General features: G+C 41.2%; 2 protein-coding genes across 3 annotated transcripts; both read left to right on the forward strand.

Annotated features, from left to right (window-relative positions):
* The first annotated feature begins 2879 nt into the window (after positions 1-2879).
* Positions 2880-12056, forward strand: kank1b (KN motif and ankyrin repeat domains 1b). The gene is made up of 11 exons (XM_052099431.1): positions 2880-2916; positions 3653-6169; positions 6298-6390; positions 6971-7064; positions 7527-7649; positions 7857-7944; positions 9481-9700; positions 10736-10878; positions 11027-11227; positions 11696-11794; positions 11921-12056. The coding sequence occupies exons 1-11, from the start codon at positions 2880-2882 to the stop codon at positions 11975-11977; spliced, it is 3672 nt and encodes a 1223-aa protein (XP_051955391.1). The 3' UTR covers positions 11978-12056.
* A 574-nt stretch (positions 12057-12630) lies between these two features.
* On the forward strand, positions 12631-32377 carry LOC127633538 (probable global transcription activator SNF2L2). Of its 2 annotated transcripts, none has more exons than XM_052112722.1 (6): positions 12631-12769; positions 28076-28305; positions 29120-29225; positions 29630-29731; positions 30131-30263; positions 30672-32377. In XM_052112722.1, the coding sequence occupies exons 1-6, from the start codon at positions 12716-12718 to the stop codon at positions 30791-30793; spliced, it is 747 nt and encodes a 248-aa protein (XP_051968682.1). In that variant the 5' UTR covers positions 12631-12715; the 3' UTR covers positions 30794-32377. The 2 variants fall into 2 exon arrangements, with proteins under 2 accessions (XP_051968682.1, XP_051968673.1); XM_052112713.1 differs by lacking the exon at positions 12631-12769 and adding an exon at positions 16519-16838.
* The last annotated feature ends 39712 nt before the right edge of the window (positions 32378-72089 follow it).

Below are 72089 nucleotides of genomic sequence, written 5' to 3' on the forward strand. Positions count from 1 at the left end.
ATAACACACATATTTAACTATTCAAAATGTGTATTGGTCAATCTCAGACAACTTTAGGTTTCTAAGCGGAAGATAGTTGCATTTTTCTCAGTACTGTTAACAAAACATAAGTGTCATTTATAAATCCATATATGGGATATAAAGTCACACAAATAAACAACAACAACAAAAGTAGATTCCTGAAGGATTTTAATAATTATTATTCATGGTAACGTGTAGTGTTAGAGAGCGGGGACAGGTAACAAATGCTATTTTTTCAGTGTTCTAGGTAGTTTTTATGTTTTAAATTGTATATCTTAAATTTGCACTTAGATCAATGTGCAGGACACTTTACTTAATAATAAAATGTATTTTACAGTATGCATATTTATACATATAATGTCCTGGGGACGGAAATGGCACCCATTCACTGGAATGGCTCATTTGTTCTCTTAATCATTTAATTCTTTGACTTCGTATATATTTTACTTTCAGCAACATTTATGACCATATAACATATACATGCATGCTCATTTATTAGCGCGTGTCAGTTAATGCATGTTGTGTTAATGTGTCCATGTCCTCTATCTGCCAAGCAATTTAGCTGACACAATGCAGGTCTCGAGTTTCAGATATCTGTCAGCAGTAACTGTGCAAGGTTCTCCTTGTTTACAGACTTTCTCTGCCTCTTCGTCTCTATAATAATCAGAAGGGATTCAAAGTAAGCGATGGACATGTATAGTTATCCTTGCTGTTACTGTCACTGAGCTATAACTCCTGTTTGCAGCTATGGCAATATAAAGATAGTTCACCCAAAAAATCAAAAACTAAAATCCGATATCATTTACTAACCCTCGTTTTGCTCCAAACCCATATGACTTACCTTCTTCCATGGAATGGAAAGTCACCATTGACTTTCATTGCATCTATTTCTGTACATAATGAAAGTTAATACCCTTCTTTTGAATTTCACTGAAATAAGTCATATGGTTTTGGAAAAACATGAGTGTGAGTAAGAAAAAGGTGTTGTTTACCGTATGTATATTTGTTCTGTATGCATTAAACACATGAAGCAATAAATCAAATTGCAGATCTACATGAGCCTTACCTTTCATGTGTCCAGTAGGGGGCAATGTATGAAATGTCCTGAGGGACAAGGATCTCAGGGACAATTTTCTTTTAGGGCATCAGTGGTCCAATAATCTAGTTGAGATCCACACAAAATTCATTTTCATTTATTTAATTCCTTTTAAATACCCATTCTGTTATTTAAAATCAGATTTGTTCAAACACACAGCACAAATGTGGTAAAGAAACCACTCAACCGAAATGTTCGCTTAACTCTTCTTAAAGAGACAGTACCATTTTAACATTTGTTAATCATAATGCAAACTCAATGTAAATACTTGTAAATACTACAAACTAAGCATAAAAAAACAAGACTGACAAAATGTGTATTAAATGTGTAAATGTGCATATATTCAAAAGAGCAATAATACATTATCAAATATTTTAACATCATCAAACACTTTAAATATTGAAGAATTTAACAAATAGGCACTTACAGCATCTATGCATGGGCTTTGTGAAACTTGGCAAAGCGTTTAGGCAGTTCTGGCTCACGCTGCCATATCTTTTCGAACTCATCTGAATTATGGTGTTTTCCATGTTCAAAAGTGATCATTCCTAAACCATATTTCCTTCAAATTCCCTGAAAGTTGTGGACTCAAAAATAGTGGTCATTTTGTTGCAAATTCCTTTTGGCTACCATTATTATTTTCCTATCAAAAAAGCCTTGTGAAGTCACCATTTAAGCAAAAATCCCCTAGACTACATTACATTGACAAAATGTTAAAATAAGCTAAAAGTCTGTTTTTAAATGTTCGTGATTTCAAACATCAGCTGTCAAAAAAAAAAAAAAAAAAACTTTAATCTGCTGTAAAATGCTTTCTTTCTTTCTTACTTTCTTTCTTTCTTTCTTTCTCTTACTGTAACAGCTATAACATGTCTGGCTTGAAGCATTTAAAACTATTTAAATCTTTCAGACAAAGTTTTGTCAAACCAACATTATAGTCTGTATCAGCAAACTTTACGTATCTAGTTTAATGAGACTTTTGTACCACACAAAATAAAAAAAATCCATGTCTACTTTTTCCCTACCTCCTAATCCCAGTAATTTTTTTGTAATAAATGTTTTTGTTTGACAGCACTTTTCAAACAAAGCATAAAGCTCAACCCTATAAAGCCTAACAAATCAAATAATAGTCAACATATTTTTTTAAACCCAATTTAAAATAAATTTTCTATAAAATAATGAAACTGTAAGAAAGCACATGTTGCTTTAATTCAATAAATACTGGTTTTTAAAATATCAGTAACAATATAAACGTTATTGTTCATTTTACTTTATCAAAATCAGCAAAGATTTCACATATCGCGTCACAATATGAAGGTAGATATTTGACATTTTGGAAATAATATTATAAGGTCTTCTACTTCCAGAAGAGCATGGAAACTTTCACCAGGTGGCAGCAGACATCTTGTGCATTGCGTACAACTGGGTTTTCAGCAAAGTTTTGTTGATGTTGATGATGTAGAGGTTTTAGAATGTCAAATATCAAATATGATATGCACGGCATTATAGGGTTAGAGAGTGGCACTAACCACTAAAATGTAATTAAAAACCCTCATAGTCACATGTCCTTGACACAACCCTAACTTTACCGATTTCCTATGGAACAATTTATTATTAGTAGAAAACAGCCACTTGGCTTAAGCTCAACAGCACTTCATGAGTATTCTGTTATTATTTTGTTGTCTGGTCTTGTTTCCACAGTTTTTCACCTACTGAAATAGAGCAATTTTAAATGTATAGGTGATATCATCAATTAACAGCTGCGATGACTCAAGAAACACACTTCTACATCAATCAACAAGGTCAGAATCAGTAGCCCTGCATCTTGAGTTTCCCTAAATTATTACTTTTTGTGGATATACTCTGTTTTTGAATAATACAAGGGGATAGAATACAGTGTAAAGATATGGTCGGTTTGGAATTGGATTATTTTTCCAAGGAGAAAGTTTAGAATGCTTGGATGGGTGAAAAAGGAAGGGAGTAGAAAAGAAGGGGGAGGAGAGAAACACAGAATAAGAGTTTGAAGGCCTCCTGGAGGAGGAGAGCAGAAGGAGTGAGACTAGGACAGAGAGGAGAAAGTGAGGAAATGTTATCAGAACCTTAAACACTTTTTTTCTTCTATGAAAATGCTAATCTGCAGGTAAGAAAATGAACATATATATATCCTCTTTAGATGTATTTGGTTGTGCAAGACATAGTTGCATACTTTGCATGCATTATTTACAAGGAAATCTAATACATTTTGAACGAAAGATGAGGATGTCACCACATTAAGTGCCTGAAATATGTTTCTAATTGTGAATACGACGTATGTGTTCTTCATATTTGTTCTGCAAGTCTCATTCTGTGATGTCCAAAAAATGTATTTCAGGGATGTCAGTTAAAGTCCATCTCATAGTTTTTTATATGTTTGATATATTTTTTATAATATAATGAATGTTATCTCATTAATATAAACTAAATAAATACCTTCCTTAAAAAAAATAACCCATTCTGCCAGTTTCTCTGTCAAAGTAATTTTGTCCTTCTCTTTTAAAGACTGGAGTGAGATAACTGCTGACACTTACCAGAGTAGCTCGTTCAGCATTGATGCACCATATGGGTACCAGCTTGACTTAGGTTTTGTAAAGTACGTGGATGACATTGAGCGTAGTGACACCATTCGCCGACAGGATTTTAACAAGAGGTCCAGGGTGGCCAACCCTGCCTCTGAGCCACAAAGCATTGTAAGCCACACAAGAAACTGGACATCCTCTGAGTCTTTGTCCTCTCTAAGCAGTGATGAGGCCAAGAAAACCTCTCAGTCCTCATCATCATCCTCTTCCTCTGTCAACAGAAGAAGACCCCCGCTTCCTCATTCCCATTCCAAACCTAATTTCACAAGTCAAGCACCAGAAGTCTCTCAAGGTCTTTCCATCTCTCAGAGGAATTCGGATGTGACACCTCTCCCAGCCACACAACATCCTACCGCAACCAAATCAAATCCTCTCGTTGAAAAAACCTTGATGGAAACATGCAAGCGTTTGGAACAAGAGAAAGGATCATCCCAGACAGGACCTTTAGAACCACACCCACGATGTCGGCTGGCCAGTTTTGGTGGTCTTGGCTCTTGTGGTACCCTATCTCCTTACACTAGCTGCAGCGCCCTAAATCAAGGCATTTATAAAGGTGCCAAGATGACGGTCCCAGACCCACCCAGCCCAGGTACCTTGTTAGTGAGGAGCTGCCTTAAAATCAGCCCCTCAAGCTCTGGCCGGGCATCTCCAGTAAGCAGTGTCAGCCCACTCCATCTACAGCTGATCAGGGATCAGATGGCAGCTGCTTTACAGAGGCTAAAAGAACTGGAGGAGCAGGTAAAGATTATACCTGTTTTACAGGTGAAGATTTCTGTTTTGCAGGAAGAAAAGAGACAACTGACTGCCTTGGTCAAGGGCCAACATGAACAAAAAACAGGCTCCAGCGATGACATAGATTTACAAGGATTGAACAAGAAGCAAGCACACATCAAAAGTTGTCCACCAGAATTACAACAGAAATCTGGGACTGATGAAGAGATTGAGGGCAATAAGAGGTCCTCTGGAGAGATGGAGGGTTGGGAGCACAGGAGCCTCTCTGGTCTTTTAGAGTTCAAACAGCTTAGTGTAGAAATGCAACTGCTTGAAAGGAAGATCCAAGATGCACGTCTTGAGACTCAACAATCCTTCAGGACAAGGGCTTGGAAATCTGTTGCCGTGGGAGATGACAAGAGCATTGATGAAGCTGAGACACGATCAGTGGGTGTCGAAGTCACAGAGACTATGCTCGGCATGGTAGTAGACAAGGACGAAGAAACTGAGTTGCAGCAGCAAACCATTCAACTTTTGAGTGACAGGATACAAACACTGCAGGCAGAGCTTAAAGATGCAATGCTTACAACAGAAATGGGCAGGCTGAGGAGTGAACTACGGGAAGCAGAATCTAGAAACCGTGCTGACAAGAGTTCTACTGCACACCCACAGGTGGACTGCACAGCTACACAGACTGGGTCACAAAGTCACACTCTTGAAGTTGGAAACAAAACCCATCTCGTAAATTCTGCAGTTGGGGGAGGGATAGAACGTATTTCAATTGCTGTTGGAGTGTCCTGCAAACCTGAAATGAGGGCTGTTTCCTCTGGCCCAGATGTATCTATGGAAGAGTGGGAAGTGCGGAAAAAAGTAGAGAGAAAAGACCAGTGTGTTGGAAGCAAGTGTGTGCCAATGTGCAATCAAGGTGCTGCAACGACAGTGCATATGTGTGATGCTGGCACGATTACCTTGGAGACAATGGAGACCCTGAACAAGAGGGAAACTTCGCACAGAACAGTGGGCTGTGGTGACTGCATGGTAGATGGGAATGTCAGTGTGGTCAAATCACTAATTTCCCAGGGTACTGTCACTGACCCTGTGCGAAGCTTTGACTTTGCTGTAATGGCAATCCCGCAGACGATGTCACAGCGTACCAGTACAGATGTCAGTACTGTTTCCCGCAGCACCAGCACTTTGCATGCCTGTATCTCTGAAGCCTGCACCAACACAAAACTCACACTCACCAGGGAAAGACACACCAACACAGCACATACACTCACCCGATCTCTGGCAGTTGGAGATGGGAAAGTTTGCGACTGGGTGTCTGCTGTTCAAAAGCGCTCTGTTTCTGTGGGAACCAATTCATGTGTAGAAAGAGGCACAATCACAACTGCTTTCCCTAAAGTGATGATGCGTGACACTGGTGTTGGATTAGCAAATATCAACGAGAACTTCCTGATTGGACTCCGCACACGGAACATAGCATGTGGTCCATCCCGTTTACCTGATCCAGTCAAGACGCGTAGCATTGGTGTGGAGGTAGGTGACGGGAGGATACGCGACATGGAGGGGCAGATGTTTGTGCAGGATGAGCCAGGACTTGATCATTACATAGGTCGCATGCAAAGATTGCTTAAAGAACAGCAGGACCTGTTGACCGACACCCACCCTGGCTCAAAAGATGAGACCACCCTCCAATCCTATGGTCACTTAGATACACAAGTTGGAGGTAATACTGTGCCTATATGTGTGTGTCTTTCTTTAAAATAATTTACTTGCAATTTCAGATGGTGTATGTAGAAATAAAACGTAGTTTCACCTAATGGCTTACTTCCATTTTCTCTCTATAATTCCCAGTCACTAGACAAAGCCAGAAATCAAATGCGGATGAGAGTTCAAGGATTAAACAGAGGAATCAAATGGAGCTGCAGATGTCCGCTGCTCTTCATGGTATGCTTCTCTATGTTTTAGAGGCAACTCCAGTCAGTTAGTGAGCAAATGTATAGAAGCCTGGTCAAAATGACTCCACACAACAGATAACTGCAAACGGTAGCAGGGAAGAGGAGAGTTCAATAAAGAGAATCTATTCCAGACCTCCTCTATGCCGTGGAATTTGAACAAGAGGTGAAAATAGCTCTCTCTGGTTTGTCTTTTGGCTGCATGAGCCCTACACTTTTGGCTTTTGGAATGCTCTCATGTCCTCTGGTCTGTGGCAGATACAGGCATGCATACCATCCACACTGAAAAGCCTGATCTGTGCAAGGTTATTGAATGACAGGAATGCCTCTGATTTAGGAATTTTTCAACCTGCATAAAGAGCCTTTAGCAGGTGTTTGAGCTGTAAGAAAAAAACAATGTGCACCTGGTTAAAATGACAAATGGCTTTTTTTTTGTTTTTTTTTGTGTTTTTTAGGCAAATTTAAGATGCAAAGCCCTAAGCATAAACAAAGCTAGCATTTCAAGTATGTCTTATATTGTGTCACATCTTCTCAATTAAATTAGAAATATTTTCTTTTGTCATTTCCTTCAGGCCCACCTAGTGATGAGCACTGTCTCAGGTCCATAATGAAAAGGAAAAGCATCAATCAGAAGTCCACAGATAACCCTAAGCCTGAAGCTCATGGGTAAATAATGGTTTCATTATTTAATCATAGCTTATACATTCAGCTCAGCTACAGTACAACCACATAATTTTCTTATTGCTGAACTGAAGCTCTTTTACCAGGTCAAATATGCAGTGTTTTTGATGTTTAAATAAATTGGAAGCTATGCATTCCCTACAACCTTTTCATCTACAACAATACATTTAAAGGGATAGTTCACCTAAAAAAGACATTCTAGTCACCATTTACTGTGGAACTCATGAGGAAAATGTTTTAAGAATGTTAAAATGCTACAATTGACCTTACAGTGAACGTGTATGGGGACAGAGGTTAAAAGTCCCTAATATTATGCCTTACATCTCCTTTTGTGTTTAACGGAAGAATGTCAAATGGTTTTGGAATAATTTGGGGTTGAGTAAATTAGCTTGTTGGGTGAACTATCCTTTTAATTCTACATTTCTCTCTTCATGCATGTATATCTAGAGGTATTGGGAACCCCTTGTCTGAGGTTGATGATTCTGAGGGTGAAGAGAAGAAAAAAGTTGAAAAGAAGGAGACAGAAGGGAGTGCCAAAGATAATGTGAAGATTACCAAGAGGAAAGAAAGGTTTGTGTCTAGAACATGTTTTGTATATCAGGGGTTTCACTGCTAAAGAACCCAGTAGACTTTTAAATATGTAGTACAATACTACATATACAAAATAAGGTGTACAGTTTATATTATATAATTATCTAAAATAATTGGGCAATATTTTGTATAAGTTTCAATTTAATTCAGTCAGAATTATCATGGTACATTGTTTGTACTGTGCAGGAATAAATTTAGTGAGAAGATTCTTTCTGCCTGTCGAACTCTGGAGGTGCACCTCAAAGGCAGCAAGGTCATATCGAACAGAGAACTGGTGAGCTACAGAACAATAATGATCTTTTTTTGAGTGTGTGTTTTTTTTACTCTGTCAATAACATTTTTACTTAGTTTATTTTTATACCGTACTGCAGTTAGGACTGAGGTAGATGCTTTGTGAGGAATCTCAGTTTGTAAAATGTACAGCTCACTGTATGAATGAAATGCATTTTTGCATCTTTTATTATCAGAGATGAATTGCAAGAATTGAGATATAATTTAATCTGTTTGATGCTATAAAACGGATAGATCCATCTCTAAATTCTGAGCAGCATTCAAATCCATTGTTGAATTATCTTTAAACGCACTCTTGTGACCGCATGTTCTATATTAATCTAAGTTGCTACAGTGCTTGGCAATCGTAAATAGCCTGCAGGTAAGCCGAGCAATGATATAACTTTGCTAAAGAATTATTTATTTCCATTTTAATATTAATATATTTAATTGTATTGTGTATTTTAACATATTGCTGTTACCAGTGTTTTATAAAAGCCAGCTCCGTTTCACATCATTTACATGTGGTAAAATGACTGTAAGACACAGCCTTGCTTTGCTTATTGCTTTATTTTCTGCTGTCTGACTTCTTCATTTCACCCACATCGTAAATGGCTCCAGATTATTTCTGGTTTTTGTCAACAATAAGAAAGCAAAGATTAAAGCAAAAGGCAGGCAAACCTAATGTATTCGTGATGTATTGTGGAACAGTATTTCACAGTCTGAAAAGCTCAGTTGTTGACGTGTTCTATGTTTACTCGCTCTAAGCCTCATCCCATAATTACCCAGTGGCATTTGTAGATCAGATTTTTGGTACACTGTGGAATTATGGGAAGTTAAAAATTATAGTGCTGCTGCATTTAGTCTCTGTGTAAGAGTAATTTAGGTCTGCTGATGATGCCTGCATTAATTTACTTGGTGTTACTCTGTGCTTTGGGGGAACTTAATGAAAGGAATTGCAATAAGTTTATTGATTCCTGTTCTGATTCCAATTTTGCTTAAGGATTGTAGTTACATAACAGCTTTGTTAGCAATTTTTTAAAGCAATTTTGAGAGAATTGTTTTCCAAATATCCATTCTTTCATTAATTTCCCTCAGAGGCCTGTTGTCAAATTATGAGAGAATTTCAGAACAGTAATAACAAATCGTAAATTGTGTAGCCTACAATTCTAGAAATAAAAATTCTGTACTGTATAAACAACGAAAAGGTTCCTTACACAGATTTTTTCATCGTAATAAACAATTAATCAAGCATTCAGAAATTTACGTTCAGTGCACAGCGTTCTGATCATCAAGACAGCGATTCTAAAGCTTATATTGCATATTTAATTGTGGTCTTCTTCGTCTTAAATGTGAAAGAACCCTGAGCCGTTAACAGAACCGAACATCATAAAAATCTTGTAGAATTTTGTTTTAAATGATTTGTTCTATATTCCCTAGTGAACTGAGAAGCTAAAAAGTATCTGCATGGTTGGACTTTGTATAAATGTATCATAAATGCCTCTGAATCTGCTTGTCTTCTTTTTTTTTTTTTTTAAAGCAATCCTGCCTAAACACAGTACAGCAAGAGTGGTTCTGTGTGTCCAGTCAGAAGAGGGCATGCCCACAAACTGTAGAGGACTTCCTCTGTGCTTGTTGCCATGTCTCACCTGACGTGCTGTACTATGTGGCCAATATGGCTGACCAAAATGGCAACACAGCCCTCCACTACAGTGTGTCTCACTCCAATTTCAGTGTAGTAAAGATTCTACTAGATGCAGGTACTCTAAAACCTATTATAAATAGTATTCATGTCGAGCCATTGTTTGATCCATCATGAACAAGCACACCAGATGAATACATTCTGTGACTGATGATCAATTGACATTATATGTTTAAATAAAAATGTGAGGGTGTTTAAAGACTGTTTGATTGCTATTTCTTTTCTATCACTTTTCTATTATTAGCTATATTCCTATTATGCTTCTTTGATCAGAATTGCATAATTCATAACCAAATAAAGCCTTATAGGTTGCCTAATAAACACATTCATACAGATTATTAAAGCGATAGTTCACTCATAAATTAGAATTCTCTTCACATTTACTCACCCTCATCCCATCCCAGATGTGTATGATTTTCTTTCTTCAAAGATTTTTAAAAGAATGTCTCTGCTCTGTTGGTCCTTTCAATGCAAGTGAATGGTGGCCAGACCTTTTGAAGCTTCAAAAACCAAATAAAGTATAAAAGTAATCCATACGACTCCAGTGGTTGAATCTGTCTCTGAAGCGATACAATCGCTTTGGGTGAGAAACAGATAAATATTAAAAAACTTTTTTACTATAGGCTAAATCTCCACTTTCAGAATGTGAAAGTGAAAGTGGAAATTTATGGTAAAATAAGGTCTTAAATTTTGACCTATTTCTCACCCACACCTATTATATCGCTTCTAAAGGCATATTTATCAGTGATTTAATCACTGGTGTCATATAAATTATTTAATGCTGCCTTAATGTGATTTTTGGAGCTTGAAAATACACTTGCATTCTATGGACCTACAGAGCTGAAATATTCTTCTAAAAATCTTTGTTTGTGTTCAGCAGAAGTAAGAAACTCATACACATCTGGGATGGCATAATGAGTAAATGATGAGAGAATTTGCATTTTTGGGTGAACTATCCCTTTAAGTAATTATATTTCTAGAGAACAGTTAACGCTGAGAGACACAAAGTTGTTTGAAAAGGGGTTCAAATTGTGGCTCCTTTTTATGTTATCTAGATGGAAAATTTATTTGGTCTTGATTCCTTTTCCTGCAGGGGTGTGTAATATAGATCATCAGAATAAAGCTGGCTACACCCCTATAATGCTTGCCTCTCTGGCTGCTGTGGAAACTAAAGAAGCCATGATGGTGGTACGAGAACTATTCAGCAGGGGAGATGTTAATGCTAAGGCCAGCCAGGTGTGTGTATGTATTTGTATTTTGAACCCAATATTGAACTGTTTATACAGTATGAGTGCTTTCCATCTGCCAAATTTTATTAGGCTAAAATTTGTCAAAGTGTTTCTACCTGAGTGTACCTATGAATTCTTATTTGTTTTCTCCACAGGCTGGTCAGACAGCTCTCATGTTAGCAGTCAGTCACGGGCGTATAGATATGGTCAGGGCTCTGCTATCTGCTGGTGCAGAGGTCAACGTCCAGGATGATGAGGGGTCAAGCGCTCTCATGTGTGCTGGTGAACACGGCAATGCCGACATTGTCAAACTCTTACTGGCCCAGCCAGGCTGTGATGCCACACTGACTGACAATGTGAGTTACCGACCTACCAACTATCACAAAGATATATTGATCTTTTTTATTGATCTTTCTTAAATTTGCCGGTGATATTTGTATTGGTGCCTTTTGTATAAGCTTTTTTTTGTGTTGGTCCCTGCTAAATTTTTTTTTACCAAAAATCTCCAAGGATAGTAAAACTTAAAAATCACCTGCATTGTGGGGACCAGCCACCATTCCCCATGAGCAAAACAGCTTACTAAACTTACTAAATGTATAAAAAAATGAAGTAATTTTTGTCAAGATTAGGTTTAAATGTAGGCTTTAGGGGATACAAAATATCAATAGCTTAATTTAAAAACAACAGAACTCAATGGTGTGTGTGTGTGTGTGTGTGTGTGTGTGTGTGTGTGTGTGTGTGTGTGTGTGTGTGTGTGTGTGTGTGTGTGTGTGTGTGTGTGTGTGTGTGTGTGTGTGTGTGTGTGTGTGTGTGTTGGGGTGTAGGATGAGAGCACTGCTCTGTCTATAGCTCTGGAGGCCGGACACAAAGACATCGCTATGCTCCTCTATGCCCATGTCAACTACTCAAAGGGCCAAACTAGGGTATGACTATTCCTAATTATTATTTTATCACAGTATATTATATTACCTGCATGGGGACAATTTTACCTCTTGCTAAAATTGGCAATACTACTGTTTCTGTATATATATGTGTGTGTGTATCCTCAGGGATCCCCTCGAAGCAAGACTCCATCCGCTTCATCATGCATAAGCTCTTCTGATTGATAGGACATTTTTCCATGCTCGCTTCCTCCATTCAGACATCTCATAATGACTCATTCAATCAAATGCTTTTATTTCACAGCCATATGACTAAGATGAGTATGATTGGTTATGTTTTCAGGGCAGTGGTTCAAGTGCAGTGCACTCACTGTTGGTAATAAGCTTATGCGTCTTCTCTTTTACTGAAATGTATCAATATCTTTCTCAAATAAAAACATTACTGTTAAGCAGTTATTTGATCATAATATAGATCTATAATACATTTTAGTTTAGATAATGTTACATTATATTAGGAAGGTGCATGTCAAAACCGTTTTATTGCTTATAATATATATTCTTTTAAATTAAATGAATTTTAGGATATTATATAATATTTGTGTTTTTATTTTAATTTCTTGTATTATTTAAAGTATAACACGGCACCCATAATATAGTATTTAACTTGGTGTTTTAGTGAATGAAATGTTCAAATGACTGTCATGTTCAAATAAATTTATGTAACATATATATCACATCAAATAAAATTGTGCTCCCATCACCACCTTGTGTTTACTTTGTATTTCATTACTTAGCCTGTAATGTTCAGTAGTTCCATGGAACTCATTTAGCTTTGCTGCCATCTGTAGGTGAAACGCTGAAGTGCCGATTATCAGCAGACGGGAGGAGGCTGTGTATGTTCACTGAGACGGAGTACAGACAGACAGCACTACAACTCATGAATCTGTGACTCTTCATTCGCTTATGCAGAGGTTTACTGCAGTTGGACTTGGTATGCATGCTAGTGAAGTGATACAGGTACTGTTGCAAACAATTACATTCAGCTACAAACTTCTTGAAAGGTGCTCTCAGTAATTTTTGTCTTTGTGTCATCTTGGACTTACACTGACACCTAGCGGCTTGGATGCAGCACACTTTAAAATCAATTGTTTTCAGGCTCTGATGCCATTGTAGAAATGTAGCATTCACAATTAGCCATGATTACTTTAATCAATGAGTGAAAGTGTCAAATAATAGGATGGTTACTGAGATTAAGCGAGCAGTATCTGGCTGGTCCTGTGATTTTAAAATGGCCCACATTTGTGGACCCCTCCATCATGTAGAATAAAACAGCTTTTATAAAGTTACTGATATGACTGGAGTCTTCATTTTAATGTGAGTGCTCATGATTTCCTACATATATTCCAAAATTACAATTCATGTCTTAAGGAGTTAAACTTTTTAATGAGGAAAAAATTACTAAATGCACCTTTAATATTTCATATATCAATATTTAAAGGAATATTCAGAGTTCAATACAACTTAAGCTCCATCGACAGCATCTGTGGCATAATATACTGATTAGCCTACCACAAAAAATAATTTTGACTTGTCCCTCCAATCAAGGTTACAGTGAGGCATTACAGTGGAAGTGAATAGGGCCCATCTTTGGAGGGTTAAAAGGCAGAAATGTGAAGCTTATAATTTTATAAAAGGACTTACATTAAATCTTCTGTTAAAACTCATGTATTACTTGAGCTGTAAAGTTACTGTCGCTTTAGGGTTTGTTGACATTACATCGTCATGGACATCAGTGGATGTACTGTAACTTTTCAAAGAAAATGTTAGTAAGCAATTTTATCACACTAAAATCATGTTAACACGTGTATTGTTTGTCTTGTGGATATACTTTTGAAATAGTGAGGTTTTTTTTATGTTTACGGATTGGCCTCATTCGCTTCCATTGTAGCCTAAATGCCTCACTGGAACCCCGATTTTTGCTTTTTTAAAGAAAAGGAGGGACGAGTCAAAAGTTTTTTTGTGGTAATCAGTATTATGCCACAAATGCTGTCTATTGAGCTTAACTTGTATTGAACCTGGAATATTCAAACATATGGGTTATGAATAGGCTACGTGAGTTTTTTTTTTTTTTGAAAATAGTTGTAGTCAAACCGCAGGGAATATCATATATTCACCACAGAGAACATTAAATGTAACTGAATATGTAAAGGACGGTATATGACATTCAGCACTTGCTATCTAATAGCATCAGTTCAGTCGTATTGAAAGGGAAAATAAATGATAATATGAAAGACAGCACGAAATATGCAACATGTTATTACACAAACAATATCTTGTGGCAAGAAGAAAGTGCATCCATTTCGGTGATAATAGGTTTGTGTAGTGTTGTACATGCTGTCTTTATAGGTTTCGGTCTAAATATAGATATGCATGTAATTACATCTTTAAACTTTTTTGCCTCTGTGCTTATTTTAGTTCAGTGTAGCATGTATTTTGGATTTTAGCTCATATTTATGTAGTTCAATGATTCACTGTGTCTGAGAATGTTCAATGTGTCTTAATGGCAAACTGTGTGGCTGTGTTTTGTGATGGAATGCTATAGCATTACAGCTCAGTGCGGTCTAAAGCCAGTAAAACGTGGTGTTGCCATAGTAACTGCCTGAGATGTTTTACAAAAACGCCCATGTCAACCTGATAGCACAACATGCATATGAAATGTAAAATTACAACATGTAACCCTAGCTCAGCAAACACATACTATAATAATCTGTGTTTCTATGGCCAAACAATATGTGCTACTTTTCAGAACCTTTTCAGAGACAGAAGGTGAATATTTTGATCAATGTAACAAAGGGTTTTTGTAAAGAAGCTGTTGCCATGGCAAATACACATTGAAATGTTGCACCTTAAAACCAGGGACTAAAAACAGATATATATTTTTTTCTCATTTAGGTTTGTTCTGAGCAGAAATTGTCTTTTTTCTTTTCGGTTCCAGCATTCCGATGCCTCGTTCCTAAATGGTAACTGTTTTGAACGAAATTAAAGAAGGGTTAATAACTTTAAAACATGTATTTTTTTTATAAATAACAGTACTCTGTGCTAAGGGTGGGTGAAGTACCAGTAGCAGTGTTACCAGAACTCTCAAGAAAAAAAGGGTCCTGGTCTAAGAAAACATGCTCAAAATAAGAGACTTGCCTCAATCAAAATAAGTGACAATAAGCTATTAAAAAAAAAGAAATCCCCCATCTGGGGGAATTATCAGCATACCATAACAAGCAAAGTATACAGTAGCCTATATAAAATAACTTCCTTTAAACAAATGTATCATTAATATTAAATATATCCCCAAAATAGTTCAAATAATAAAAAATACAATACATCTGGCCATCTAAAAATCATTTAATAACCCAAATCTCTCTCTCCTGCATGCATGTACACACTGCTTGGGCATTTTTGGAATAAACGTCATCTTGTGGGTCAAATAATTTTATTTTAAACATGTAATAATTATTTAATAATTATTACTATAATTGATATTTTTTTTATTGATACAGATTTGTACAATTATTATATACTTGTCTAAAATGTCTTCAGCATGTCACAGAAGGCTACATCCACAATGTGAATTAAGGCAAATAAATATTTGTAGTTTCCTTCAGAATAAATGCACATGCTTCATTTTTTGAAAATAAACCATTGATACTTTGGTATCATGAAAAAAATGATCAGAAAGAAATTAACTGGTTACCAACATTTAAAAATAACATTTTCAGTCCACATTGAAACATTTGAAAGGGACTTTGTTCCCGTTTTCAGTAACATTCTTGCAAATAAAGTTCTATAACTTTATGCGAATAGAGTTCTTTGGAGATTGATCAAAGGGATTACCGATAAGAATTTTGAAAACCTTGTGACATCATATAGAGTGAAGACTTTTACTTACATACCATATCAACAACCTCTTTCTATGTGTTTTTTAAATTTTCTTTATTCACACATTAGTGTTTTTTGTGCTGAAATGTAACTAACAGGAATAGTCGAAACACCTTGTCTTTGCATGTGACCCTGCAACATATTTTTCAGCTTTATCTCAAGATCTATTTTATCTTATTTAATTGTCTACTGCTTATTATTTCTTAGGCTTAGTGATAAATAGACTTAAGCAAATTGGAATCTATCATCATTGATAGGTGTTGTTTGCATAAACATCTCATTGCAGAACATTTTCACACCATTAACGATTTTGCCACAGAATTTCATCAACTGACGGTATTTGACCAAGAATAGTAATTACAATATTAGAACACCTCTGAGCCTGTACAAAACTATGGCAAAGGTCAATTAAGCATATGCCATGTCTGCAGCTACATGTGAAACTGCTTTGTTATTAATCTCATTCTCAATGGAAAGCACAGAGGGCCCATTATATTGTGGTTATTTGGTTATATTTAGAGGCTGTAATGATTTCACTAGCATCTCCGTGCTCTTTCATATTGTAAAAGCTCCCAGACGCAGATCCAAACATGCCATTACCCAATATATGTGTGTGTGTGTGTGTGTGTGTGTGCATTTTGCGATTGTGTGCAACACCATTAACTACCCTGGAATCCTCTCAAGATGTCAGGAAAGCTTGAAAAAACCATCAGTATAGGCACAAAAATGTAGCCCAGTTCTTTAATAGAGGGGCGTTTAAAACGACTGAAGGAGAGCATAAAAGAGAGGGAGAGAGCGGAAAAGGAAAAAAGGAAAAGAAACCACATTGCGACAGTCGATATTAAAACATGCAGTGTGAGAGAGACGGGGGGAGAGAGAGAGAAAAGCGAGCTGCAGGCCTTTCCACGGGGACAATCTAGCAGAAAGCTGTCTCACAGTTATTCCTTTCTCACTCCCTCTCTTTCTCTCGTGCTCTCTCTCTCAACATCCTAACGCCAGTTGATTTGTGTTTGAAAAGCTGGGCGCTATTCGCCCCCCTTTCGGGCTGTGCGTTTTGAGTGATCAGCTGATGAAGAGACTGGCTGCTCGCTGCAATGCTGGTTTGCTAATTCTCTCCCCTCCAGACTGGAGCCAGCCTGGAGACCACAGTCAGGTAAGTCGCCCTCTTCCTCTCTCTCTCTCTCTCTCTCTCTCTCTCTCTCTCTCTCTCTCTCCTCACTTGCTCTCTCTCCTGCGCATAGACCACGCAATTACACCAGGCTTCAGCACACGGTCACACAGACGGAGAGCGAGAGAGAGAAAGAGGGAGTGTTTGTTAAGAGTGTTTGTGTGTGTGCGCGCGCGTGTGCGTAGGTGTGAGTTGTATCTGTTGAGGAGAAACATTGCCCAGACAAATCAGACATGTGGATGCTGGCACCTTTTTTCCTTAAGGTTACAGGAATAGTTCACTGAACACAGACTGTGCAGACTTGTGTATTGTAACCAGGGTCTGTTATGTGACTGTTTTTTGTGTTGGGAGAACTGCACCAACATTAAACATTTCTAAATCCGCTTTTTGCTTTGGGCACAACATACTGTATATTTTTGTCTGCTGCTTTTCTGCTTCAATTGCTCTGTGCATGCAAGTGTATGTATATGTGTTTGTGCATTCCATTATTATGCGGTTGATTATTAGGCCTCCTCCTTTCTACATGGTCCCCTGGGGTACATGTGAATAAATGGTTTCCATGTGTTTCTCTGTGTGCCTGCTCTTTCATATTTCTCTTATGGCCATGTATGTAGGACATGCATTTATATGTGTATTAAGAATGTTCTCTCATGTCAGTAAATTGTGTCTTATTTTGTCTGATTTGTGTCTTAGTCTTTGTGCATATGAGTATGCGAGAGTGTTCTTTCTGTGTGTGTGTTTGATTAAGACATCAATAGCTGGCGCTGCCTGCATAGCAGCATACTCAGAATTCATATTTTCATCTCGCTCTCTCTCTCTCTCTCTCTCTCTCTCTCTCTCTCTCTGCCAGCAGTGGCTGCGGCAAGAATATCCCTGCACTTTAATTGCCTTTGTGTAAAACACAGACTCGGCAGCTGACCCCCCCTCACACACACATACGTACACTTGCTGGCTTTCCTCTGTAAATTCCTCATGTGCTTATTCTCCTGCACACATAATTCATGGAGAGAGACTTGTGTGTGCTGATAAGTGTCGGCGTCATGTGTCATTGTTTTTACTGGGACATGTTCAGTGCATTCTTACGTCACAGTTCTGTTATGTCTGGTGCGCTGGCAGGAGATGGGCATCGCCGTAAATGTCAATCATTTAATTCCCATTGGGAATAAATATCCATGAACCAACATCACTTGCCTCTCTTGCAGCCTTGCATGCATATCGTAAAGTACTGCTTTACACTCCATAAATAATTTTAAGGTTTACACATTTAAATTTTAGAACAAAATTCCATCAAATTCAATTAAGTAATCTTTAACAAAATTACATAAAATTAAATAAAACGCTAAATATTTTAAGCATTCATTTAATTTTGTTCAAAATTACACAATTAAATTGATTGGAATTTTGTTGTGAAATTAAAACGTGTAAATCCTTAAAATAGGTTAAACAAATGTTGTTGTTTTTTTTGTGTTTTGAGTTAAATAAATATTAAATAGATGTAACAGCCGCTCATTGATGATTGAAGGAAGCTTGCCCGGTGTGAACTGTAGCCAAACTAAGACTTTGATTCCTGGTGATGATCTGTGTGAATTTGAAAGTCCAGAGGGTTCATCATGCTTTGTAGTTAAACTCTGACTATCTTTCGATGGTTTTGATTTTATTCTTATTTAAAATACAAAATCATGCATTCTTACGGTGATAAAATAATCTGATTTTGAAACATCCTAAAAAATCCCACAAATTTGCATCATATTCATGTACTCTAGTTCATGAAATCACCTGAATATCTTCAGCTAGTTGGAGAGGATTTTTGTTTTCAATCTATGGTAGGGTGAAGTTTGTTAAAGGCACTTAAGTAGAAAAATTAAGCAAAACTAAGTAACTCAAAACACTTTCATGATGGTAATTAATCATTCCACGTGACTCAGGAACACCATAATCATCAACTAAAAATTTATGTTACCTGGCTCTTTATATATATATGTATATATATATATATATTGTTGTTGTTGCTTTTTAAAATGTTAACATGATAATATCCTCATTTATAATGCCATAAAATATTTTTACCTTAGTCCCAATCCTAATGAAATACTAAAGCAATATCACACAAGCAAGAGTGGTGTCTGTTCAGCTATTAGCACGGCTGTGTTTCCAGGCCGAGTGCTGGAGGTAATCACAGTCGTGCTAATAGATGGACAATACAGCACGATTGTGATGTTATCTGTTAGCAAATGGGCTCACTCACATGTGACATGTTAAGCCAATCGGCTCGCTTGCTGTAAGCTGATTGGTTCTCTGACTTGTTATCGGGTAGCCAATCATCTTGGGTCTCTCTCACTGTGTTTTATTTAAATGGCTCAATTTTGCAGTTAAGCTGGTTTCCCTATCGAGAGGTCTCTCCTATTGCGTAAGTAGCTTACGCTATGGGAAAACTCAGTTTCTCGAGAAATATTGAAGTCTTTATGTAAAACGCATTGCAGCTGCACAGCAGACAGTGATGAGCGAGGCAGCTCGGTCATTGGCTGTGCCCCGGCAACTGCTCGAACCAATGACGGGGCGACTCTGAACGCGGCCTCGCGTTCGCGCGCTCAGAGCCTGCCGAAATTAGCATAGGCAGGCTATATAATGGGCACCCCGTCATGCGAGTTCCTTTAGATTTAATCTCCTTCAGCGAAGACCTTCTCTTCGCTGGATCCTCCGGATTGTTGGAGTCTTTCGCTGCCGTTGACAAGCTTACAGCGGGACTGCTAAGAGGACGCCGGCGCCTTCAGACGCCTTCTGCTACGCCATCCGGCACGCATCGCATATCCTTTACTGCAAGCGCTCGCCCCCGCGACGCTTTTAAAAGTAAAAGAGTAATTTTCCAAGGCGTTGTTTCAAATGCCTTCAGCCTGCGCCTCGTGCAGAGGCCCTCTTCACGACGGAGATCGGCATATCATCTGCACTCGCTGCCTGGGTCTGGACCACGCAGAAGCTGCACTCATTCAGGGCGGATGCCCGAATCGCGACTCCTTGGGCCTCGCCGGATGGCGCTCGCTTTGCTGTTTCACCGCAAACGAGCTGGCTTCCACCGTGCTGCCACCTCCGTTCGAGCTGCGCAAGAAAAGCGCCGCTCACAGAGGCTGCCAGAGCACGCTGACTTCGGTGACGCCACGCCGGCCCAGTCCCGCGTGCATCACTGCTACCAGAAATCTCCCGCCGCCAGTCCATTTCACGAGAGCGGACCTGCACCCCTCCAACAAGGCGGTGGGTCTCGTCTCATTCGGCACATCAGGGGACGACGATGGAAAGGATGACAGCCTCTCTCTTGACGCTGCATCCAACGACTGGCCGGGCTCGTTCGACCCCGCGCCATCGACATCAGCAGACACGAGCGCGGGCACCAGCATGGACTCGGAAATCGTCCGTATCCTGTCAAAATCCGTGGAAGACCTCGGGCTCGACTGGTCTTCCCCGGAAGGACCCGCCCGCAGCCGGCTGGACGAGTGGTTCCTGCAGGGGCGCCGGCAGGCCCCCCGACAGAGACTCTCTCCTTTCTTCCCTGAGGTCCACGACGAGCTCACAAAGTCGTGGAAAGCCCCGCACTCTGCTCGCCTAAAGCCTTCTTTTTCTTCCTTGCTCTCCTCAGTGGATGTCGCGAGAGAAAGAGGCTACGAGGCAACTCCGCCACTCGAGGAGACCGTGGCCAACCATCTATGCCCACCCTCCACCGCTGGATGGAAGGCCAGAGCTTCTCACCCCTCGAAGCCCTGCAGAACCACCTCAGCTCTCACCGGTCGCGCATACGCCGCCGCCGGCCAAGCTGCGTCAGCGCTGCATTCGATGGCGGTCCTACAAGTTTTTCAGGCCAAACTCCTCCGCACCATGGACGAGTCTGGACCTGAACCCGAGGCTTTCAAGGACCTGCGCAGCGCTACGGACGTAGCCCTGCGAGCCACAAAGGCCACCGCCCAATCCATTGGCCGGGCCATGGCTAATTTGACCGTCCTTGAGCGCCATCTGTGGCTAACGCTAACGGAGATGAAGGACGCGGATAAGTACCATTTCTTGATGCGCCTGTCACTCCAAGCGGCCTGTTCGGACCGGCGGTGAGAGAATTCACTGAGCGCTTCACTGAGGCTCGGAAGGATTCGCAAGCTATGCATCACTTCCTGCCCAAGCGCTCCAGCTCGTCTCAGAAACCGCCCCAGCAGCAGCAGCGAGCCAGGGCAGAGCCGCCCGTCTCCCAGCCGAAGAGCAGACCTGAAAAGGACGCTCGACGCCGCTCGCGTTCCGCTGGCCGAAGAAAGCCGCATGAGCAATGAGGTCCTCGGCCCAGAATCACTCTGAACACGGAGCCTCGTAAGTCTTCCTAGCAACAGGAAGAAAAAGAGAGAGTACGTGTCTCACAAAAGCCGGACCGCTCTCTCTCAAACATCTAAAACATTACCCAGTCCCATTACAGGCGGCTGGAAATGTCTATACAGCAGTCAATGGGCCAGTCATAAAACTCGCTCACCTGCAATCAAACGCCGTTTTTACGGCTACACACAGAAATCACGAAAAGAGTCATTTTCTGCCTGTGTCACTAAGGGTTCACGTGTCCACACTAAAGTGCGCATTCCCACATATCAATACTGTCCAAACAGTGCCAAATACCTCCCCAGTTCAGGCTGGATGTCCCAAAAATGTAGATCGTGTGCCTATTGTCATGTATGCACCACTACACACAAGCACTGTTCCCACAGTTATAAACACTTCCCCAGTAAAAACGGGAAATACTGTAAGTGTAGCGCGCGTGCCTGCTGTACTGCACGCATCCCTACACACAGCTACCCATACAGTTTCAAACAGCTCTCTATTTCATGCCGCAAGCATCACAGATGCAATGCGCGAGCAAAGAAACTCCCCGCTAAATGCGGAAAGCTTTATGAATGTGGCGCACGTGCCTATTATGATGTATGCACCCCCACCCCAAAACACTGTTCATACAGTTTCAAACATCTCTCCGACTCATGCTGTGAGCATCTCGGAGATAGCGCACGTGCCTGTACTCTCACACGCACCCCTGCACTCGGCACTCAATACGGCTGCTCAGCGCGCACCTGCGCCTCTGAGAGCCGTAGACTCTGTGTTAGCACAAAGCGATTTGCCGGTGGGGCCCATACGTCACTGCGACATGCCCCCAGCCAGCATTCAGCCCATATCTGTGCGAGCAGAAGCCGCGAAAAAATCCCCGACATGCCGAAATGGGTTTTGAACATAATAAAACACGGATACTCACTTCAGTTTGCTCGCAGACCACCCCACTTTTCAGCGGTGGTCGAGACGAAAGTGAGAAAAGATGTGTCACATGTTCTACGCACCGAGGTGCTCAAACTGATAGAGAAGGGCGCTATAGAAACTGTTCCTCCCTCTTTGAGCGAGGCAGGTTTTTACAGCCGCTATATTCTCGTCCCGAAAAAGGACTGTGGCCTTCGCCCCATCCTGGATCTCAGACATCTGAACAAAGCTTTAATGATTCGCTCGTTCAGATTGTTAACAACCAAACATATCCTCGCGCAAGTTCGCCCCGGGGAATGGTTTCTATCAGTGGATTTGAAAGACGCTTACTTTCACATTCCGATAGCGCCTCATCACAGGCCCTTTCTGAGATTCAGCTCGAGGGACAGTCATACCAGTACACAGTACTACCATTCAGCCTATCATTGGCCCCCCGTACATTCACGAAATGTATGGACGCAGCACTTTCCCCCCTGAGACAGCGGGGAGTGCGAATACTGAATTACCTCGATGATTGGCTAATCATAGCACAATCAGAGGACCAGTTAATGACGCACAGATCTTGGATTATCAGCCATCTAGAATGCCTGGGTCTGAGAATCAATTTTGCAAAGAGCGTGCTATACCCCAGCCAGAATATCTCTTTTCTGGGAATAGTGCTAGACTCAGTGCAGATGACAGCGTGCCTCTCATCAGAGCGCGCGCTCTCTATTCGACGCCTTGCAACATCGTTCAGAACGGGCGAGCACGCCCCCGTCAAGCGATTTCAAAGAATGCTCGGTCTCATGGCCTCGGCATCAGCTGTACTCCAGCTAGGATTGTTGCACATGCGTCCTCTCCAGCGCTGGCTCAAGAGCCATGTCCCCACTCACGCGTGGCGCTCGGGCCACTTTTTGATCAGAGCGAATCACGGCTGTATAAAAGCCCTGACGCCCTGGAAAGCCATCAACTGGTATCAAACCGGCGTGAGTCTGGGTGTGAGTACGCGGAGAAAAATGATCATGACAGATGCCTCCAAAATAGGATGGGGGGCCCTTTACGAGGGCAGGCCTGTCTCCGGGTTTTGGTCAAACCCGGAAAAGCGCCTACACATAAACTGTCTGGAAATGAAAGCGGTCGCCGATCGCCCTCTCAGAGCCCTGCTTCCGTACCTAAAAAACGAACACGTCCTGGTCCGAACGGACAACATGACGGTAGTTTCGTATATAAATCGGCAAGGTGGACTCAGGTCCAGCTCCCTGCACTCTATGGCCAGGGAGCTCATCCTATGGTCACAACACCACCTGCGCTCGCTAAGGGCAGCGCACGTGCCAGGTGTCCTGAACCAAGGAGCGGACATGCTATCCAGAGACAAGGTTCTCCCAGGAGAATGGTCTCTCCACCCTCTGACGGTTCAGTGGTTATGGCAAACCTTTGGCGAGGCAGAGGTCGACCTCTTCGCCTCCAAGGAAAACGCCAGCACTGCCCTCTCTTCTTCTCAAAAGCACGGACGCTCGCCCAAGTTTGGCCGAGCACGCCCTTGTATGCTTTTCCCCGATCGCGATGCTACCTCAGGTCATCAGTCGGATCAGGGAGGTGAAATGTGCAGTGCTCCTGGTAGCCCCACTCTGGAAAAACCAGACGTGGTTTCCAGAACTGATACAGATGATGCAATCTGCCCCATGGCCGATTCCGCTGAGGCAAGACCTCCTCGGACAGGCCAGCGGGATGATTCTTCATCCCCGCCCGATCTGTGGGTCCTCCATGCATGGCCCCTCAACGGGTTCCCGAGAACCTCCCCAGTGGAGTTTTGAGAACCATTACTGAGGCGCGAGCCCTCTACGAGGTGCTTGTATGCCCGAAAGTGGAAAGTGTTCAGTGACTGGTGTGATACCAAGAGTTTGAACCCCAAAGCGTCGCGAGATACCAAGTGTACTCGCCTTTTGCAGGAGCTGCTGGAGGCGGGCCGCACACCCTCCACGCTCAAAGTCTATGTGGCTGCCATAGCGGCGTCACACAATCCTGATAAAGGACATTCATTAGGGAAAAACGATCTGATCGTTTGTTTCCTAAGAGGCTCTAGGAGGATGAACCCTCCTCGCCCACCTTCGGTGCCGATCTGGGACCTGGCCACGGTCCTGGACGCACTCAAGGGTGCCCCGTTCAAACCTCTCCGAACCGTGCACCTTAAGCAGCTCTCCCTCAAAACCGCGCTCTTGCTGGCGCTCGCTTCAGTTAAAAGAGTGGGCGACCTGCACGAGCTGTCATCAAGCTCTGCTTGCCTGGAATTTGGACCTAACGACTGCAGAGTTGTCCTTAGGCCAAAGCATGGGTATATTCCTAAAGTGCTCTCTACACCCTTCAGAACACAGGTGATATCTCTGGCAGCGCTATCGTCCCCAGCAGACGAAGGCGACACAAATTTCTGCCTGGTCAGGGCGCTCAGAGTATATTTGGAACGTTCTGCCCTGTTCAGACAGACGGAACAATTATTCGTATGCTTTGGCGGCCGAACTAAGGGTCTCGCTGTCTCAAAGCAAAGAATATCGCCGCTGGATAGTGGATGCTATAGCGCTGGCTTATGAAGCCAAGGGCCTTCAATGCCCCTTAGGCATCAGCGCTCACTCTACAAGGAGCATGGCCTCCTCGTGGGCATGGTCGAGTGGGATACCCATTGAAGATATTTGTGCGGCGGCAGGCTGGGCCTCACCTTCGACATTTATCAGGTTTTATAACCTACAGGTCCCCTCATTGCATTCCAACATTCTATCAGCCTGACTATAGAATGGAATAGAGTGTGTGTATGCTGGGCATCACCTCCTCCCTTATAAGGTCCGTCTCTGACCGACTTAGAGGATTTATTATGCGTACCAGTACATAAAAAGCTCAGTACATAAGATGTGTGCTTGTGTTTGTACAAAGAGCCCGCCTTGGGCAAGGACGCTCTGTAATATCCCAGTATATAGCTCGCCGTTGGTCGGCTCGGGAATAATCACTTTGCTTTAAAGCTCAGGCACCTGCCTCTGGTTTTATAGAGCGAAGTCAGCACGCACGGCGTTTTACATGGTGTTCCCATAGCGTAAGCTACTTACGCAATAGGAGAGACCTCTCTATAGGGAACGACTCGGTTACTAGCGTAACCTCGGTTCCCTGAGAGGAGGGAACGAGTATTGCGTAAGCTGCCTTGCTTGTGCTTGGTCAGTTCGCTTCAGTCGATTGAACCTAAAGGAACTCGCATGAAGGGGTGCCCATTATATAGCCTGCCTATGCTAATTTCGGCAGACTCTGAGAGCGCAAACGCGAGGCGCGCGCCCATTGGTCGCACGTTCAGAGTCGCCCCGTCATTAGTTCGAGCAGTTGCAGCGGCACAGCCAATGACCGAGCTGCCTCGCTCATCGCTGTCTGCTGTGCAGCTGCAATGCGTTTTACATAAAGACTTCAATATTTCTCGAGAAACAGAGTTTTCCCATAGCGTAAGCTACTTACGCAATACTCGTTCCCTCCTCTCAGGGAACCGAGGTTACGCTAGTAACCGAGTCGTTCTATGCAGCGTGCTGTGAAAGTTTTTTTTTTTTTCTCTGAAAATGCAATTTGCTCAGATGGTTTGCTTGGGGTTCCTTCTATCAGCTTGTACAGTAAGGTCTGCTTTGGCCATGGCACATAGAATCGCATCTTAAAAATGTAAGACTTAGCCACATCGTTATGTTAGGTCATTATATTAAATAAATCCACACATAGCTAGTTTAAGTCAATAGTTTAATAATCTTTGGGTTTTCCTAGCTCAAGTACACATTATGAGTTAGTTCACTAGCATTTAAGCTATTCGGCTGAGCAGGTTGAGGCACACATTGGAAATTATCATTAGCATTACACCATGTAGCTTGTGACCCAGGCACACCTAGCTAGCATACACTCTGTGCACATGGCTCTTCTGAGCAGCAGCAGAACATATGTATTGGTGACAGATCTGCTTATTTTGGGGGGGGGGTGTTGTGTTTTGTGTTTTGCATTTGTGGAGCTTCCCTGCTTTGTTGTGGGATTGTTTATGTCTATTTGTGCAGCAGCATGTCCACATTGTAGCTCAGTAATTGTTTTTTAGCAAGCCTCCATAGTTGTTCTGCAGCAGCAGAAGCATAGCAGATCTAGTCTGCCAAGTCCAATATCCTATCAATATGTCATACCCAAATTCACATGCTAAACCTTTCAGAGAGTTGGCATGATTGAACTCTATTTCTCAGCTAAAGTGTAGTAGTAATCCAAGCGATCATTGAGTGAGTGACATCAAATAAATTTGTGCACTGACTGACCACGACGCACAGTTTGTCAATGTCAGCTCAACTTGCTCATAGCACACAAAAAGACGGTCTTTTGTCACCACCTGCTGCCTCATCTTTTATGTCACAGGAATGAATGAAAATTCACATCTATCTGCTCTTACACATCTGCACTGCTCTTAAACGTTCATTTAGAATGCCACCAACATAAGTGAAGTGATACAAACAGTAAAGCATCTCTGTGCTTATGGTTTGAGCTTCAGTCTGCTATAATGCACTTCACAGAGAACTGACTTATACCAGCTCCAACCGTAAGACATTGGATACTTCACTGTCCACTGCCTGAACCTTAGACTTTGAATGGACTTCAAAGAAATGAACTGCCACAAGCTGCCAGTTGAACTGCAATGCACCTGCCAACTAAAGCCTTCATCGGCCAAATAACAAAGAACAATGCATCTGTGTGCACTTCCGCAGTTAATTCAGGATGGACTTCAAGATTTTAGTCATTAATCTTACAGTTCATACAAAATCTTTTTGTTTAAACATTGGCCCCTAACATTTACTTAGTTTACTCATTTTAAACCATGACTCGTACTACACATAAATAGCTAATATTGGCATTGTATTCATGCTGTTAGCTAGAGGGGAACTGGCCCCCACAGTGAGCCTGGTTTCCCCCAATGTGATTTCTCTCCATTAACCAACATCTTATGGTGTTTTGTGTTTCATTGGGGGTCTAAATACAAGGCACAATTTAAGGCACAATTTACAATCATGTTCTTATCAAACTGAACAATGATGACTCTAAGACATTACAGTTATTACAGCTTCATTTTCTTTTATAGCATAATATTCTGTGAAGCTGCTTTGAAACGATGTGTGTTGTGAAAAGTGCTATAAAAATGACTTGACTATCAGTACACTTGGAACGCCTCTCATCCAATCAGATTCAAGGAATGGAACTAACTGTTGTATAATTAACTATAAGATTTTTCAATGCAGCATTTAAATATGTGCCACTGTGTTGGCAAAACATATTGTTTGTTAGCTGGCTAGTTTATAAAGGGATTACAAAAGAAAGAAATGTTCATAGTAGTACACATCAATTATAATCAAAGAGAATGAACACAATGAGGATAACACTGAAGAAATGTAGCCTTTGTCTTTTTTTAAATGTAGGTACTTGCATAGCGAGAACATGCAACGTTGTGTCCGTATGACATCATGTCTTCAACATATAGACTCATGGTGTCTTGGTGTATCAAAATGCTTTATAAAAAGTATGGGTTACAACAGGATTTCTTGGATAAAAGCTGTTTATTTAGATAAAAAAATGATTTTTTTTTTCAATTTATCAATAAATTCATTATGTATCAGTTAATATCAAGTTATATTGTAATTAAAATGACAGAAACCTACATGATTATTTTTTAATAAAAAAATTTACTTTTAAAATCTAGTGAGTTATATCTCATATCAGTGGTTATAAGGATATATAAGTATTATAAATGTAGTTTTGGTTTATATTGAGCATCCTGGGGGTTGCCTTGTTGAGATTATATGACAAGCCAAATATTATTCATTATTGCTTGTACATTGTGTAATTATACAATGTCCCTTATTGTTCATTAATTTATAAATTGTACATAATTACAGATTATTCAACATATATCATATTCCTCATAAATTATGTCTTCTCTCCAGTCTCAGGCTATCCAAAACGGAGTGTCTGAGGTTATGGAGGAGGAAAGCAACTTGAAGAAAAGAAAAAGCGATCATCAAGGCAACCAGGGCTCAGAAACTGGTCAGGAGGTGGTGGAGAAGGTCAAAAAGCGACGGGGTCGCCCTCCTGCTGAGAAGCTGCCTCCCAACCCTCCCAAGCTCACAAAACAAATGAACACCATCGTAGATATGGTCATCAACTATAAGGACACGTAAGTATTTAAACATATTATACATTTTGTCATTATTTAATCACCCTTAAGTTGTTACAAATATTTTAATTTTTGGATGAACTATTCCTTTAATATTTTGTTGTTGATTGTATAATGTAATAGTGCAACCAACACAGTAGCTGTGTCCCAAATAACACACTATGCATTGTGCACTTGCACTATACACCTATGCACTCAGCCATTTTTCAGTTGAGACGTTTTAAAATGTGTTGCGGCTAGCTTTAGTGCATTATCTAAGCACACAGTCAAACACTTATCTCAAATAATGTACATATTCTCAAAGCGTGTAGTGATGGTAAAATTTCAGTTCACATTTGTTTGGTTCTGTCTTCATAGAAGTTGCCGCATTAACCATTAATTTAATGAAAAATGTAATGTTTTGTCAGCCCTGGATTGCGGTCAGGTAATCCCGCCCCTTTCGCTACGTGGAGCAATCCACGACTGTTGAGTGCATGAATTGAGCAACATTCCACACACTGTATTTTCGATTGAAGTTATACATCATCCGGGTACCCGTTGTACACTTCAGTGTGAACACACTACTCGCAATACAAAATGGCATAGAATAGTGCAGATGTATTCGATTTGGGATGCACCTAGTATGATATACAAAGAACTTTATCAACTTGATGTAGTAAGAAATATGTTTTAAATTCATATTGTTGCCTTCCTTCTGTTCTTTAGGTCAGGTTAATGTATTTGTACTTCACTGACTGACTATCTGGTTACCAGCAATGTTACACAGAACAAAGAGTAACACACCTTTTTCTTTAAATACATCATTATTCTACAGATTGGGCCGACAGATCAGTAAAGGATTTGTCCAGCTGCCTTCAAGGAAAGAGGTGCCAGAGTACTATGAGCTCATCCGCAAGCCAGTGGACTTCAGGAGGATTAGGGTGAACTTGAACATTTAATGTTCCTATCTCCACCATATCAATACATATTTGATCTGCTATGACGATGTTTATTTGTCTTCTCACAATACTGCCTATTTGTCTTTTACTAAAATGTCAATTTCTTACTCCTTTTAATTACTCGTCTGTCTCTTCACCATATTTATCAGCAACGGAAACAGACACATTTTTCTCTCAGTTTTAATTGTGTGTTTTTGCTGGTTGTGTTTGAGAGTGATGAAGAGAAGGCAGATGTTTTTAAAGATGCTTTCTAAAAAATTTGAATATGCCATTGATTTCTAAATTATTTGCATGGAAATGGCAAATGCAGGAAACAAACTTCTGTTATCGTCATCTGCTCTTTTTCATTAATTGCTTTGAATACAACCTGAGTTTTGTTTATGTAGGAGAGAGTGCGTAATCACAAATACAGGTGCATTGCAGACCTGGAGAAGGATGTCATGCAGATGTGTCACAATGCTCAGACGTTTAATCTGGAAGGGTCTCAGGTGAGCCTCAAAAACATATTTATGGGTTTAAAGTCAACTTTTAAATATGCTTTCTAAATACATTTCAAATTCTTTGTTCAATTTGAAGTGCTTTGCAATACTACTAATACAATTTTCTCATTTGATTAATGATCATTCAGCCTACATTGAAATGATTTCCTTTAGTTTACTCAGATGTTCTACTTTATATCTGACTTCTTTGAATATTTTATTTTTCCTTTAGATTTACAACTTGTCTTGAATATGATTTATCCTCCCGGTACAGGCAAAATGTACTGTATAGCCTGTGCAACACAAGGATTTAATATATATGCAAATAACTAAACAGAATACTGTCTAACAAAAATAATGTCACATTAAAATAATTACTTTTGAAATTCAGTCTCTTCTGTGTCTTAGATCTTTGAGGACTCCATTGTGTTGAAGTCTGTTTTTGAGAGTGCAAAACAGCGGATAGTTGAACTCCGCGAGGAAGACAATGATGCTGTTGGAAGCAGTGAGGCAGATGGTGGCGATCATTTACATCTAGAGTGTGAGTCATCGTATATGCTGATAAAGATTCTTGTCCTTTTTCAATAATTTCAATTAAATTTCAATAATTCTTCAAAAATAGATCAAGACTTGTTATAGTAATTTTTAGAACCATGTAGTCAAACCAGTCTCAACCAATCAAATAATCTGAAATTAACCTATCAATTTAAGGCAGTGGTTCCCAAGCCTGTTCTTCGAGGCGCCCCAACACTGCACATTTTGTATATCTAATTTTCTGACACCCCCAATTCAGGTCTTGGAGTCTCTACTAATGAGCTAATGAGTTGAATCAGGTGTGTTTGATTAGGGAGATATCCAAAATGTGTAGTGTTGGGGGAAGAAATGGAACAGGGTTGGGAATGACTGATGTAAGGTATAGTGTAATGTAAAATGTTGTTTGTTTTATAAGCTCCTATTTCAGAGACAACCAATCCCAAGCTAAGTGGACAAAATGAGAGAAGTCCTAGTGATTCTGGTCCAAAGGAGGAGTTTACAAACAGTGATGAAGACAAAGAATGGCAAAGAATGTGAGAACACAAGAGGACTATTGAATTAGACAACCAAACGAGCCTCATATTTTGAACATTGTATGCCATTATAAGAAAATCGTGTGGCCATTTTGCTCAAGGATTCAGAAAAGGACCCCCCCCCATTAATTGGTATAACTTTATAAAACATTTGTATTCTAATAATAACATTGTTACTACAGTGCTTCTGAAATTAGCATTGTTTTCATGTATTTATAAAATGTAAATAAGTCCATATAATACAGAAACCTGAAATATATTGGTAACATGATCAAAATAAGCACGGTCTATAAGTTCAGACTGCCTGAAAAGTAAATTTAGGTGGGAAAATGCTGATATGAAAAATTATGATGTTGTATGATCATTTAAAAAAAGATGCATTCAGCCTTTTAACATTGGATACGATGTGCTAAATTTGCAAGATCTCGGTTTCAGAGAGTTTTTTTTTATCAGTGGTTTATGTGACTGAGTACTTTATCACCTCAACTTTGTATGTTTCCATTTCCTTCATGAACTGTCAACATCTTTAAAATAGCTATGATTTTGTATTTAAAGCTCCTTATCATTCTTTAGTCATCACAAAATATTAACTGTATTTGCACAGAGGAGATTGGAGCATGATGGCATGATGTCGTCAAGTTTGTGTTAAGTTTAAGATGGATGGAAAAGGGGATTTGTGAACAGATTCTGAAAGTTTATATGATGTGAAAGGGCAATAGGGGTTGATTCATCATCTTAAAATGTTATCCATAATCTCTTCAGGGTTTAACATGGATCAATATCCTTGAAAAATATTAATATTTAGAAACCAATTAGGATATTTGGCTGCCTGTGTAGATCTGACACAAATACCCATAATATCTTCTCAAATAAATGCAAATGGGTTTATAAGCTGTGTGAACTTTTTTTGTTTAAGCAATGCAATGCGGCAAAAAGTAAGTAATACCTTCCTTTTAGTAATCATGGCTAGTATACAACATCAAAGCTGCAATAAGGTGTTAAAATGGTGAAGATACTGTTGCTGAGGAGGTGGCTTGTTTCCATCTGGAGGCCCCTGGCAACCCCTGACCAGTTGCACTCCAGCAACAAAAACTTTTCTGTCATATTTAAGTGTACTTGCCTTTATATGGCCCGTGTATTTACAAAAGTTTACCCCCCGTAGGCTTTACCACTCCGCAGACCTGTTTCTAAAGCTTCCACTTCAAACACTCCCCCTTCACACTCTTCATTTTTCCTGCCCTCGTTACTCTCTTATAAAACAAAAGAAAAGTCCAAAAATAAATGGTCCCAATCGACTGTTAATTGCATTTATGGTGAGAAATAAGGTATAAACTTTAAAGGTGCACTCAGTAACGTCACTTTGTGTCATTTTGGTCTTACACTGACTAGCGGTTTGAATGCAACATCATTTAAAATCAGTAGTTTTGTTTCAGATGCCATTGTAGAAATTAAGTAGTCACAGTCAGCCATGATTGCTTTAATCAGTGAGTGAAAGTGTCAAATAACAGGATGGATACTGAGATTAAGAGAGTAGTATTCGGCGGGTTATGTGATTCTAACATGCGGACCCTCTCCATGTACTGTAGAATAAAACAGCTTTTATAAGGTTATTGATATGACTAGACTCTTCATTTTAATGTGAGTGCTCATGATTTCATACATATATTGCAAAATTACATTTAATGTGTTTAGGAGTTAAACTTTTTAAAGAGGAAAAACAATTGAGTACACCTTTAATCTGAGTATATAATCTCGGAAATTACTGCCCAATTGAACTGAATTTTTTTTTTTTGGGAACAAAAATTGAAGTGGCAAGATGCAATGCCATCTACTGAGTATATAAATATTGTGTATGGCTGCAGGTAAATGATTCTTTCTCTTCAGGTACGGAGAGTTGGGTGGTCTGATTCAGTTGGTCCTTTTAAATAATGAAGTCAGTTTTAGATTGGGAGATGGTACTCACCTTTTTGTGCTCCTTTTGTATTCTCCTCCACTGGTAGTTAATGCAGTTCAAGTGACTTCTGTGCCTGTGTGTTAACTGTTGCCAAGAGTGAAGCTGACACCACCACAGAGAATATTTTAAGTATAGACCAGTACAGATATTGGTTACTTATACAGGACCACTCTTTGTTTCATCTGTGGTTTTCAGTGAAATTCTAGAGAGAGTGTACAGTTAATGATAATGCTTAAAGTCCTCAAATGGGAACACCATGCATGATGGGTAAGACTAAGAAAATCATCAAAAAAGAAGAATGTGCTGCGAACAAGAATACAATTATTAAAAGACATTGCTGGTTGCAGAGAGCGTGGGATCAGAAGAATATAATGCAAAAATTATGAAGAATTACCTATTAAAAAAAGTTTTTCGAGTTAATGTGTTTAAGCATATTTATTTTGCTCTGTTAAAAATCAATTATTAAAAAATATTTATTTTACAATAATCACACACAATTGCTGGCAATTGAGGCAACAAAATTGGTGATAGAGCAAAATTGTGATCTCAACAATTTTCTAGTTCCTGTTTCTAACCAAACCTGCATACCTTGAGTTATTAGCTCAGATTCTTACATCTTAGTCTGATGTAACCCTAGAAACTACTTATTAACCTGCAGGTACTGTGCTGTAATTACTTCTATCTTAAGAGAAAAAAAAAATGCAATATTGTAATTGGCAGGCTGTGAGTGTTAATATACACTGATCAGCCACAACATTAAAACCACTGATCGGTGAAGTGAATAACATTGATTATATCATTACAATGACACAGGTGTCCTGTCAAGAGGTGGAATATATTAGGCAGCAAGTGAACAGTCAGTTCTTGAATTTCATGTGTTGGAAGCAGGAAAAATAGGCAAGCGTAAGGATCTGAGCGACATTGACAAGGGCCAAATTGTGATGGCTAGATGATTGGGTCAGAGCATCCCCAAAACGGCAGGTCCAAGGCACCTACCAAAAGTGGTCCAAGGAAGGACAACTGGTGAACCAACAACAGGGTCATAGGTGCCTAAGGCTCATTGATGCACATGGGGAGCGAAGGCTAGCCTCTCTGGTCCGATCCCATAGAAGAGCTACTGTTGTACAAATTGCTGAAAATCGTAATGCTGGCCATGATGGAAAGGTGTCAGAACACACAGTGCATCACAGCTGACTGCTGATGGGGCTGTGTAGCTGCAGAGTGCCCATGCTGACCCCTGTCCAATGCCAAAAGCGCCTACAATGGGCCCTTGAGTGTCAGAACTGGACCATGGAGCAATGGAAGAAGGTGGCCTGGTCTTACGAATCATGTTTTCTTTTAGATCATTTGGAGGGCCGGGTGAGTGTGCGTCATTTACCTGGAGAAGAGATGGCAGCAGTGTCACTATGGGAAGAAGGCAGGCCAGCAGAGACAGTGTGATGGGTCCTGGCATTCATGTGGATATTACTTTGACATGTACCAACTACCTAAATATTATTGCAGATCATGTACACCCCTTCATGGCAACGTATTCCCTGATGGCAGTGTCCTCTTTCAGCAGGATAATGCACCCTGGCACACTGCAAAAATTGTTCAGGAATGGTTTAAGGAACATGAGAAAGTGTTCAAGGTGTTGACTTGGCCTCCAAATCCCCCAGATCTCAATCCTATTGGGCATCTATGGGTTGTGCTTGACCAACAAGTTCAATCAATGGAGGCCCCACCTCACAATCTACAGGACTTAAAGGATCTGCTGCAAATGTCTTGGTGCAAGATACCACAGGACACCTTCAGAGGTCTTGTGGATGCCTCGACAGGTCAGGGCTGTTTTGGTGGCACGAGGGGGACCTACACGATATTAGGCAGGTAGTTTTAATGTTGTGGCTGATCTGTGTATATCAGTGTTGGGGAAGCTACTTTGAAACTGTAATTTCACAAGCTACTGATAATGTTTAGTAGTTAAGCTACAGTCAAGCTACTCTTTTGAAAAAGTAGTTAGCTACACTACAAGTTACTATCAAAAAGTAGCTAATTAATGAGGCAATTTATTTTTTTTTGTTACTGTCAAACCAATAATATTAATAACAGAATTTACACTAATGTGATTAAAGACATTTAATGAATAGTAACATTAATACAGTTAATAATGGCCATAAAATAAAACCAAAAACCATCAGGCACCATAAAAAAATAAAATAATTTATACTATACTTCACACTTTTCAGTCCTTCCTACAGATACAATTTTTATGACAAACTCTCCTTTGGCTGGCATTTTTTGTTCTTGTTACATAATATTTAGTGTGGATAATATGTGAATAAAGGCTCAGAGCTTGTTTCTCCCCTCACCTGGGTTCATGCATATCACTTTTGATATGCAAGTGGCAGCTTTACAGGACACATACAGAGGTTGCTCTACAAATATTTGTTTGCTTTGTTTAGGTCCAAAAAAAGCGGACTGATGGTCACCCTAGATTTTTGCATAATAATACATGCCATAAATTAATACATGCCATATGGGTGATTCTATAATTTAGGGTTCACTGCATGTCCACTGACGTTAAATATATTTATACAATCAAATTTCTTCAAACAAATTGCATTTTATGTGTAAACTTGCTTAATGAAATAACATCACACAGACAATATGTGCAATATATTCTTCATTTTGCTTAAAATGTGCCATTATGGCCCTAAATGTACTGTTTTGTCCATGTCCAATTTCAATGTGAGAAAGTTGAGGTTCCAAAAACATCCATTAAAATCATTAAAATAAATCAATTATTTTTGCAATCGTTTACAAATGTCTTAATATTAAAGGAAAATAATAGTTTCAAATATAAATTATTTATGTAAATACTTAAAATATATTAATTTATTCGTGTCCACAAAATGTTGGTCAACTATGTTACAAACAAAACCTCCCCTAGCAACTCAAAAATGGTTTGTCCCAAGACCATGTGACCAGCACCATGTGATGTCATTTTCCTCTGTGGAGGCAATTTCAAACACACCATGGTTAGTCTCCTCTCAGTTTTTTCAATATTTGATGTAGAAAAGCATATTGACAATGGCCGTATTATTAACCATCAACTATGTTTTGTACATTGTCATGACTAAAAAGTTTTATTTATTATAATGAAATTTTGTGTTGAATTCTTACATTAACCTGCTCAAAAAAATGCTATGTGGTTAGCTAGGCTAGGTCCACCATTTCTGTTATGGGGAAGAAATATGGAAATTGTCAACTAAGTTACGGTCAACTATCTTTCAACTAAGTTACATCAGTGCTCTATGGCATATCATGATCATTAATTGTTTCTATGTTATTTATATGGACTGAACATGTGTATATATATTATGTATGTAGATATATTATTTTACTTTTAGAAATGATACATTTAAATAGGTCTCTGCAGCTGAGAGACAGCGGAGATACAGGGCTCGCCGTGATGCAGATCCTGAAAGAAGGGCAGTATGTTTGGAGAAGCAGAGAGAGGCATGGCACAGGCTCAGGTCACAAGGAAAGGTTAAGACAGTGGCAGATATGAGTGAGAGAGAGAGAAAAGAAGAAAGAGGGCCTACTGGAAGAAAGCAAAACAGAATAGCAGAGAGAGAAAGAGCAGGCTTGAGAACGTAATTACACCACCGGACAGTCCAGACAACCATCCATTCTCAGGGGGGAAAGTGCTGCGTCCATACATTTCGTGAATGTACGGGGGGCCGATGATAGGCCGAATGGTAGTACTGTGTACTGGTATGACTGTCTCTCGAAAGCGAATCTCAGAAATGGCCTGTGATGAGGCACTATCGGAATGTGAAAGTAAGCGGCTTTCAAATCCACTGATAGAAACCAATCCCCGGGGTGAACTTGCGCGAGGATATGTTTGGTCGTTAACATTCTGAAAGAGCGAATCATTAAAGCTTTGTTCAGATGTCTGAGATCTAGGATGGGGCGGAGGCCACCGTCCTTTTTCGGGACGAAAGTAGCGGCTGTAAAACCCGCCTCAGCTCATAGAGGGAGGAACAGTTTCTATAGCGCCCTTCTCTATCAGTTTGAGCACCTCGGTGCGTAGAACATGTGAAACATCTTTCCTCACTTTCGTCTCGACCACCGCTGAAAAGCGGCTTTGAATTGAAGCGAGTATCCGTGTTTTATTATGTTCAAAACCCATTTCGGCATGTCGGGGATTTTTTCCCAGGCTTTTGCTCGCACAGATATGGGCTGAATGCTGGCTGGGGGCGTGTCGCAGTGACGTATGGGCCCTGCCGGCGAATTGCCTTGATAACTCAGCTAACACTGAGCTTACAGCTCTCAGAGGCGCAGGAGCGCGCTGAGCAGCTTTGTTGAGTGCCGAGTGCAGGGGTGCGTGTGAGATTACAGGCACGCGCGCTATCTCCGTAATGCTCGCAGCATGAGCTGGAGAAATGTTTGAAACTTTATAGATAGTGTTTACGGGTGGGGGTGCATACATTGTAATAGGCACGCGCGCCACTTTCATAAACCTTCCCGCATTTAGCGGGGGGTTTTTGGGCATGCATACAGTGTTTGTGTGTAGGGTGCATGCATGACAGCAGGCACGCGCGCTACCTTTATAGTATTTCCCGCTTTTATTGGGGAAGTGTTTATAACTGTGGGAACAGTGCTTGTGTGTAGTGGTGCATACATGACAATAGGCACACGATCCACATTTATGGGGCATCCAGCTTGAGCTGGGGAAGTATTCGGCACTGTTTGGACAGTATTGATATGTGGGAATGTGCACTTTAGTGTGGACACGTGACCCCTTAGTGACACAGGCAGAAAATGACTCTTTTTGTGATTTCTGTGTGTTGCCGTTAAAACGGTGTTTGATTGCAGGTGAGCGAGTTCTGTGACTGGCCCATTGACTGCTGTACAGACATTTCCAGCCGCCTGTAAGGGGACTGGGTAATGCCTTGCAGGAACCACTCATCCAGCCGGCTGCGGGCGGGTTCTTCCGGAGAAGACCAGTCGAGCCCGAGGTCTTCCACGGCTTTGGACAGGATGCGGACGATCTCTGAGTCCATGCTGGTGCCCGTGCTCGAGTCCGCTAATGTCGACGGCGCGGGGTCGAAGGCCGAGCCCGGCCAGTCGTCGGATGCAGCGTCAATGGAAAGGCTGTCATCCTTTTCACCGTCGTCCCCTGAAGCGCCGAACGAGACGAGACCCACCGCTCCGGAGGGGTGCTGGTCTGCCTGCGTGAATTGAACTGGTGGCAGGGATTCCTCGGGTGGTGGTGAAGCACGCGGGGACTGGCCCAGCGTGACGTCACTGAAGTCCGCGTGCTCTGGCGGCCTCCGTGAGCGACGCTTTTTCTTGCGCGGCTCGAACAGAGGGGATGGCAGCACGGGGGTAGCAGGCTCGTTCGCGTCGAAGGCGGCAAAGCGAGCGCGCAGCTCGGTGAGGCCCAGGGAGTCACATTCGGGGCATCCGCCTCGAGTGAGAGCAGCTTCCCGTCAGGAAGAGGGCCTCTGCACGAGGCGCAGGTCGAAGGCATTTGAAACAACGCCTCGAATTTGCTCTTTTACTAAATGACAAAAAAGCGTCGCAGAGGCGAACACTTGCAAAGTAGCTTAGTAAAAGGATATCAAGGTGATGCGCGCCGGATGGCGTAGCAGAAGGCTTTGAAGGCGGCTGAAGGCGCCGGCGTCCTCGTAGCAGTCCTGCTGTAGGCTTGTCGACGGCGGGCGAAAAGACTCCAATAATCCGGAGGATCCAGCGAAGAGAAGGTCTTTGCTGAAGGAGATTAAATCTAAAGAACTCTCATGACGGGGCGCCTAATATATAGCCTTAGCCACGCCCATCTTGGCGGGCTCTGAGCGCGCGAAGCGCGCTCATTGGTTGTGTGTTCAGAGTCGCCCCATCATTGGTTCGAGCAAGTTGCCGCAGCACAGCCAATGACCGAGCTGCCTCGCTCATTACTGTCTGCTGTGCAGCTGCAATGCGTTTTACATAAAGACTTCAATATTTCTCGAGAAACGGAGTTTTCCCATAGCGTAAGCTACTTACGCAATAGGAGAGACCTCTCGAAAGGGAACTCTTTTCCCAATCATTTTATTTATTTTACATGAAAATAATAGTTAAATGAAAGAAGTAAAAGGAGAAAGAAATTGAGAAATCTAATAGTTCTGCATGATAGTAATTATTATAATAATATATACTGTATATTTATAAATGTTATGATAATTCTAATATTAGTTACTAATATTTTTATTTTAAATACGTAATCCTGTTATATGTGTTTCATTACTCCCCAACCCTGCATAGAACCATGATTGATTGTTTTTAGCACCCAGTTGGAAATGCCCTATACTTGCCATGCGTCCACATAACGGGACAAAGTGCAATTTGGTTTGTTTATTGTATGATATAATGCAGCTTATTCACACATTTTCATGAGGGCCAGCCAGATGTGATGATCCAAAACCACCAGGATGCCCACTGACTTGCCAATGGCCTGTGCAGTGACTTTCATGGCTCACAGCGCTAATCCGTAGCTGTGGGGAGCTATTTGTCTCTGGATCGTAAATTCATCCTGCTCAACCTCGTGTCCTAGCCATGCCTCCTCGTGTGATCCCTTGGGAGTTACAGAAGTGGCGGATGGGAGGGCGCGGGAGGCTGACTCATCCCTCAGAACGAGGGTGATTCGTGAGCGAAGCATCTTGAGACTCATGCCCTCACAGTGATGGCAGACTGTCTCCATGAGAGGCTTAAACACTATAGCCAATTTTAGAATTGCCGTTATTGTAGAAAGGTTTCAACTAGGTTGTTTAGAAGGACACTCCCCATAAGTGTCAGTTTAGTGATGCAATGCCAAGTGAACTGAATCACAAGGGAACTGTATTGATTGAGGTATAACATTGCCTACACACCAGAACATGTATCACGCTTCTTGTGAAGATCAAAAACGTTAAAGTTAAAAACGTTAACGGTTGTATATTTGTTAGGCCATTTTAGTATTATATGTCTAAAATTAGCATATATCAGAGCATATATTGTGGGTGTATATCCTTTTCCAGAGAAAATAGTTACAAAAGTCTTGTCTACGATGTGTGCGTTTATCTTTTTGAGTATGACACTAAACGCTAGAGGGTGCCAACAAACTAATTAAAAAAAATAAAAAAGCCCAACAATAAATTCAGTGTTTTTCAATTTTTCCTGCCAAAGTAATTTTCATAATGTTTGATTGATATTTATCGTCACATATTGACACACAATTCTGAATGAATACAAAGTAATTTTCCTAGCGTTTTCGGAGGAATGGTGTTTAGTCTAGTCTTGCCTATAATAGCACTAAATGTGAGCCATAACAGTAGGCCTACAACCAGAGCTCCACACTGAATAATATAGACAGCAAGTGAAGAGACCATTATAGGCGATACTAGTGAGTACTCACTGACCACCACAACACTAAACAATGGGCTGTTTAATATTTACAATTAATATTTAACTATTTTTTTTTGTGAATTAAGATGTAATTTCATATCAAATGTTACAATAATTTAAATCAACAGCAACAGCAAAACATTGACCAATTACGTGGAATGAGAACCAGAATGAGCATAGATACCCTGTTAAAATAAATTAAAAGTTTGGGGCTGTGGTGGAGCAATATACTGTTTACAACATGTTCTGTGGTGCTCATGCTGGTTATAGAGGTTTGTATCCAGCTGGCAGTTCATTTCCTGTAATTTCCACTTTTCTGTCCAATAAAGATGCAACAGAGAATAAATGAATACAATTATTGAAATTATGGATCAATTGGAGGGCTATGGTCATGTTATAAATCGAAACCCTTAGCAGCAGATTTGTACCAGTATTTAAAAAAAAAACATGAAAAAGAGCACTTAAGTTTACATTACAGAATTGCTTATTAAGTGTTACTATGCCTAAAAATTGCATTATAACACAAACTAGGTGTTAGGAATTTTCAGGATGGGCCCAAAGTATCAAGTCAGGTCTGCAGTCGCTGTCTCGATCCGGATCCTTGTGAGGGGAGAAATGCATGACATAGACACTGAAGTATGCATCAGAGATCATTATATATATATTTGTAAGAACAGGAAAAGCAGTATATTAACTACATTATTCAATGAGATCAATCATCACCTTATTTGGAAAGACATACATAAAGATTCTGCATTAATTATGTTAATGAAACAAAATGCAAGCAGAGGGAGAGAGAGAGGCATCACCATTTATGCCACTTAATGTCTTAATGAGGGAATCCACATATTCTGCAATCACCACCTCAGTGTCACCTGTGGAGATAGAGCCAGTGCAGCCTTTGCCCCATGAGGTCAGGAAAGGCCTAACCATTAGTATTTAAAATTTAGAGAACTGAGGTAGAGTATAGTGAAATTCTGAGCTCAGTCAACACAGCCGGCAATACATCAACCCATGTTCTTCCTGTTTCAGTACAGGCCAGTAATTCAGTAATAAGGTATGTTAAAACGGCAGTTTATATTTGGTTCTTTTGCTAAGAGCTGTGTTACTTTTGAAGCAAACGGTGTGCCATTATCACTTTCAATGACCGACGGGACACTTAACCTCTGTATTATTTCTTTCGCTAAAATTGTAACCACGGTCTTAGCATTTTCCCTCGAATGCGGGAATGCTTCCATCCACTTGGAGAAGCGGTTCACAATGACTAATAATATTTTATTGTTTTGACAGTGTGGCATGTGGGTAAAATCAATTTGCAAATGTTGGAATGGTACTGTAGTTCCAGATGCAGTAATGCGTTGTGTTTTATAGGCTTATGTCTGTTATTATATTCACACGTTAAACATGAATCCAGGATTAAATGTATGCGTTCCATACCCAGTTTATGCAATAAGTTTGATTAATAGAATAGATAAATTTTTCTTTTGACACATGAGAAACACCATGATAATGTCGGCTAGGTACTACTATGGATGCTTTTGGTAAAGTTAGGCGGCCTTGTTTGTCTCGTAACAAATTATTTTGATCTGGTTTTACTTCATTACAGGCCCAGTATTGGATATCAGATTCAGATGAATTAGCCTGCAACAATTTGCTGTCAAAAATCTTTGACTAAATTGGATTGCATCCTCAAAACGGTTTCATCAGCTTGATTTAGATCAGGGCTTACCACAACTTCTTTTGCGGCCCATTTTGCAACCTCATCAGCTAATCTGTTTCCCCTTGCCTCCTCAAACTCTGCTGTCATGTGTCCGCCAAACTTTCATTTTAGCCAGTTTACCAGGCAACTGTGCTGCTCTCGGGAGCTCTGCTACTAGTTTATGATGGGATATCGGTTTGCCCTCAGCTGTCTTAAAATCTCTTCCCACATACGCAAAATCGCGCACCACCTATATGCGTTTTTTGAGTCTGTGTATATATTGATTGATTTGTCTTTGGACAATTGGCATGCTCTAATGCAAACAGTTCAGCTGCTTGTGCGGATTTGTATGGAAGTTAATATGCTTCGATAATACGATTTGGAAGTTCTGTTACCGCATAACCACACTAGTATATAGCATCATTCGGTTTTGAACATGACCCATCTACATACCAGTGATCCTCCTCCTCCAGGGCAGATGATCCAAGCAATTATGTGAGTCATCAGAAAACTGGCCATTGGTTAACAACTTATGCAATGACAAAGTTGGACCATCCACAACGAAGGTTGGTTTAATAGTCAGAATAGCAGTAGACAACAAAATATCCTCATACAGCGACTGATGTTGTGCTGTCATGTGTTTTGTAATAATATTATGCATTATTGCTCCTATCTGATGAGAGGTATGTACAGTCATGGGTGTGAAAGAACAATGCATTCTGTGTCTTGTACCATCAATATCGCAGCATTGGCCTTTGGCTATGTCTTCGACAAGTATTCCACCGGTCTATATGTTCCTGGGGATCTGGGTGAGGATCACTGCTGCTGTGCCTCCAGCCTCATGCATGTACAAATGGAAAGGTTCACCATAGTTTGGGAGACCTAGAGCAGATGGGGAACTTAGACTGTAATGCAAGTGCTTGAAAGCCATGTCCATTTCAGCAGTCCATTTTATGGGCTCTTCGGCCCCTGAGAATGTGGCCTCTCTCAATATCTTGTCGTACAATGAGCAGTTCGGGACCCGGGCTGAACAATAATTAACTAGGCCCAGAAAAATTTGCATTTGGGTCTTTGTTGGCAGATGCTGAAAGGTGGTTATTGTTTTGACTCTATCTGTGAAGAGACAAACTGTTCCTTTCAGCAGCTCATAACCTAGATAGTCAGCTCTCTGTTTCACCCATTGTAGCTTGTCATTTAACACCTTAAAACCAGGATGTCGTATTGCGGCAGACAGGTCTGTGGCGGCAGCTTGGTATCTTTTAAAGTAGCATGCACTACAGCAGAAAACACAGCAGGCGAGTCTCTAAATCCCTTGGGCATTCTTATCCACGTGTATTGTCGGCCTCTGTACGTGAACGCGAACAGGGACTGCGTGACTGGCACACTGTAAAAAGGCAGAACACAGATCAATAACATTAAAATCTGCTGGAACTGAATTAATAGTTGTGTACACATCTGGCACCACAGGAGACAATGCAACAATTCATTAATTTTCCACAAATCTTGTGTTAGTTGCTACGTACCATTAGCCTTTTTGACAGGATTGATAGGTGTATTATATAGTGAATTGGTTGGTTTCAATATACCTTGAGACAGCAACCATTGTATTATTGGACCAATACCTTCTTCCTTTCCTTTTGAGAGTGGGTACTGTTTGCAGTATACTGGTATGTTAGACTGAAGTTTACCCACGTATGGCTTAACGGCAATTAGGCCAGCCTCAGCTTTGTGGGTGGCCCACAATGCTGGGTTGACATAGAGTAGTTCCTGTTTCACATCAGAAGACTTTACAGATGTTGAGCTGAGCACTTCACCACAAATTCCTGTACACACAGACTGAAAATACACTGATGAAAATATCGTCTCCGGCTATGCAGCCCCATACGCAGCAGGGTGTGATGCACTGTGTTGTGACACATTCCTTCCGTAACCATCATTAACATTTTCTGTGACTTGTGCCTCAGTAGACCTTCTGTCGGTTCGGACCAGAAGGGATAGCTTTCGTTGCCTTCGAGCATAATTTGTGGTCTCTCCTCGGAAACAATGTCGGTAGGTATTCAGCACTGCTGAATACCTACCGCTGACTTTAATGTTTTCTTCAGCAGGTCGATTAGGATGCAATTTAAGTTAACAAAGACAACCTCAAAGTCCCAATAACAGTACAATGTTTATGCCCAGGGTAATCTCATTTGTATTTACATTGGTATATAACTTTTACAAATACATTTTTGTACATTGTGTAGACCAAATTTGTTTCACTCTTTTTAATGCGTGTGGGCTGTCACAACTGTTCTGAAACTTCTGATTCTTTGAAACCTAAACATTTGTAAAGTTGTTCAAACGTAAAAGGGTTATGATGGTAAAAGATGAAAATATAAGTTTCAAAAGGTTGGATTCAATTGATATCTTAGCACCAATTTTGTGCATCAGATCACGCCCCAATAAGCAGAATGGAGAGTCAGGTAAAATGACAAAATCATGCATTTTGAACAGTTGGAAAGGCAAGGCAAGGCAAGTTTATTTATATAGCACATCTCATACACAATGGTAATTCAAAGTGCTTTACGTAAAAGTTGGGTTGTCTAGGGAGGTAATGGGCAATTTTGGTGTCTTTTGACATTTCACAGGGACGCTTTTAATTCCCACAGAGTTTATGGTGCGTCCCGTAATCAAGCCTTTGTTACAATGCCCCGCCAGGGAACTTTTAGAAGCGCCAGTGTCTACCAAGGATGTATGTAAGTATGTAAGGTTTACAATCAACATACAGCTCAAGAAAGGTCAAGGTAGAATCATCAAAACGCAAAACAGAAGGTAGAAAATGTAATGTGGGCTCAGTACTCTGTGGGCATCCCTAGCACGGGGTCCACTCTGTTGGGTAAGCAGGTGAAGAGTGCTCTGAGGGTCTATTATGTGGGGCATTTCAGTAATTTTGGTTGTCATTACAATTTCAATATCAATCTTCAAATGAGCCGTCTCAAGGGTGCGGATCTAATCGTGTTTTTCTCTCTGACCATCAGGCCAAATTGCTGATATACGATTCAGTAGTATAACCTTGATTATTATGAAGCATCCATTGTTTTGGTGTTTCCTCTGGTAAAGGATGGCTTATCTCCTGTCCCACAATGTCACCACATTACGAGTATTCAGTTATATAGTGGTTAGTCAAGAGGAATGAAGCAAATTAGTAAAAAAATTTATCTGGACGGAGAACAGGATGGCAGACCAATATTTTTCTGAGAATATAATTTCCTTCCTATTCAATCCGTATAGGGCAATCGTCCACGCTACTGAGGAGGACACACAAGAGAAATTTTACCTTGAGATTGATCTCCTTCCTATTTATCTTTCAAAATAGGGAAACCCAGACTATAGTCATAAACTTCAGATTAAGAATCTCCATCTTATTTGTCTTTCAAAATAAGAAAAACCTGACTATAGTCGTGAATTTGAGATTAAGATTCTCCTTATTTATCTTTCAAAATAAGGCAGTTGTCAACTCTACAAAAGAGTACTCCCACCTAATAGTCATGACTGAGATTAGAATCTCCTTCCTGTTTAGCTTTCAAGATAAGGCAATCGTCTCCGGCTATGCAGCCCCATACGCAGCAGGGTGTGATGCACTGTGTTGTGACACATTCCTTCCGTAACCATCATTAACATTTTCTGTGACTTGTGCCTCAGTAGACCTTCTGTCGGTTCGGACCAGAAGGGATAGCTTTCGTTGCCTTCGAGCATAATTTGTGGTCTCTCCTCGGAACAATGTCGGTAGGTATTCAGCACTGCTGACCAGGAGAGTCCCAAGCCCAGTCATCTGGACATAACAATTTGGTCCTTGTCAAAGTGGCTCAAGTCTTTTCTCCTGCCCATTTCTCCTGCATTCAACGCACTGACCTCGAGAACAGATTGTTCACTTCACCTGTAAATGGGTCATAATGTTTTGGCTCATCAGTAGATATTTACATTTAGCGATGTTTTTATACAAAGTGACTTTGATGTTTTCTTCAGCAGGTCGATTAGGATGCAATTTAAGTTAACAAAGACAACCTCAAAGTCCCAATAACAGTACAATGTTTATGCCCAGGATAATCTCATTTGTATTTATATTGGTATATAACTTTTACAAATACATTTTTGTACATTGTGTAGACCAAATTTGTTTCACTCATTTTAATGCGTGTGGGCTGTCACAACTGTTCTGAAACTTCTGATTCTTTGAAACCTAAACATTTGTAAAGTTGTTCAAACGTAAAAGGGTTATGATGGTAAAAGATGTAAATGCATATATTTTATGATACATGAACCCCCACCCACATTCTCTTGTTCCCTGATAACAATACAATGCTAATTTGTGAAAGTCAAGCTTGACTAAGGCTAATTTTCTCTGTATTTCATCTGGTTGTTTTTTTTTTTTTGTTGAATATGACATTTAAAAATAATAGGACATAATATAAATACACAATTGTTAACTTTTTCTGTATCTGTATTTGAAATTAAACAAAGCAAAGCATATTAATTTGTTGTTGCCAAAAAATTATTTATGATGTAATATATATATAATGTATATATACTGTATACTCTATACAGTTTATGTGTGTGTGTGTGTATATATATATATATATATATATATATATATATATATATATATATATATATATATATATACTGTATGTAATGTATTTAATGTAAAGTGTTTATATATGTAGTTTAGAAAAACAGACTAGCACCATGTCCTTAAATTTAGATTTAGGACTAAACATTGGTGGATTGGTGTCTATGTCAAGTCAAGTCAAGTGGTTTTTATTGTCGTTTCAACCATATACAGTTAGTACAGTACACAGCCAAACGAGACAAGGTTCCTCCAGGACCATGGTGCTACATAAAAACAACAAAGGACCAACATAGGACCACATGAGACTACACAACGAAATAAAATACCTATATAAACTACCTACATATACCTATATAAAGTGCACGTGCAAACATGTGCAAAAAGTACAGGACAGTACAACAAATTTCTGACAATTAACAGGACAATAGACAGTGCAGCGCCGACCAGTACTCAGTAGTGCAAAAAGATGACAGTTTCTAAAAATGTAAACATAACATACTATGAGATAATGTTCTATGCACATAGCAGTTATTGAGGTAGCAGACAGTTGTTTTGCTAATTGTCATAAAAACAGAACAGTCTGTCATATGGTGAGATTTATTTGTTCACATCACAGTTGTTTTCTCATTGAATATGCTCTAAGTGATGTTTTATCTAATGGCTGTGCTCTGATTTCTCATTGTGCAAGTTTGTACTTTCAGATTTTCAGAAGTTTGTATATTCAGATTGCTCCAGTTCTTTAATTGGCAGATAAACTGTCAGTTATGTTAGCTTGATAAATGACCGAAATGTGATGTAAAGAGTAATAATGTGCTTAGTTGCTTTTAGCAGATCTGATGGGAATGGAGAGAGCTTTGGAAAACTTGGTGAAGAGTAAAATTTGAAATGTATTTTTCTTCAACATGGGGAGCATGCAAATGTCTGTTGGAGGTTTGTATAGTACATGGAGAAAGGAGTCACAGTAGGTACTATGGCGTGAGATGTTTTTTTTTTTTTAGGAGCAAAAGAGACCAATTTTTAAGGTGAAAAGGGAACAGATCTACATATATTTTACTAAGCAGGAATCTGCAGTAGCAGTAATCTGACAAATAGGCAGTTGAATGTGACATGTCAATGATTAAGAGAGAAAATTCAAATGATACAGCTAGTATGACAGTTTGCCATAAGATGGCAGGCTTTTATCAAGTTCCAGTGCTACCTGATGTTCTGTTGGGTAACAAGGGCAGTAGATTTACATATGCCAAAGCAGGGCCATTTCTGAGCATATGTAAGGCCTTAGTGAAATCTTTCTTGGAGGCACGCAATGTTTTTTTTTTTTTTTATTAGTGCATGTCTCTACAGATTTTACCACCATGAATATTAAAATGGTGGAATTTTATTTATTTATATTTTTGGTGTAAATTCTTCACTACTGATTTCAGCAAATATTTAAAATAATAATAAATTCAGAACTTCACAATCTTTTTAAATTTTGCAACTATATAAAAATCAAAACTATTTTAAAAAGTTTTTAAAATTAAGCATATTGCCATTTTTTGACAGCAAAGTCTTTTTTTTTTTTTTTTTAATTAAGTCAACATGATTAAAAACAGACAACAGAAAACTTTAGGCAATGTAGTACTCAGAGTTAGAGGTTGTTTAAATCCCCGACCCTGGGTTAGTTCATTTTCATATAGCCCACAGTGACCATGAATTATTTGGCATTCTTTCTTAAATTCACAATACATTTTTCTCATGATCTCAACCTAATAAAAGTTATCTTGTGAAAACAAGTTATCTTAAGAACATTATGCAGGTGTCAGAAGTTCTTTTAAAACAAAATTTTACATAGGTCACTTTCACAGAACTTTCATAGTTACTAATTATTATAGTCATCATTTGGTGCTGTTATATCCAAGAATAATGAGCCAAACAAGGCAAAAGCGTGGGTGAGTCACCTAATGCTTTTTGAATCTGTAACTGGTTTGGAATACAACGGTTGTTTACACTCTATTGAGTGCCTTTATTTGATTATTCATGGATTACGTTTTATTTTCTTGCAATCAGATGCCTCTCAGATTCAATTTAGGATATTCTTTGTAATTGTCTTTCTTTGACTACACAGAATTTTCAATCAGTATAAAAAGAAATCTAAATTATTTTCTAAATTCTTTGTTATTGTTATTGATCTACCAACCAATAGGTGTCGGTCAGTTTGAGATTCAAGTCTTAATTTTGATAGATGTATCAATAAAAGCCATCAGATGAAACACTGGGATCATGTGATATATAGCCTAGTACAGTTTTGGTCCCACTGTGACACTATCCACAAAAGAAAAGGCATCAGTCAAAGAAAGAGGAGAACTGCTTTGTCAACATGAGCTTGGTGGTAATCAGTCTAGCAGAGGGATGTGTTGTTGCCACTATGCCTTTCATTCATGCTGTGCTTGAGCTGCTGATAGTTTTGAATAAAGTGTGTTTGCAATGCGGCCTGTAAGGATGAAATGTTTTTTTTCTCTTTTCATCTCTGTCTTTTGTGACTTATGTTTTCCTCACAGTAGATACACACACCCACATGTCAAATCATGCAAAGCATGTACGCATTCTGTATGCATACACAAAATTCACCACAATACATTTGTATTTTGCACATTTGTTTTTGTTTTACAATAAGAACATAAGAACCTAAAAATGTAACAGACATTAATTTATCTGTTCCATTTTATTATTTCATTTACTGAGATTTTTCTCCATCCTAAGTGTCTCTTTAGATATTTAAAGGGAAACTTGAGTATCATAATTTGTAGGAGTGAGCTGTTAATATATAATAGCAGGGCTGAGAATTAACCTTTATTTAATGATAAATAGGGTTGAGAAATAGGAACAAATGGACATAGAGTTACTAACTGTATGGAACCTCAAGTAATCAAGCCAGGTGTCAAGCCTAATCAGGTCAAAATAAGACATTTAAAGTGAGACATGCTGCTCATTTAATTGCCAGTAAATTCATAATTTCACATGCAAACCATAATTAGACATTACCGCTTAAAGGGATCGTTCACCCAAACATGACAATTCTCAAATCAATTACTCATCTTCATGCCATCCCAGAAATGTATGACATTCTTTCTTCTACTGAACACAAACAAAGATTTTTAAAATGGTATTTATATGATAAGTATGTGTGAGAAACAGACAATATTTAAGTCAGTTATTCCATAAATTCTACTCCCTGCCCAGTAGGTGTCAATATGCACGAAGAATGTGAATCATCATAAACAAAAGTAGAAGAATGTGGAAGAAAAAGTGAATGTGGGGATATATAGTAAAAAAGGACTTTAAAATGTATCTGTAAACATAGATTTAACCACAGGAGTCTAATTAATTACTTTTATGCTACCTTTATATCCTTATGGAGCGTAAACATTTTGGTACCCCTTAACTTTCATTGTGAGGACCTACAGAGCTGATATATTCTTCAAATCTTCATTTGTAGTTAGCAGAAGAAAGAAAGTCATACACATCTGGGATGGCATGAGGGTGAGTAATTGATTAGAGAATTTCCATTTTTGGGTGAACTACCCTTTTAAGTTAGGAAAGGTAAAAGAGTCTGAAGCCTTGGAAAAGGCATTTTGTGTTGAAACCAAATAACTATATATCACCATAGATAATTACACACATGTAATTTGTACAGATTTGTTTTGACTAAATGCACTAAGTGTAAATTACTCCTGCCACACAGCACAGCTAATTGCACTCCAATAATCTAAAAGTTTGGTCCAGGTGTGGTATAACCCTGCTGAAAAGACCAGCTTAGACGGGTATGAAATGAATTCTCAAGCTGTTCCAGGCTGGTTAGTGCTAGATTGGTGCTGGCCAAGCTGGTGAAGCCATGTATGTATTTTTAGCAGGGAAGGAAATAAAGTATGTCTATGCTTTTTTGATCTCTACTTTTAGATTAATATGAAGAGAGATGGAGGATGAATGTCAAGAGAAGAATGGTGAGAAGGAATGAGTGATGGGACAGTTATTAGAGCATGATTGGAGAACTGCTACATTTGAAACTTTGACAATGTAACAGAGCAAGATCCCTTACAGCTGCCAAAGTGTAAACATTATATGGTCTTATAAAAACAAAAAGTAGCAGTAAATGGAGGTATGACATAGGTATGTCAATAGAGAGGGAGGAACATCAAGAGATGTAGAGAAAGAGTGAGGTAGAATTAGAGAAAGAAAGTTGGAGGGGAGAGGACTGAAAAATGAGTAAAAGAAAAGATGACCAAGATGGATGAGAGAAAGAGATGTGCAATCAGACTTTTGTCACTCAGGGATTTTCATGTGCATCACATGCTGTGAATGGAAAAAACATGACACTGAGACAGCACATGTCTCTCTACACACACACACACACACACACACACACACACACACACTCATGTTGTGTTTCCATGTTTTATGGGGACGTTCCATAGACATAATGGTTTTTATACTGTACAAACTTCATATTCTATCCCCTAAACCTAACCCTACCCCTAAACCTAACCCTCACAGAAAACTTTCTGCATTCTTACATTTTCAAAAAACATAATTTAGTATGATTTATAAGCTGTTTTCCTCATGGGGAAAATGTCCCCACAAGGTCAAAAATTTCAGGTTTTACTATCCTTATGGGGACATTTGGTCCCCACAAAGTGATACACGCTCACACACACACACACACACACACACACACACACACACACACACACACACACACACACACACAGAGTTTGATTGGGTTCCCTTATTGGCAATGATATGTGAGGTCTATGAAATAATGAGACTTCATGATCACATGATTGAATTGGTGGAAAAAACACCACTGTTAACACCCAAATCTCAAAGTGGACCAATTATTTGTATAATATATAGAGGCTTTTGCTGTCAACTATAGATAGAAATTCTCTCTTTCATCCAATTTTAAGCCAAATATAACATTCGAAGGCAATGGAAAAATAATATATATCATCATTACCAACTATTCTGAAGCACAAACAAGCACAGCCCCACAATAATGTTTTCCTCCTTCAATTTTCAGCTCTGATATGTACAGTAATTGTGACAGGTTCTTTGTTTCTCTCAAGGAGAAAGTGGGAGCCAGGTAATCCAACATGAGTCTTTTATTTGTACACACAAATGTTATGCTTTATAGTGGAATGCTTTCCAACACACACTCTCACTGTTCACTTACGTGAACACCTGCTGACACAGCTCTGTCTGCTGGACCGGATCCAGTGCTCCCGTTTTAGTAAGATCAGTGAACAGGCTTGTGACGGTCGAATAATTAGGCACAAACCTCCAATAACAGCCAGCCAGTCCCAAGAACTGTCTCACCTCTTTTTTGGTATTAGTTCTCTGGCAGGCTGCAATTGCTGTGGTCTCATCAATTTGGGGCCGCACCTGTCCATGGTCCAAGTAGAAGCCCAGATACCGTATTTCCACCCATCGAGTTGTACACTTCTTAGGGTTTGCCGTGAGTCACGCCTATCTCAACGACTTCAAGACAACCCCCAGATTCTGCAGGTGCCACTGCCAATCATTAACGTAAATAATGATGCCATCCAGATTGGCAGCAGTGTAAGCGTATGAGGATCCTGTCCATGAGCCACTGAAACATGGTCGGGGACCCAAACAAACTTAAAAGAAAAGTGACAAATTGGTGTAAGCATAATGGTGCTCAAAATGTATTTTTTTCATGGGACATGGTAGTTAAGTCCAATAACCATATGTGAAATCCAGTGTGGAATAAAAGTGAGCTGTGCATAACCAATCGAGCAATTCATCAATCCGAGGCATCGGGTACACCTCAAAATTAGACACCGCATTTACTTTTCTATAATCCACACAGAAGGAGTCCAAGCCATCACTCTTCGGAAAAAGACTAGCAGCTGTACATCATCGCACCATTAGCTGGGTAATTCTCAGCCAAACACATTTAAGCCATTGCTTTATAAGTCTGCTCACAATCTATCACATTGCTGTTTCAGTGTGCTATCACAGCAACCTCCACCACCCCACCACCACCAGTTGAGTCCCGTTCAGCACAGGGGTCGGCTCCTCGCCCCTGGCTCCTATCTCCGGCAGGATATGATGATTCCGATTTTCTGTTTTATATTCATAAAATAAATGTCATCTTAAATTTCACGCAAGTCTGTGAGTCTTCCTGATAGAAACAACCCCATTGGGCTGGCCCAATCACTGTGGGATTCTTCTATTACCTCCATATCCAGCATGGCCTTTAATTCTTCCCGAACAACTTTTTTTGTGATTTCCATGATTTTATGCACTGCACTGCTGCCACAAAATTGGCTGATTAGATAATTGCATGGATGATTGTTGGGGCCAGATGGGCTGTGTTTTTTTATTTTTATTTATTTATCCCCTTTTCTCCCAATTTGGAATGCCCAATTCCCACTAAGGTCTTCGTGGTTGCATGGTTACTCACCTCAATCTGGGTGGCGGAGGACAAGTCTCAGTTTCCTCCGCTTCTGTGACCGTCAATCTGCGCATTTTATCATGTGGCTTGCTGTGCATGACACCGCAGACACTCACAGCACGGAAGGCTCATGCTACTCTCCGCGATCCACGCACAACTTACCACACACCCCATTGAGAGCGAGAACCCCTAATCGTGACCACGAGGAGGTTATCCCACGTGACTCTACCCTCCCTAGCAACTGGGCAAATTTGGTTGCTTAGGAGACCTGGCTGGAGTCACTCAGTATGCCCTGGATTCGAACTTGCGACTCCAGGGGGGGTAGTCAGCGTCAATACTCGGTGAGCTACCCAGGCCCCCACAGATGAGCTGGTTTGAGTATTTCTGTAACTGCTGATCTCCTGGGATTTTCACACACAACAGTCTCTAGAATTTACCAATGGTGCCAAAAAAAAAAAAAATCATCCTGTGAAGGGCAGTTCTGTGGACAGAAATGCCTTGTTGAAGAGAGAGAATGGTCAGAATGGTTCGAATTGACAAAGTCTACAGTAACTCAGATAACCACTCTGTACAATTGTAGTGAGCAGAATAGCATGTCAGAAAAAACGAAACGTCCTTGAGGTGGATGGGCTACATCAGCAGAAGACAACGTCTGGCACTTTTTTAGGACCATAGTGTTTTTAAAAAAGTACTAAGTAGTTATTAATATTTAGTAATAGTTTAGTACTACTATTCTGAGATGTGGGTTGGAGTTGTTTTGGTGGCACGAGGTGTACCTACACAATATTAGGCAGGTGGTTTTAATGTTGTGGCTGATCGGTGTATAAAGATGTCACATCTGATTTTTCCCTCTTTTCTTCTACTGTCTCCTATTCACATTAATAACAGCTTTATTTAAATGATTCACAACTGGAAGTTGAGTACTGGAACAATCTTTAGCCTACTTTCTCTGTTTTGACACTAAAAATAAATCACTGCATAAACTTATGTTTGAAATCAATACTGTTGCCAAAACAGGATTGTTTACTCTCTCAGGATACATGGCACTAATATCACTGTTCTGTTGTTTGTATATGTGTTCATGTGATTTTGTGAGTAGACTAGACTACTTCTCTATATCTTAGATTTTATATATCTATATCTTTCTCTATGTTCCTTTGCCTAGAACGTATTCAGTTTATGAGGTATTCAAAAGTTATATCTGAAAAGTTCTGGAAATTTGTGGCTAGAGGCTATATTTCATCATCATCATACAATAATACGTTCCCCGAAAACTTTACATTTGAAATAAAAATTGTACAAAAATTAAAAGAAAAAAATCATTATAAAATGTCAATTTTATATTATAATGTTGATAAAGGTTTCAAGGTTTTTAGATTCCATCTCATGTTAGCATGGATAAAAAATTACTGAGGGAATTGGAGAACTTTGATGTGGCCCTTGGTCCCTTAAATAATATATCACAGAGTTCAAGTGAATATCCTTCATCAATTTTGTATTTCAGGGAATGTAATCTAGCATCAACACACCAGTGTCTGATGAGGTGTAGTTGAATGTTTAAATTATTTTCTTATAAATACTTCCAGAACAATCATTCTCTTTTAAGTTTCTCAATGTACAATGAAAAAATAACTGTTATAAATGTCATCTTCACTACAGCTCAAGAAAAAATAAATCAGTATTTTTAACAAATAGAGTTCAAATGCCAAATGCATTGCACATTATTTTTTGTGCATGTATAAAACTTTACTGACAATTCTGTGGCAAGAACATTTAATTAAAGAACATTGAAAAACTTTCTAAACGTAGTTACTTAGTTGACCAGTAAATAACTGGCATAATTTTTGTCATGAAAAGTGACCATGTCATCAATTGCATGCTTTTTCATAGTATGGCATTTGGACAAACATTTTCCCTGTAAATAATGTAAGAGTGTAACCACATCTGAAATTGTGCAGATAAGGAATCTGTGTGGTTTAATACAACTGCACTGTTCATTGCAAACATACTTAATGCTTATACTATATATTACCTAATTAACTTCAGCTAGAAATGTTTTCCCCATAGAATTGACAGTGCTGCTTTTGCATGATATCTGTGGCCTTAAGTCACATCAGCCAATAAATAAATACAATTCATTAATTAAATTAGTACTGTAAAAATTGCACAAACACCCTTGCCTGCTAGAAATATGATGCAACATGTATTCTGTGCATGCCTGGATGGATAGACCAAGGAAATGCCCAAACAATTTCAAAATTAAGTTGTTAGTAGGAAAAACCTGGAGAAAGTTAAGATACAAAGCTGCATATATTCATAGGAGCACTGAGAGATCCATTGTAACCAAATGGAGTAAAGGTGGCACAACCAAGGCTCAACCAGGATGAGAAATACTTTCAAATGGAAAGAGGGAAGCAACTTTTGAGAAACAGCATTATCTTTTAAAGGAAATGTTTTGTGACAAATTGTTTGTTAAGTGCTTGTTATTGCTTTGTTAAATCGCTTGGGATAAAAGTGTCTGCTAATTTATTAAATGTAAATGTATAAATGTCAGTTAACAATCCCTGCCATTGGAAGACCAGCATAATTACTGCTCTGGGTTTTATACTTTTAGCATACAGTATACACATACAAATAACACAGGATTTGCAGAGAAAGGTCAGTGCATGTGTTTTAGTGATCTCCTTCACAATGCTAATGATTAATCACACTGTAATGTTTGGCAGAAGGAGGCAGACGAGGGGTGATGATCTAAGTGCGGGTTCTTTATTGATCAAGGTGAAAATGAACAGACAGGAACAAAAGAAACATCCACGATGGGAAACAATGAAACAAAAACATGAAAACGTCCAGGGAGCACAAACAGGGCAGAACATAGACTTCCTGACCTCTACAAACATCAACAATCGACAGAGGAATGGAGAAACAGCAGGGTTTAAATACACAGGAGACATGATGATAACAAACGACAATCAGGTGAGAACAATGACACAGGGCTGGCAGTGATGAGGGCCGGGAATCATGGGAATTGGAGTTCATGACAGGTGACAAAAGAATCACGGGGCAGACAACAAGGGATCGTAACACACACATTTTATCACAGTACAACATCGCTTTTTACACATCACACATAATGCAGCCATCGTGCATGTTACAAAGTAATGCTATTGATTAATTCATTTGTTCACTTATTTTTGTTATGTAGAGTTAAAATATACATGGGTATTAGGGTAAAATACTGTCTATATGAATGCACAAGGGAAAGTAAAATTTCTAAAGTCATATGTAAACTCAAGTCAATTGTGAAAACAGACACCAACAATATCAATGTTTTAAATTAATTTATATTTATATTTCTAGGCAATACGTCCAGCCACATACAGAAAATCTTTGGTCTTACAAATGTGGCACAAAAATTAATTTCTATGGTATATCCACACAACTGTTTTAACTGTAATATGTTTGTTTGGTATGACAGCCAATGTAGGGGATTGTGTAAATGAGTGATTACATTATTTTGCCTCAATCAACTGTCCATTACATCACCATTTCCCTGTATGTCCTTTGTTCATCCAGGTTAGACTGGAAAACTCTCTTCTTTAAATATGAATGATACACACCAACATTCAAAAAAGGATTTTTGCAGCTTGTTCACCTTACTTAAAGGTGCACTCAGTAATGTTTGTCTTTGTGTCATCCTGATAAAAACATTTTGGTTACATTAGCGTGAAATCACAGGTTTATTTAATTCGTCCTTGCGTGTTTACGTCATGTTCGTGAGCACAGAAAAGAAGGACTGGCTGTGTCTCGTGCCTGTCGGCTTGGGAAGCTATGGCGGCTCAGTCAGTCTCTGTACTTATAGTGGCAGGACAGCAGTCTCCGAATCTGTATAAAACTGTTTGAAGTTGTTTACTTGCTGTAATACTTGAACATGTTTTCAGGTAGGATCGTTCAAGTATTGCTCGTCATGCTTTATTGAAACGAACATTACTCAGGGGATATTGTGTTTACCCAAGGCGATAAGTTTAATAGGTTGTGAAGTTACAGTAATATATACTTATTAATTCTGAGGATTTTATAGCATTGCTGCAGTACAATTATATTAATATTTAATATATTAATTAATGGTCCAGATTGAATCAATCTGGGTTCCAGACCTGTACCACTGTCATCTAATTAGTGAGCTCTGTTATATTAAATCAACAACAATTTCATGCTAAGTAATATTATAAGATCTCGAAAAGTTTTAGCAACAATAATTGATTTCAGTGTCTTAGCACAACCCCCCCTCACCAAAAATAATGACAAAAAAAATCTGTAGTATAATGTTTATAGGTAATGGTAGACTGTTAATTAAATAGTTTACCTTATTAGCTTTGATCCAAATGAGCCAAACATTTCTAATTAAATAAAAAAGGACAAAGTGACATCACAACATTACTTTTTGTATGTTCATAAATTCCCAGGCAAGCACAGTGATTAGTTACCTAAGTGTGTAGTTAAAGCAGTCTACAAACATGATGGAATTAAATTAGAGCCACATATTGCTCATAGCATGTAGTCAAGATTAGAAGAACGGCAAATCTGTCGCAGCCGTTGTCTTGTGGTTAGCGCACAAGCTCAATTTATTGAGCTGTGCTGCTCATACACAAGTGATACAAATAGCTAGACATATTGCTATCCTGTCTCCCAATCTCTTGCAGTCCCACTCAACTGTCCTAAAAATAATAAAAGGCAAAATAATCTACAATGCCATTAAAATAATTTATTTCTGCATGTGACTCAGTCAAGAAAGTCAGACAAGAGGCATAAAATAGACTTGTCAAATAATTTGACCAAATAATGTTTTGTGATTTGAAATACCCAATATTGAAAATACAGTCCAAATTATAGATGTGAACCTAAACCTAGAGAAGATAAGATAATATAAGATAAGATAAGATAAGATAAGATAAGATAAGATAAGGTAAGGTAAGGTAAGGTAAGGTAAGGTAAGGTAAGGTAAGGTAAGGTAAGGTAAGGTAAGGTAAGGTAAGATAAGATAAGATAAGATAAGATAAGATAAGATAAGATAAGATAAGATAAGATAAGATAAGATAAGATAAGATAAGATAAGATAAGATAAGAAGATAAGTCATCTCTTTTCCAGGCATCCAAGCCCTGGATTCAGATGGCTTTGACAGAATTTGATAAGAAATCAGGTCAACTGAAATCAAGTTAAGTCATGAAACTCAATTTGCTGCAGCTGATTGACCCTCTCAGCATAATCTGAGTAGCCAATCAGTTGCTTGCACTTATTACGTAAACAATTTAAATTCATGGGGGCCTGGGTAGCTCAGCAAGTAAAGACGCTGACTACCACACCTGGAGTAACAAGTTAGAATCCAGGGTGTGCTGAGTGAATCCAGTCAGGCTTCCTAAACAAACAATTGCCCGGTTTCTAGGGTGGGTAGTCACGTTGGGTTAACCTCCTTGTGGTCGCAATAATGTGGTTCTCGCTCTCAGTGGGGTGCGTGGTGAGTTGTGTGTGGATGCCGTGGAGAATAGTGTGAAGCCTCCACAAGCACTATCCAAATGAGCGGTAATGCGCTCAACTGAGATTCGTCCTCCGCCACCTGGACTGAGGCGAGTCACTACGCCACCACAAAATTAGTCGTACCTCAGTCAGCTTCCATAGCCGGTTTCTGCGTGCCATGAGAGTTCTTCTCACTAACCCACCTCCTCCCCAGATCGACATGTTTAGATCTGCTAGGGGATCATCAGTATTCCTCACTTGCCTGTAGCAGCAGCAGCATAGCCTCCATGCTTCACCTTGTATGTCTGAGGATGTCTAGCAGTAGCAAGTCCTCATACTTGCTCCGCAGTAGCAGCATGTCTTCCATGTTTCACTCCTAGCAGTAGCAAATCCTTGTACATGCTCTGCAGCAGCTGCGTAGAAGATCTAGTCCACCAAGACCAAAATAATTAACACATAATTTCCATTAATAAATGCATTCTAAATTCATTTCCTTGAGCTGTCATTACTGAAATAATTTTAGTTCCCAGTGAGATTTGCGTGCTGAAACATTAAAATGATGTTTCTGAATTTTCCTCAAAAATTGATTGGAATAATCAAACCTTTTCATGACATGTGTGTTCTCCTCAAGAAGTCCATCCTCCAGCTATGTTCCTGATTTACCTTGTTGACTTACCAATGGTGAGTACTAGATTTATAGAAAATATGAGAAGGGGGCTGAAAACAGATTAGTTACTCAAATAGTTCCTGAACTGGGATTTAGTTCTTGCAGTGGGAAAGGGCCTTAATATAAACACTAAAGAGTCTCTCAATCAAATATTTTTTATCAAATTTCCTCACTGACGTATTTTGTTTTCATTTTATTGTAAAGCAACCTTGAGCTGTGGGAAAGGCACTTGAGAAATAAAACTTTTCTATAATTTTCAACTCGTACCTCCTTTTCTTTAAAATAAATGCAAAAAATTGAGATTTGTATTTGAAGTGAATGTGGACAATTTTTTGGAGTGTTTAAAGGCAGAAATGTGAAGCTTATAATTTTATAAAAGCACTTACATTAATTTTTCTGTTAAAAATCATGTATTATTTGAGCTGTACAGTTGATTAAATCATAGTTTTTGTATTGGACCACTAAATTACCAGGATAACAGGGTATACAATTTTACATCATCGTGGCAAGGAAGTTATACAATTGGATATAGATTTAAACAGAAATGGTTAAGCAATATTCCCACACTAAAATCCTGTTAACATGTATATTGTTAACGAACTGTGGCTATGCATTGCTTTAATAAACAACTATATAGGAGGTGTAAAGGCAATGTAAAATTCTAAGCCTTAAAATGGCTTTCAATAAAGAATACTGGTTAGAATGATTAATTAATTATGACATAGCCTTAAGAACCCTATGACCTGAAGTAACACATTCTGAAATTCAATAAACTCTCCTGACTTATTCCCCACACTAAGCTATAGCAGATAAAAGTCAGCAAGAATGATAAGAGCTCATAATGTTTTTGTCGATAGGGTTATTGAGACCTAGCCAAACTGGGTCTCAGTAGTGAGATTTTGGAGGGCAGCATAAATTCTGTTCTGTGGGTCCCGATGTTTTTTAAATCATAACAAAATTCTCAATGTAATGACACTGGCATGCCAGTAAATTGAAGGGAGAGTGAGAAAGAGTAATAGAGATAAAAATTAGGAACAGAGAGAGAAAGAGAGGAGGAAGGATATGTAGATTTCTTTTTAATTAAATATTATTGTATATGTATATATGTTTTTTTTTTATAGTTTTTTATTAAACATTTTGTGCATTGAAGGGAACATGCAACATGTCTAATACACCAACATATTCTGGGCTGTGGAATGAAAACTGGAAATAACAATACCTAGTCATGATCATTATAATTTATTTGATCTTGCAAAACATCCACCTAACAAGATAGGAAGTACTGCTGTGCAGTTGAATTTCAAGTTTGAATTTGCAAGTATCTCCTGAAACCACACCATTCCATCATTAAATGGAATTCTTACTTGATCATAATTAGCAAATATGAATAAAGGCAAATTTAAAAGCCTTTAAATGCACTTTAAACAAAGTGCCTTCATCAGTCCTAAATTACCTTTAATGCAGCTGCTTTCATTGATTCATGTTTTAAAAAGCCACAGATTTACTGAAGAAGAACAAAAAGACAATAAATGTCTAATGACTTAGAACGTACTAACAATTGAATGCTACAAAATGCCAATTGGCAATGAAGGAGGCCACATTCAATAGCCAACAAATTAAAAATATAAATGTAACATTATCGACATGTTTTGATCCACTAAAGTCAATTATTTGCTTGTGGTGTAACTCTGTAAAGATTGCTTGGGGCAAAACCTTTACCCCATAATCAACTGAGAATTAAGAACTTTTTCAGATCTTGAAAATATTTTTACTTCATCAGTCCTTCATAAATCCTAATTTTCTCACTGCCATGTAAATGTTTGATTTGCTCATTTCATTAAAATCATAAATCATAAATCTCATGACCACTTTGATGAAGTGTTCAGAAAGTGGTCATCCAGAGCAATGAGTCCTTACATGGACAATATTGGTGTGGGATCAGAGGAGATCACATTGGAATAACGTAGACCAAGGGTTTGGAACCTATGGCTCTCACCCACAACTGGCTCTTTGTTAAAAATCAAGTGGTTCACAGGGTGATACCCCATTCACCAACACATGAACCTTTAAAACTTTCTAGATATAATTTCCAAGCTGAGAGTGTGGGTGCGATTGCAAAGCAAAAGTCAAAGACAGTTTTGATTTCCTTTCTTCTGAATTTGTATTTGTATCATGCAGCTACTCCTACTGAAAAAGGTTTGAAATGAACATGTGCCAAATGCGGATTTTTCATGCAGAATATTTGCAGAATATCTACCAGCCACTGTGGAAGACGAACTGTAAGACTTCTCTGAGTGATATATTACAAGAAATTAAACACAAAGAAGCGCGTTTGACAAACCGTGATTATATTTTGAAGAACAGATGAAAGAAAATCCTCGTCAGATTTGATATGTGTGCGCAGTGAGCTCTGCTGTTCACGAGTGCAATGAAACGCTTCTCCAAGACACACATTCATAGAGTTCTGAGGCTCGTTTCCCAATAACTATTGATCTTAGTGGTTAAGAGCATTTTCTTCGAGCGATTTTATGAATGTTCTTTATTTTTATGTGCAACCATGGTGTGAAATAGCACCTGCCACCCGCAAAATGTGATCAGAATCAGAATCAGAATCAACATTATTGCCAAGTATGCTTACACATACAAGGAATTTGTCTTGGTGACAGGAGCTTCCAGTGCACAACAATACAAAAACAATAAAAAAACAGCAGCAAAACATAGATAATAAAAAATAAAAAAAAAAAAAAAAAAAATAAATAAAATAATAATAATAATAATAATAATTATACATATACGTACATACATTCACCTTCATACATACCCACATACACAGACTTAGTGAAAATCTATTACAAATAACGATGAGCCTCAATCCAGTTCACGAGCTCCTCGTTCAAATGTATTTCATGTGTGGGTAATTTTGCTCATCTACCCGTAAGAGGTGGGTGACCTGTAAGACGTCTCGGAGTAACACATGACAAGAAATGCTGTTAGTCAAAAAGACACTCGCTTGAAGCTACACGTTTTATTATATTTTTAAGAACAGACAAAAGAAAAGCCGTCAATGCTTGTGTCTGATTCACTGTTTTTACATAGTGCAACGGGGCCCTGTCTCGTGAAACAAGCGCATGTAAAGAGTTATCACTCTTTTTTCTCTGTTTCATTGGACTGAAAACTGTTCGCAAGAATAATGTAATCTATGAGAATGCTGCAAATGATTTACGATCACCTCGTGAGGTGCTGTGATGGAGCAGTTCACCCTTACAGATAATGAATGCATCTCTGCAGGTTCATACAGGTATCTTTGTATTAAAGAAACAAAGATGAAAATGATTAAATCATAAATTAATACAGACACATTCACATTGAAGCTAAAATTGTTAAACATGCAAACATCTTACCTATTAATGTTTGCATATGTGTTGGTTTTTGAGTAGTCTATGGGCAATATAAACATTTTATTTTATTGAAAACTGTTTTTGAAAATAGTAAATTATTCGTTTGTGGTTTGGCTCTTTCGAAAAAATGCATCAACCAAAAATGTTTAAATTGGCTCCTTAGTGAAAAAAGATTTCCTGACCCCTGACGTAGACTATGTTGAGAACATTGGACCGTGGTCACAGCACTAAAAGTGCATGCAATATTTAATTTTGCACACACTCATTACAGATTACATTTACATTTATTCATTTAGCAGGTGCTTTTATCCAAAGCGACTTACAAATGAGGAACATAGCAAGCAATTAGTCATACAAAGTTCAACAACATCTGCAGTGTTGTACTGCCAAGTATTCAAGGTGGCTGGAGTAGTATAGGTGATAATGCAGAATTTTTATTTTATTTTTTTTGTACAGTAAGTGCAAGTTCAACAGAAAGTGCAATTAGTGTGCATTGGTTAAGTGCTCACGGAACAGATGTGTTTTCAGCTGGTTCTTGAATGCAGAGATGGTGTCAGCAAATAATTTGAAGGTTAGAAGCTCATTCCACCACAGAGAACAGAGAAAGTGAACAACTGTGTAAAATACTTTGAGCCTCTTTGTGATGGGACCACTAGGTGCTACTCATTCATAGACTGCAGAGAGCGAGTTGGAGCATAGACCTGTAGAAGTGCACTAAGGTAAGTGGATACGGTTCCATTGGCTGACCTGAAGAACAGAGTCAAAGCCTTGAATATGATGTGGGCAGCTACAGGTATAGTAGAGTGAAATCAAGAGTGGAGTGACATGAGCCCTTTTTGGCTGATTAAAGACCAGATGTGCTGCTGCTGCACTCTGGACCATCTGCAGTGGCTTAATTGTGTTAGCTGAGAGGCCAGCCAACAAAGCATTACAGTAGTCCAGTCTTGAAATGACCAGAGCTTGGACCAGGAGCTATGCATTATTTTCAAACAGAAAAGGTCTTATTTTCCTGATGTTATAAAGGGTGAATCTGCAAGACTGGGCAGTTGATGAGATGTGGTTGGTAAACTTAAGCTGGCCATCAACAACCACTCTCAGTTTCAGAGCTGTTTTGGTTGGTGTTAGTGTAGTTGAACCAAGATGAATAGTGAGGTTGTGGTTATCAGATGGGTTGGCTGGGATCATGAGGAGTTCTGTCTTGGTAAGGTTGAGCTGAAGGTGGAAATCCTTCATCCAGGCTGAAATGTCTGAGAGGAAGGCAGAGATACGAGCTGAGACAGTAGGGTCATCGGGTTGGAACAACAGGTAGAGCTACATAATCTGCATTGCAGTGATAGGAAAAGCCATGTGCCTCAATGATTTGTCCAAGTGATGTTGTGCACATCGAGCAGAGGATGGGTCCAAGCACAGATCCTTGAGGAACACCAGTGGACAGCAGGTGTGACATGGACACCTCTCCTCTCCAGGAGACCTTGAAAGATCTGCCAATGAGGTATGTCTCAAACCAACCAATCGCAGTTCCTGTGATGCCCAGGTCAGAGAGCATGAGGATCATGTGGATCACTGTGTAAAAATCAGCCAACATGTCATTGACGATGAGGACAGATGATTTGGAGTTTGCTCTTACCAGTTGCAGGGCTTCAGCTTTTGACAAGAGGGCTGTCTCTGTTGAGTGTCCTTTTTGAAGCCAGACTTGTGTCTGTTGAATAGGTTGCTTTGCGAGAGAAATCTTCAGGACTCTATCAGATGATTTCTCATTTGTCAGTATTTGTAAGATACTTTTGGAGTATCTTAAGATCAATTTCTTTTTACCTATGCTGTTTTAATCAGAAGTGTCTGTAAAATAGCTCAAGGAGGAGGCGAGAACCGGCTTGTCAATATAAATGATAATTTAATGAAAACTTAAACCAAAACACATAAACAAACACACACGACGGACATGCCCATAATTCTCTCTCTCGAACCATCGTCACCGCCGCCTTTATCCTCGCTAGCCTCATCAGGCCGATTGGGGACCGGGCAGCGATATTCTGATCGGCCGCGCCCCTCCGCTCCACACTCCTCCCGGCGTTATCTCAGGCCGGGTGCCACCGGCATGACGTACACCCCCTATCCCTGGGGCGGGGTGTATCTTACGTCCCGCGTGGTCATCCCCGCCTTCCTCGCCCTGGGAGGAGACAGGAGGGAAGACAACAACAACAAAACAAAATAGGTGCGGAAAAGGCCAACACGGTGCGACAGGGAGAGAGAGAGGAGAGAGAGAAAAGCTCACTCACCGGTTCTCTGATGTACCGTCGCGTGGTCCTCGAACACTCCTCCACACTCAGGCGGACGACAGCCGCTCCAACACCGGGCGAACCGTAGTGAAACCGCCGACCCCCAGAGGGCAGAACGCGCTCCGCTTTTCTGGCGGCAAATGGGGACACTCCTCCGCCCCTGGCAGCGGCTCTACCGCCCGGGCGGTTGGAGAGTTTCTTCCTCCTCCCTCGCGGACGGCGGTGTTCCCTCGACCCTCCGCGTCTCTGGGGACGGCAGGGCACTCCTCCGCCCGCAGCGGCTCCTCGCTCCAGGCGGTCGGGGTATCCAGTCCCCACTTGCCCCGCGGACGACGGCCGCACTCCCGCGATCCGGGCGGTCGGGCTACTCCGTCACCCGGCAGATGGCAGCGGCGCTCCCTGGGTGGATGGCAGTGTCGAGGACTCTGCGACGGGCATCCCTCCTCCTTCCCGGTTTCAGCACCAATGTAAAATAGCTCAAGGAGGAGGCGAGAACCGCTTGTCAATATAAATTATAATTTAATGAAAACTTAAACCAAAACACATAAACAAACACACGACGGACATGCCCATAATTCTCTCTCTCGAACCATCGCCACCGCCGCTTTTATCCTCGCTGCTCATCAGGCCGATTGGGGACCGGGCGCGCGATATTCTGATCGGCCGCGCCCCCCCCTCCGCTCCACAGTGTCTTATCCATGTCAGCCCCTTCAAGTTTTTGAGCCATCTTTGATCATTTTAATAAATCAGACATTCACACGTCTAAATCTGGTCATTTATATATATATTGTGCTCGATTTGTGCAATTTCTATATAAACAATGCATCTATTTCCATAATTTGTCAATTTCTGTGGCAGTTATGATGCTTAGTCATCAAGATAAAACCTGCCAACAGGGTAGAGAGTGTTACTTTTAAAATATATTCCACAATAGATTGCAGAATACATGCTTCTAAAATGTATTTTGTAATGTATTCCGTTAGATTACACAAGTTAAGTAATGCAATCTAAATATTATGGGATACTAATTTTGTCATTAAATTAAAAAGAATGGGAACTCTTAAGCTTCAAAAGGATTATCATAAAAGCAGTCCATATGACCAGTAGCTTGTATGGCTTTGGGCGAAACTCACTTCAGTTGTCATGTCACTTGAACTCTTAACACACAAACAAATTGTGTTTGTGACTCTCTGCATCCTCCATTCTTATGCCTTGTGAGTCAGCAGTTTACTTACTGATCTGCATGCTTTTTTTTAATCGAGGAGGAATGTGGTAAATAGCCTACACAGAACTGCATCATTGGGTATTTTTTCCAAATGAATAGACTAATTATTAAATACAAGTACAGTAAATTACAGTAATACCTTCAGTAATTAATTTTTTGAACTGTTATCCGATTTTTGCCCTAATATCAAAGATCTTTCTAGAAAAAAGAAATTGTGATCTAACGTGAATTTTCTTGATAAAAAATATGATTGTGCATGGTAGCATGCATGTAAAATGGCTGGAAATAGCATTTTAGCTCAGTGTAAAACTGACAATTTACACAAGGATTATTTCTATTTCTTCTGCACCAGACTTACTTCAAACGTATTTCTCTGTCTACTCGTATGAATTTAACACATAATAAGAAAGTGTTTCACCGCTTCTCAAATACACTTTGGATCGCATCATCTATATGTATATATTTTTCCATCTGGAAGGGCTAAATATTAAATGAAACAAATGATAATAAAATGCAAAGTAATCAAAATTCTTTTTGAATGTAACTGTATTCCAATAACCAATGATTTAAACTGTAATTGTAGTGGACTACAGTTACTTATATTTTGTATTTTAAATACGTAATCCCGTTACATGTATTCAGTTACTCCCCAACCCTGTCTGTTAGTTACTCTCAGTAACGTTTGGTTACGTATGTAACCTCCGTTCCCCGAGGGAGGGAACGACACGTTGTGTCGGAGAAGCGACACTAGGGGTCTCTCTTGAGCGCCGATATTCACCTCTGACCTATTGAAAAGGGCCAATGAGAAGTTGGCAGTCAGTATTTGCATACCCCGCCCCCGGACATACGGGTATTTAAGCGGGGCAAATACGGGAGTTCATTCAGGATTTTTCTGAGGAGCCGGAAATGGTCCGGCCACAACAGTGGCTCGGTTCAGTGACATGGCGGAGGAAAGACACAACGTGTCGTTCCTCCCTCGGGAACGGAGGTTACATACGTAACCAAACGTTCCCCTTCTGTCGCTCTCTCCACGTTGTGTCGGAGAAGCGACACTAGGGGACCCATTCCAATCTTGCCATGTGCTGAACCGTGTACGTGAACTGCCGATACAGAGGCGGGCAGGGATTCATCCAGTGCCACGCATCGTCTGTACCCGGCTGCACGTACCCTTCCCCAATGCCCCATACGAACATCGGAATCCTTCTAGTTACCCTGGGAGGGGAACAAGGCGATGTTTGCCAACATGGGAACGGGCCAGCCTGGCTGGGCCTCTTTTCTCTCTATGTTTCTTGCATAGAGCAATCACGGCCGGGGCCCTTACACGCATATAGGAAAGGGGGTTTTACCCAGACCCTGCGGAGACCACACCTGCCCTTTTTCTTGGGGAGGAAAAGTGGTAAACACGTCACACGGCCGTCTTAGGGCTCGTGTGGAAAGTATGGTGTGGTGGTAGATCCCAGCCTCGAAGGGGGGAGTTGTTACAGCACGGTGACCGGGGCAGCTGTAACTGCCTAAGGGAGACACGGGGGTCCGCTCGTAAGGGGACAGAACTGTGGAAATACACACAGGGGGCGTCCGCGCAGGAGGCCTTCTATTCTACCTGTGGAGCACCTATACCAGTACAGGGTAGCCATCAGGATACCCGCAGTGGCTTGGGTCAGAGGGCTGGGGAGGAATCGACCAGGGGCCCGACTCGGAGTGGGCGCAAGCGATCCACCCGGCCAGTCGGTCTACGTGTTACCGAGTTCTACGGGCTCGGACCTGAGAAAACACGAGACGCAACCGACTCAACGCGGAGGTTGTAAAACCTCGCGAAGGTGTTGGGTGTTGCCCAACCCGCGGCTCTGCTAGGGAGGTGCCCTTGGCCAGTGCCCACGAGGACGCAACACCCCTTGTTGAGTGAGCTTGGACCCGTAAGGGTAGGGGCACGGCCTGGGTGTGATAAGCCAGTGCGATGGTGTCGACAACCCAGTGGGCGAGCCTCTGTTTGGAGACGGCATTCCCTTTCTGCCGTCCCCCAAAGCAGACAAAGAGCTGCTCAGAGCGTCTGGTGCTCTGTGTGCGGTCCAGGTAAATGCGCCGGGCGCGCACTAGACACGGCAACGAAAGGGCTGGGTCTGCCTCCTAGAGGCGAGCGCGATCAGCAGGGCCGTCTAAAGAGAGAGGGCCCTGAGTCCAATTGATTCAAGCGGCTCGAAGGGGGGGTCTCTGGAGTCCTGCCAAGACTACCGAGAGATCCCAGGAGGGAACTAGGCCTGGCCGGGAGGGATTTAACCTCCGGGCGCCTTTCAGGAACCTGAGGATCAGGTTGTGCTTGCCCAAAGACTTGCCGTCTACAGGATCGTGGTGGGCGGCAATGGCGGCAACATACACCTTGAGGGTGGACGGGGACAGCCTCCTGTCCAGCCTCTCCTGTAGGAATAGGAGCACAGACTTGATAGTGCACCTCTGCGGGTCTTCAGTTCGGGAAGAACACCAATCTGCGAACAAGCGCCACTTTAGGGCGTAAAGGTGCCTGGTAGAAGGGGCTCTGGCTTGGTTGATTGTATTCACAACGGTCGCCGGTAAGCCGGCTAGCTCTTCCGCGTCCCGTCCAGGGACCAGACGTGGGGGTTCCAGAGGTCTGGGCGCGGGTGCCAGAGCATGCCCCGTCCCTGAGAGAGGAGGTCCTTTCTCAGGGGAATTCGCCAGGGAGGAGCTGTCGCGAGGAGCCTGAGTTCCGAGAACCAAGTCCGAGTGGGCCAGTAGGGGGCCACTAACATGACTTGCTCCTCGTCCTCCCTGACCTTGCACAGCACCGTTGCAAGAAGGCTCACTGGGGGAAATGCGTACTTGCGCAGCCCCGGGGGCCAGCTGTGTGCCAGCACGTCTGTCCGAGGGGAGCCTCTGTTAGGGCGTACCAGAGCGGGCAGTGGGAGGTTTCCTGGGTGGCGAACAGGTCTACCTGGGCCTTGCCGAACCGTTCCCAAATCAGCTGGACCGACTGGGGGTGAAGCCTCCACTCTCCGCCGGGCAGGCGTTGTCGTGATAGCGCGTCCGCTATGACGTTGAGCTTGCCGGGGATGTGAGTGGCACGCAGCGACTTGAGTCCAAAGGAGGAGACGGCGGGCGAGTTGTGACATGTGGCGGGAGCGAACGCCGCCTTGGCGATTTATGTACGCCACCACTGTGGTGCTGTCCGATCTCACGAGGACATGTTTGTCCCGAACTAACGGGAGGAACTTCCTGAGAGCAAAAAGGACGGTCAACAACTCTAGGCAATTGATGTGCCAACGCAGCGGGGCCCCTTTCCAACGGCCCGCTGCTGCGTGCCCGCTGCACACGGCGCCCCACCCGGACCGGGAGGTGTCGGTTGTGACCAGAACGCGTCGGGACACCTGCTGCAGGGGCACTCCTGCCCGTAGAAAGCAGAGGTCTGTCCAGGGTCGGAGTGTTTTGAGGCAGGCGGGGGTGATCCTTACCCGATGCGTGCCGTGGTGCCATGCTTGTCTCGGGACTCGAGTCTGGAGCCAGTGCTGGAGTGGTCTCATATGCATCAACCCCAGCGGCGCGACCGCCGCGGAGGATGCCATATGCCCCAGGAGCCTCTGGAAACGTTTTAGAGGGACCACTGTGCCTGGCTTGAAGGAAGCAAGGCAGTCCAGCACCGACTGAGCACGCTCGCTCATGAGATGTGCTGTCATTGAGACTGAGTCTAACTCCAACCCGAGAAAAGAGATGCTCTGAACCGGAGTGAGCTTGCTCTTTTCCCAGTTGACCTGAAGCCCCAAACGGGTGAGGTGCCGGAGCACCTGGTCTCTGCGGATGCCGGCTACTCGAAGCGGGGCAAGGGCCGCCTCTGCGACCTTCGTGAAGATGCGAGGGGACAGAGACAGGCCGAAGGGGAGGACTTTGTACTGAAACGCCTGGCCGTCGAACGCGAACCGTAAGAAGGGTCAGTGTCGTGGCAGAATTGAGACGTGGAAGTACGCGTCCTTCAGGTCTACCGCTGCAAACCAATCTAGATGCTGAACACCAGCCAGAATATTTCTCTGCGTGAGCATTTTGAACGGGAGTTTTAACAAGGCCCGATTGAAAACTCGCCGGTCCAGGATTGGTCGTAAGCCGCCGCCTTTCTTGGGTACAATGAAGTAAGGGCTGTAGAAACCCTTCCTCATTTCAGTTGGAGGGACGGGCTCTACCGCGCCCTTGGCTAAGAGGTGTGGGAGCTGGGCAAACTGAATTGCGTAACCGAGTCGAATGATCCGGTGCAGCCAGCGTGATGCATTGGGGAGCGAAAGCCACGCTTCCCAGCTCTGCGCTAGGGGCACCAAAGGGATGAGTATTTTGGACGTACCCGGCGGGGCCTCGCAGTGGGGCGGAACAGGTAATGCAGCGTCGGGCGGCTTCGTTGCGGCCCGAGGCTGAGGTGCTGAGAATAGACTCAAAGCACTTACCTTGCTCCGCGCACCCGGCAGGGGGCGGGTTTGTGACTGAGGAGGAGGTCTGATGCTGGCGTCCTCTGGACTCGTCTGAACCGGCCGGCCGGGGGACAGTCGTGGGCAGGTGGAAGGCGGGATCGCCGCGTCCGGTGTACCGGGACTGTTGTAATCTGAAAGCAGATTGCCATGAGAACGGCATTTGCGGGCCAGGTGACCCAGAGGCAAAGGAAATAGCTCTATTATTGAGAATGTGAAAAATGTAAAAACAAAGGATTCTCCTCCCGGCCCTCCACCGGGGAACGGAGAGGTCTTACCACCTCCGGAGCTAACGTCTCGGTCTCTGGGTCGGTCGTCTCAGGAGCGCCTGGGAGCCTTCCGGGTCCTCGAGGGGGTCCGTGAGACGAGGGGGCGTCCCCTTTCTGCAGGGAGCTCAACGCGGGGCTGAGAGCTAGGCCCGCTCTCGTTCGTTGAGGCAGAGCACCACTTCCTTTCTTACTTGAAAGCTGCAGGAGGACGCCCTTGGCGAGCAGACAGGGCATGGCCCCTGGCGGCAGGTTTGCGGCGGGGAAGGACGTGTGACCTGGCCTCCGTCTGTTTCTCCACCACTGAGGACTGCTGGGTGGAGTCGTCAGGTGGTGTCGCTGAATGGAGCTGGGAGACTGGAGAGTTTTGAGAAAGCGTGCTTTGTCTACCTCCTGTACTACGACCAGATCCAGTCCATTTGTTATGTTTCTGGACCACGAGGGTGGACATCGCCTGTCCGAGTGCAGTTCCTGCAGCACGTCAAGAACAGGACTACCCAAGTGCAAATCTTGAAGTGCCTTGGCCCGGTGGACTTGCAGGAGGGGGCCATGGCATACAGGGGGGGAGCGGTCTAGGACCGTTCTACCGCCGAGGGTAGTGAGAGCGGAGGAGCGAGGAAGCTTGGCTCGCTCAGCTCGTCATGCACGTCCGGGAAGGAACGGGGGGCGCGGCTGTGGGCGGCGCACCTGCCCGTGGAATCATCCAACCCGGGGAAACATAGCGGATCTCCGTGCGTCAGGCTCAGACTGGGCAAGCAGACCCGTAGGTGGCGGCCCAGGCGAGTTATCCGCATCCGATGCCGCTGTGACGCTCTCCGATGCAGCGGTGATGTCGCTCATCCATGTCCGGAGCTCCAGGGACCGGGCGGCCGACCGTTGGGCGGACCGCGCTTATCCCGAGCTCAGGAGGGGAGCAAGCAAGCGTGCAGGGCGGGGGGTTTCGAGCAGTTTTACCCGGCGAAACGCAGCCCGCCATTATCCCGGGATCATCTTCATCGCTCGCGGCGCCTGCATCAATCCCGTAGGAAGGAGGCGAGGTGCAGAGGGTGGCTGAAGTGGCTTTCTTCCTCACAAGAAAGCAGAGATCGCAGCGCTGCTGCAGCTATGTTCTCAGGCTGAAAACATAACCCATTGGAGAGCATGCTCATCCCGAGCCCGGACGGAACAAGCGTGCGTGCAAACAGCAAGCGTGCCGGGGAGGCGGGGGGTTTCGAGGGGGTTCACCCGGCGAAACGCAGCCCGTCATTGACCCCAGATCGTTTTCATCGCCCGCGGCGCCTGCCTCAATCCCGTGGGAAGGAGGCGAGGTGCGGGGGGCGGCTGAAGCGGCTCTCTCTCACTACAAGAGAAAGCCTACAACCGCAATGCTGTCA

Source organism: Xyrauchen texanus, chromosome 3, assembly GCF_025860055.1.
Source record: "Xyrauchen texanus isolate HMW12.3.18 chromosome 3, RBS_HiC_50CHRs, whole genome shotgun sequence".
NCBI lineage: Eukaryota > Metazoa > Chordata > Actinopteri > Cypriniformes > Catostomidae > Xyrauchen > Xyrauchen texanus.

Excerpts from the sequence above, each read along its gene's own strand:
- LOC127633538 (XM_052112713.1), top strand. The coding sequence starts at position 16,755 with ATGAAGAGACTGGCTGCTCGCTGCAATGCTGGTTTGCTAATTCTCTCC. Across the intron at positions 16,839-28,075 it reads AGCCTGGAGACCACAGTCAG|TCTCAGGCTATCCAAAACGG; the intron begins GTAAGTCGCCCT and ends TCTTCTCTCCAG. Across the intron at positions 29,226-29,629 it reads TGGACTTCAGGAGGATTAGG|GAGAGAGTGCGTAATCACAA; the intron begins GTGAACTTGAAC and ends TTGTTTATGTAG.
- kank1b (XM_052099431.1), top strand. The coding sequence starts at position 2,880 with ATGACTCAAGAAACACACTTCTACATCAATCAACAAG. Across the intron at positions 6,170-6,297 it reads CTTAGATACACAAGTTGGAG|TCACTAGACAAAGCCAGAAA; the intron begins GTAATACTGTGC and ends TATAATTCCCAG. Across the intron at positions 7,065-7,526 it reads CCTAAGCCTGAAGCTCATGG|AGGTATTGGGAACCCCTTGT; the intron begins GTAAATAATGGT and ends ATGTATATCTAG.